Source organism: Schistocerca gregaria, chromosome 9, assembly GCF_023897955.1.
Source record: "Schistocerca gregaria isolate iqSchGreg1 chromosome 9, iqSchGreg1.2, whole genome shotgun sequence".
NCBI lineage: Eukaryota > Metazoa > Arthropoda > Insecta > Orthoptera > Acrididae > Schistocerca > Schistocerca gregaria.
This window is the reverse complement of record NC_064928.1, coordinates 2,693,091-2,765,179: the sequence shown is the minus strand read 5'-3', so window position 1 is coordinate 2,765,179 and position 72,089 is coordinate 2,693,091.

The window sequence follows — 72,089 nt, the reverse complement described above, 5'->3', positions numbered from 1 at the left end:
CTCAGATGCGCACGGACACGATGGTTGGTTGGTTTGTAGCGGTGAAGGGAGCAGAGTACAAAGGCGCGGACCCGTTCATATACACAAAAGTTCCAAGTAGTTTCGATGCTCTGGTATTACAAATGCAAATTCCGTCGGTTTTTAACGTCTTAAATTGAAAGAGCCGTCACAAATTGCTCCGTTTTCACTCATTGTAGACAATTATACAGCACCTGAGGTAACAAACACATCTCGAGAACCATTGTGCACTACATTATTTATGCCAACTCAGTGCCCCGCTCTTTACTACTGTGTACCAATCTTGTCGTCCAACTGCAAAACACTGGGCCACAACAAGTTTCCGCGTCTCCATTGCACTGCGCATACTACGAAACGCTCCCCAAACTTGGCACTCACCCTCGCAGCCGACTTTTCCGACTTTCCACGACGCTCACGCAACGCTCACGCTAGTGACAGCATTATTTATAGTTCGACGTCGCGCCAAAGCGAATGAGCACAATTCGCCTACGGCTTAGGCCGCCCTCCTAGTGTGGCTGCTCGGTGTCTGCAGGCAACGAGGGTCTGCAAGCTTCCTGTGTTCGCACCTATGTCACCTGTGCTTGCTTGTCAGAGACAGACTATCGCAAAACATACAACTCACTCCATGAATTGATTGCTACGGCATCTGTTATCAGCAGTCACAACTAGCAACACCAGTAGCAGCTGACTGCACGCAAAGAATAGGAATGTGCAGTGGGATTTATGTGAACACGGCGCAAGGCAGATCTTTCCGACATAGGCTTGAGAATCTTACGGGAACACTTGTACTGTTTCTAAATTAAGTGTAGGCGTGGGAGGAGGGTGCTTCCTGCGCACAAATAACAGCACGCTTGTCAATTGTGGATGCTAGTCATTCGCTTGTATCTTCCTAGACACATCTGCTGGTCGTGAATTATTCCACTTGCATATCAAGGTGCGCATGTAGGTGTGTTAAAAATTCTGGAGGCACTGGGTATTGTTCCCAGTACCTCTCGCATACTAAGCGAGCGCTCTACCATCTGAGCTACGCCCGCCCCCCCGAAGACTAATGGTGCTACATACAGCCATATAGACGACACAGACCCTTGCACTCCCATTATTCAGCAGACAAACACTACTCTCTATGTATCCGTTAGGGTGTCTTTCAGGTTTCGTGCATTCTGTTTCGAATCGTAGTTGCCAAAATGAAAGTGGCACGTATAACGTCGAAAATAGAATTCGGACACCGCTCTGAGTAAGACCAACGTGTTGTCCACCCTCTAGACTTCAATGAGGTTAAGCCGCGATACCTAAGACAGATCTGCACTCGATGACACCTCGATAACAGCCGGTCCCCACACTTACATCTTGCTCTCCTTACGTCAGTATACATCATATCAGTCTGTGACGCTGGCTTTGCAACATCTTGAATGCCTTTAGGTTCGCCGCGACCAACACTTACCATGCACTGACCACAAAAAATGGAGGCGCCGCGGCTTGAACCCTGGACCTTTCACATGCCAAGCGAACGCTCTACCATCTGAGCTACGCCCCATGCACGAGCAAACTGCGCTATTCCCCATTGTTTGCGACTCAGATGCGCACGGACACGATGGTTGGTTGGTTTGTAGCGGTGAAGGGAGCAGAGTACAAAGGCGCGGACCCGTTCATATACACAAAAGTTCCAAGTAGTTTCGATGCTCTGGTATTACAAATGCAAATTCCGTCTGTTTTTAACGTCTTAAATTGAAAGAGCCGTCACAAATTGCTCCGTTTTCACTCATTGTAGACAATTATACAGCACCTGAGGTAACAAACACATCTCGAGGACCATTGTGCACTACATTATTTATGCCAACTCAGTGCCTCGCTCTTTACTACTGTGTACCAATCTTGTCGTCCAACTGCAAAACACTGGGCCACAACAAGTTTCCGCGTCTCCATTGCACTGCGCATACTACGAAACGCTCCCCAAACTTGGCACTCACCCTCGCAGCCGACTTTTCCGACTTTCCACGACGCTCACGCAACGCTCACGCTAGTGACAGCATTATTTATAGTTCGACGTCGCGCCAAAGCGAATGAGCACAATTCGCCTACGGCTTAGGCCGCCCTCCTAGTGTGGCTGCTCGGTGTCTGCAGGCAACGAGGGTCTGCAAGCTTCCTGTGTTCGCACCTATGTCACCTGTGCTTGCTTGTCAGAGACAGACTATCGCAAAACATACAACTCACTCCATGAATTGATTGCTACGGCATCTGTTATCAGCAGTCACAACTAGCAACACCAGTAGCAGCTGACTGCACGCAAAGAATAGGAATGTGCAGTGGGATTTACGTGAACACGGCGCAAGGCAGATCTTTCCGACATAGGCTTGAGAATCTTACGGGAACACTTGTACTGTTTCTAAATTAAGTGTAGGCGTGGGAGGAGGGTGCTTCCTGCGCACAAATAACAGCACGCTTGTCAATTGTGGATGCTAGTCATTCGCTTGTATCTTCCTAGACACATCTGCTGGTCGTGAATTATTCCACTTGCATATCAAGGTGCGCATGTAGGTGTGTTAAAAATTCTGGAGGCACTGGGTATTGATCCCAGTACCTCTCGCATACTAAGCGAGCGCTCTACCATCTGAGCTACGCCCGCCCCCCCGAAGACTAATGGTGCTACATACAGCCATATAGACGACACAGACCCTTGCACTCCCATTATTCAGCAGACAAACACTACTCTCTATGTATCCGTTAGGGTGTCTTTCAGGTTTCGTGCATTCTGTATCGAATCGTAGTTGCCAAAATGAAAGTGGCACGTATAACGTCGAAAATAGAATTCGGACACCGCTCTGAGTAAGACCAACGTGTTGTCCACCCTCTAGACTTCAATGAGGTTAAGCCGCGATACCTAAGACAGATCTGCACTCGATGACACCTCGATAACAGCCGGTCCCCACACTTACATCTTGCTCTCCTTACGTCAGTATACATCATATCAGTCTGTGACGCTGGCTTTGCAACATCTTGCGTGCCTTTAGGTTCGCCGCGACCAACACTTACCATGCACTGACCACAAAAAATGGAGGCGCCGCGGCTTGAACCCTGGACCTTTCACATGCCAAGCGAACGCTCTACCAACTGAGCTACGCCCCATGCACGAGCAAACTGCGCTATTCCCCATTGTTTGCGACTCAGATGCGCACGGACACGATGGTTGGTTGGTTTGTAGCGGTGAAGGGAGCAGAGTACAAAGGCGCGGACCCGTTCATATACACAAAAGTTCCAAGTAGTTTCGATGCTCTGGTATTACAAATGCAAATTCCGTCTGTTTTTAACGTCTTAAATTGAAAGAGCCGTCACAAATTGCTCCGTTTTCACTCATTGTAGACAATTATACAGCACCTGAGGTAACAAACACATCTCGAGGACCATTGTGCACTACATTATTTATGCCAACTCAGTGCCTCGCTCTTTACTACTGTGTACCAATCTTGTCGTCCAACTGCAAAACACTGGGCCACAACAAGTTTCCGCGTCTCCATTGCACTGCGCATACTACGAAACGCTCCCCAAACTTGGCACTCACCCTCGCAGCCGACTTTTCCGACTTTCCACCACGCTCACGCAACGCTCACGCTAGTGACAGCATTATTTATAGTTCGACGTCGCGCCAAAGCGAATGAGCACAATTCGCCTACGGCTTAGGCCGCCCTCCTAGTGTGGCTGCTCGGTGTCTGCAGGCAACGAGGGTCTGCAAGCTTCCTGTGTTCGCACCTATGTCACCTGTGCTTGCTTGTCAGAGACAGACTATCGCAAAACATACAACTCACTCCATGAATTGATTGCTACGGCATCTGTTATCAGCAGTCACAACTAGCAACACCAGTAGCAGCTGACTGCACGCAAAGAATAGGAATGTGCAGTGGGATTTATGTGAACACGGCGCAAGGCAGATCTTTCCGACATAGGCTTGAGAATCTTACGGGAACACTTGTACTGTTTCTAAATTAAGTGTAGGCGTGGGAGGAGGGTGCTTCCTGCGCACAAATAACAGCACGCTTGTCAATTGTGGATGCTAGTCATTCGCTTGTATCTTCCTAGACACATCTGCTGGTCGTGAATTATTCCACTTGCATATCAAGGTGCGCATGTAGGTGTGTTAAAAATTCTGGAGGCACTGGGTATTGATCCCAGTACCTCTCGCATACTAATCGAGCGCTCTACCATCTGAGCTACGCCCGCCCCCCCGAAGACTAATGGTGCTACATACAGCCATATAGACGACACAGACCCTTGCACTCCCATTATTCAGCAGACAAACACTACTCTCTATGTATCCGTTAGGGTGTCTTTCAGGTTTCGTGCATTCTGTATCGAATCGTAGTTGCCAAAATGAAAGTGGCACGTATAACGTCGAAAATAGAATTCGGACACCGCTCTGAGTAAGACCAACGTGTTGTCCACCCTCTAGACTTCAATGAGGTTAAGCCGCGATACCTAAGACAGATCTGCACTCGATGACACCTCGATAACAGCCGGTCCCCACACTTACATCTTGCTCTCCTTACGTCAGTATACATCATATCAGTCTGTGACGCTGGCTTTGCAACATCTTGCGTGCCTTTAGGTTCGCCGCGACCAACACTTACCATGCACTGACCACAAAAAATGGAGGCGCCGCGGCTTGAACCCTGGACCTTTCACATGCCAAGCGAACGCTCTACCAACTGAGCTACGCCCCATGCACGAGCAAACTGCGCTATTCCCCATTGTTTGCGACTCAGATGCGCACGGACACGATGGTTGGTTGGTTTGTAGCGGTGAAGGGAGCAGAGTACAAAGGCGCGGACCCGTTCATATACACAAAAGTTCCAAGTAGTTTCGATGCTCTGGTATTACAAATGCAAATTCCGTCTGTTTTTAACGTCTTAAATTGAAAGAGCCGTCACAAATTGCTCCGTTTTCACTCATTGTAGACAATTATACAGCACCTGAGGTAACAAACACATCTCGAGGACCATTGTGCACTACATTATTTATGCCAACTCAGTGCCTCGCTCTTTACTACTGTGTACCAATCTTGTCGTCCAACTGCAAAACACTGGGCCACAACAAGTTTCCGCGTCTCCATTGCACTGCGCATACTACGAAACGCTCCCCAAACTTGGCACTCACCCTCGCAGCCGACTTTTCCGACTTTCCACGACGCTCACGCAACGCTCACGCTAGTGACAGCATTATTTATAGTTCGACGTCGCGCCAAAGCGAATGAGCACAATTCGCCTACGGCTTAGGCCGCCCTCCTAGTGTGGCTGCTCGGTGTCTGCAGGCAACGAGGGTCTGCAAGCTTCCTGTGTTCGCACCTATGTCACCTGTGCTTGCTTGTCAGAGACAGACTATCGCAAAACATACAACTCACTCCATGAATTGATTGCTACGGCATCTGTTATCAGCAGTCACAACTAGCAACACCAGTAGCAGCTGACTGCACGCAAAGAATAGGAATGTGCAGTGGGATTTACGTGAACACGGCGCAAGGCAGATCTTTCCGAGATAGGCTTGAGAATCTTACGGGAACACTTGTACTGTTTCTAAATTAAGTGTAGGCGTGGGAGGAGGGTGCTTCCTGCGCACAAATAACAGCACGCTTGTCAATTGTGGATGCTAGTCATTCGCTTGTATCTTCCTAGACACATCTGCTGGTCGTGAATTATTCCACTTGCATATCAAGGTGCGCATGTAGGTGTGTTAAAAATTCTGGAGGCACTGGGTATTGATCCCAGTACCTCTCGCATACTAAGCGAGCGCTCTACCATCTGAGCTACGCCCGCCCCCCCGAAGACTAATGGTGCTACATACAGCCATATAGACGACACAGACCCTTGCACTCCCATTATTCAGCAGACAAACACTACTCTCTATGTATCCGTTAGGGTGTCTTTCAGGTTTCGTGCATTCTGTATCGAATCGTAGTTGCCAAAGTGAAAGTGGCACGTATAACGTCGAAAATAGAATTCGGACACCGCTCTGAGTAAGACCAACGTGTTGTCCACCCTCTAGACTTCAATGAGGTTAAGCCGCGATACCTAAGACAGATCTGCACTCGATGACACCTCGATAACAGCCGGTCCCCACACTTACATCTTGCTCTCCTTACGTCAGTATACATCATATCAGTCTGTGACGCTGGCTTTGCAACATCTTGCGTGCCTTTAGGTTCGCCGCGACCAACACTTACCATGCACTGACCACAAAAAATGGAGGCGCCGCGGCTTGAACCCTGGACCTTTCACATGCCAAGCGAACGCTCTACCAACTGAGCTACGCCCCATGCACGAGCAAACTGCGCTATTCCCCATTGTTTGCGACTCAGATGCGCACGGACACGATGGTTGGTTTGTTTGTAGCGGTGAAGGGAGCAGAGTACAAAGGCGCGGACCCGTTCATATACACAAAAGTTCCAAGTAGTTTCGATGCTCTGGTATTACAAATGCAAATTCCGTCTGTTTTTAACGTCTTAAATTGAAAGAGCCGTCACAAATTGCTCCGTTTTCACTCATTGTAGACAATTATACAGCACCTGAGGTAACAAACACATCTCGAGGACCATTGTGCACTACATTATTTATGCCAACTCAGTGCCTCGCTCTTTACTACTGTGTACCAATCTTGTCGTCCAACTGCAAAACACTGGGCCACAACAAGTTTCCGCGTCTCCATTGCACTGCGCATACTACGAAACGCTCCCCAAACTTGGCACTCACCCTCGCAGCCGACTTTTCCGACTTTCCACCACGCTCACGCAACGCTCACGCTAGTGACAGCATTATTTATAGTTCGACGTCGCGCCAAAGCGAATGAGCACAATTCGCCTACGGCTTAGGCCGCCCTCCTAGTGTGGCTGCTCGGTGTCTGCAGGCAACGAGGGTCTGCAAGCTTCCTGTGTTCGCACCTATGTCACCTGTGCTTGCTTGTCAGAGACAGACTATCGCAAAACATACAACTCACTCCATGAATTGATTGCTACGGCATCTGTTATCAGCAGTCACAACTAGCAACACCAGTAGCAGCTGACTGCACGCAAAGAATAGGAATGTGCAGTGGGATTTATGTGAACACGGCGCAAGGCAGATCTTTCCGACATAGGCTTGAGAATCTTACGGGAACACTTGTACTGTTTCTAAATTAAGTGTAGGCGTGGGAGGAGGGTGCTTCCTGCGCACAAATAACAGCACGCTTGTCAATTGTGGATGCTAGTCATTCGCTTGTATCTTCCTAGACACATCTGCTGGTCGTGAATTATTCCACTTGCATATCAAGGTGCGCATGTAGGTGTGTTAAAAATTCTGGAGGCACTGGGTATTGATCCCAGTACCTCTCGCATACTAATCGAGCGCTCTACCATCTGAGCTACGCCCGCCCCCCCGAAGACTAATGGTGCTACATACAGCCATATAGACGACACAGACCCTTGCACTCCCATTATTCAGCAGACAAACACTACTCTCTATGTATCCGTTAGGGTGTCTTTCAGGTTTCGTGCATTCTGTATCGAATCGTAGTTGCCAAAATGAAAGTGGCACGTATAACGTCGAAAATAGAATTCGGACACCGCTCTGAGTAAGACCAACGTGTTGTCCACCCTCTAGACTTCAATGAGGTTAAGCCGCGATACCTAAGACAGATCTGCACTCGATGACACCTCGATAACAGCCGGTCCCCACACTTACATCTTGCTCTCCTTACGTCAGTATACATCATATCAGTCTGTGACGCTGGCTTTGCAACATCTTGCGTGCCTTTAGGTTCGCCGCGACCAACACTTACCATGCACTGACCACAAAAAATGGAGGCGCCGCGGCTTGAACCCTGGACCTTTCACATGCCAAGCGAACGCTCTACCAACTGAGCTACGCCCCATGCACGAGCAAACTGCGCTATTCCCCATTGTTTGCGACTCAGATGCGCACGGACACGATGGTTGGTTGGTTTGTAGCGGTGAAGGGAGCAGAGTACAAAGGCGCGGACCCGTTCATATACACAAAAGTTCCAAGTAGTTTCGATGCTCTGGTATTACAAATGCAAATTCCGTCTGTTTTTAACGTCTTAAATTGAAAGAGCCGTCACAAATTGCTCCGTTTTCACTCATTGTAGACAATTATACAGCACCTGAGGTAACAAACACATCTCGAGGACCATTGTGCACTACATTATTTATGCCAACTCAGTGCCTCGCTCTTTACTACTGTGTACCAATCTTGTCGTCCAACTGCAAAACACTGGGCCACAACAAGTTTCCGCGTCTCCATTGCACTGCGCATACTACGAAACGCTCCCCAAACTTGGCACTCACCCTCGCAGCCGACTTTTCCGACTTTCCACGACGCTCACACAACGCTCACGCTAGTGACAGCATTATTTATAGTTCGACGTCGCGCCAAAGCGAATGAGCACAATTCGCCTACGGCTTAGGCCGCCCTCCTAGTGTGGCTGCTCGGTGTCTGCAGGCAACGAGGGTCTGCAAGCTTCCTGTGTTCGCACCTATGTCACCTGTGCTTGCTTGTCAGAGACAGACTATCGCAAAACATACAACTCACTCCATGAATTGATTGCTACGGCATCTGTTATCAGCAGTCACAACTAGCAACACCAGTAGCAGCTGACTGCACGCAAAGAATAGGAATGTGCAGTGGGATTTACGTGAACACGGCGCAAGGCAGATCTTTCCGAGATAGGCTTGAGAATCTTACGGGAACACTTGTACTGTTTCTAAATTAAGTGTAGGCGTGGGAGGAGGGTGCTTCCTGCGCACAAATAACAGCACGCTTGTCAATTGTGGATGCTAGTCATTCGCTTGTATCTTCCTAGACACATCTGCTGGTCGTGAATTATTCCACATGCATTTCAAGGTGCGCATGTAGGTGTGTTAAAAATTCAGGAGGCACTGGGTATTGATCCCAGTACCTCTCGCATACTATGCGAGCGCTCTACCATCTGAGCTACGCCCGCCCCCCCGAAGACTAATGGTGCTACATACAGCCATATAGACGACACAGACCCTTGCACTCCCATTATTCAGCAGACAAACACTACTCTCTATGTATCCGTTAGGGTGTCTTTCAGGTTTCGTGCATTCTGTATCGAATCGTAGTTGCCAAAATGAAAGTGGCACGTATAACGTCGAAAATAGAATTCGGACACCGCTCTGAGTAAGACCAACGTGTTGTCCACCCTCTAGACTTCAATGAGGTTAAGCCGCGATACCTAAGACAGATCTGCACTCGATGACACCTCGATAACAGCCGGTCCCCACACTTACATCTTGCTCTCCTTACGTCAGTATACATCATATCAGTCTGTGACGCTGGCTTTGCAACATCTTGCGTGCCTTTAGGTTCGCCGCGACCAACACTTACCATGCACTGACCACAAAAAATGGAGGCGCCGCGGCTTGAACCCTGGACCTTTCACATGCCAAGCGAACGCTCTACCAACTGAGCTACGCCCCATGCACGAGCAAACTGCGCTATTCCCCATTGTTTGCGACTCAGATGCGCACGGACACGATGGTTGGTTGGTTTGTAGCGGTGAAGGGAGCAGAGTACAAAGGCGCGGACCCGTTCATATACACAAAAGTTCCAAGTAGTTTCGATGCTCTGGTATTACAAATGCAAATTCCGTCTGTTTTTAACGTCTTAAATTGAAAGAGCCGTCACAAATTGCTCCGTTTTCACTCATTGTAGACAATTATACAGCACCTGAGGTAACAAACACATCTCGAGGACCATTGTGCACTACATTATTTATGCCAACTCAGTGCCTCGCTCTTTACTACTGTGTACCAATCTTGTCGTCCAACTGCAAAACACTGGGCCACAACAAGTTTCCGCGTCTCCATTGCACTGCGCATACTACGAAACGCTCCCCAAACTTGGCACTCACCCTCGCAGCCGACTTTTCCGACTTTCCACCACGCTCACGCAACGCTCACGCTAGTGACAGCATTATTTATAGTTCGACGTCGCGCCAAAGCGAATGAGCACAATTCGCCTACGGCTTAGGCCGCCCTCCTAGTGTGGCTGCTCGGTGTCTGCAGGCAACGAGGGTCTGCAAGCTTCCTGTGTTCGCACCTATGTCACCTGTGCTTGCTTGTCAGAGACAGACTATCGCAAAACATACAACTCACTCCATGAATTGATTGCTACGGCATCTGTTATCAGCAGTCACAACTAGCAACACCAGTAGCAGCTGACTGCACGCAAAGAATAGGAATGTGCAGTGGGATTTATGTGAACACGGCGCAAGGCAGATCTTTCCGACATAGGCTTGAGAATCTTACGGGAACACTTGTACTGTTTCTAAATTAAGTGTAGGCGTGGGAGGAGGGTGCTTCCTGCGCACAAATAACAGCACGCTTGTCAATTGTGGATGCTAGTCATTCGCTTGTATCTTCCTAGACACATCTGCTGGTCGTGAATTATTCCACTTGCATATCAAGGTGCGCATGTAGGTGTGTTAAAAAGTCTGGAGGCACTGGGTATTGATCCCAGTACCTCTCGCATACTAAGCGAGCGCTCTACCATCTGAGCTACGCCCGCCCCCCCGAAGACTAATGGTGCTACATACAGCCATATAGACGACACAGACCCTTGCACTCCCATTATTCAGCAGACAAACACTACTCTCTATGTATCCGTTAGGGTGTCTTTCAGGTTTCGTGCATTCTGTATCGAATCGTAGTTGCCAAAATGAAAGTGGCACGTATAACGTCGAAAATAGAATTCGGACACCGCTCTGAGTAAGACCAACGTGTTGTCCACCCTCTAGACTTCAATGAGGTTAAGCCGCGATACCTAAGACAGATCTGCACTCGATGACACCTCGATAACAGCCGGTCCCCACACTTACATCTTGCTCTCCTTACGTCAGTATACATCATATCAGTCTGTGACGCTGGCTTTGCAACATCTTGCGTGCCTTTAGGTTCGCCGCGACCAACACTTACCATGCACTGACCACAAAAAATGGAGGCGCCGCGGCTTGAACCCTGGACCTTTCACATGCCAAGCGAACGCTCTACCAACTGAGCTACGCCCCATGCACGAGCAAACTGCGCTATTCCCCATTGTTTGCGACTCAGATGCGCACGGACACGATGGTTGGTTGGTTTGTAGCGGTGAAGGGAGCAGAGTACAAAGGCGCGGACCCGTTCATATACACAAAAGTTCCAAGTAGTTTCGATGCTCTGGTATTACAAATGCAAATTCCGTCTGTTTTTAACGTCTTAAATTGAAAGAGCCGTCACAAATTGCTCCGTTTTCACTCATTGTAGACAATTATACAGCACCTGAGGTAACAAACACATCTCGAGGACCATTGTGCACTACATTATTTATGCCAACTCAGTGCCTCGCTCTTTACTACTGTGTACCAATCTTGTCGTCCAACTGCAAAACACTGGGCCACAACAAGTTTCCGCGTCTCCATTGCACTGCGCATACTACGAAACGCTCCCCAAACTTGGCACTCACCCTCGCAGCCGACTTTTCCGACTTTCCACGACGCTCACGCAACGCTCACGCTAGTGACAGCATTATTTATAGTTCGACGTCGCGCCAAAGCGAATGAGCACAATTCGCCTACGGCTTAGGCCGCCCTCCTAGTGTGGCTGCTCGGTGTCTGCAGGCAACGAGGGTCTGCAAGCTTCCTGTGTTCGCACCTATGTCACCTGTGCTTGCTTGTCAGAGACAGACTATCGCAAAACATACAACTCACTCCATGAATTGATTGCTACGGCATCTGTTATCAGCAGTCACAACTAGCAACACCAGTAGCAGCTGACTGCACGCAAAGAATAGGAATGTGCAGTGGGATTTACGTGAACACGGCGCAAGGCAGATCTTTCCGAGATAGGCTTGAGAATCTTACGGGAACACTTGTACTGTTTCTAAATTAAGTGTAGGCGTGGGAGGAGGGTGCTTCCTGCGCACAAATAACAGCACGCTTGTCAATTGTGGATGCTAGTCATTCGCTTGTATCTTCCTAGACACATCTGCTGGTCGTGAATTATTCCACTTGCATATCAAGGTGCGCATGTAGGTGTGTTAAAAATTCTGGAGGCACTGGGTATTGATCCCAGTACCTCTCGCATACTATGCGAGCGCTCTACCATCTGAGCTACGCCCGCCCCCCCGAAGACTAATGGTGCTACATACAGCCATATAGACGACACAGACCCTTGCACTCCCATTATTCAGCAGACAAACACTACTCTCTATGTATCCGTTAGGGTGTCTTTCAGGTTTCGTGCATTCTGTATCGAATCGTAGTTGCCAAAATGAAAGTGGCACGTATAACGTCGAAAATAGAATTCGGACACCGCTCTGAGTAAGACCAACGTGTTGTCCACCCTCTAGACTTCAATGAGGTTAAGCCGCGATACCTAAGACAGATCTGCACTCGATGACACCTCGATAACAGCCGGTCCCCACACTTACATCTTGCTCTCCTTACGTCAGTATACATCATATCAGTCTGTGACGCTGGCTTTGCAACATCTTGCGTGCCTTTAGGTTCGCCGCGACCAACACTTACCATGCACTGACCACAAAAAATGGAGACGCCGCGGCTTGAACCCTGGACCTTTCACATGCCAAGCGAACGCTCTACCAACTGAGCTACGCCCCATGCACGAGCAAACTGCGCTATTCCCCATTGTTTGCGACTCAGATGCGCACGGACACGATGGTTGGTTGGTTTGTAGCGGTGAAGGGAGCAGAGTACAAAGGCGCGGACCCGTTCATATACACAAAAGTTCCAAGTAGTTTCGATGCTCTGGTATTACAAATGCAAATTCCGTCTGTTTTTAACGTCTTAAATTGAAAGAGCCGTCACAAATTGCTCCGTTTTCACTCATTGTAGACAATTATACAGCACCTGAGGTAACAAACACATCTCGAGGACCATTGTGCACTACATTATTTATGCCAACTCAGTGCCTCGCTCTTTACTACTGTGTACCAATCTTGTCGTCCAACTGCAAAACACTGGGCCACAACAAGTTTCCGCGTCTCCATTGCACTGCGCATACTACGAAACGCTCCCCAAACTTGGCACTCACCCTCGCAGCCGACTTTTCCGACTTTCCACCACGCTCACGCAACGCTCACGCTAGTGACAGCATTATTTATAGTTCGACGTCGCGCCAAAGCGAATGAGCACAATTCGCCTACGGCTTAGGCCGCCCTCCTAGTGTGGCTGCTCGGTGTCTGCAGGCAACGAGGGTCTGCAAGCTTCCTGTGTTCGCACCTATGTCACCTGTGCTTGCTTGTCAGAGACAGACTATCGCAAAACATACAACTCACTCCATGAATTGATTGCTACGGCATCTGTTATCAGCAGTCACAACTAGCAACACCAGTAGCAGCTGACTGCACGCAAAGAATAGGAATGTGCAGTGGGATTTATGTGAACACGGCGCAAGGCAGATCTTTCCGACATAGGCTTGAGAATCTTACGGGAACACTTGTACTGTTTCTAAATTAAGTGTAGGCGTGGGAGGAGGGTGCTTCCTGCGCACAAATAACAGCACGCTTGTCAATTGTGGATGCTAGTCATTCGCTTGTATCTTCCTAGACACATCTGCTGGTCGTGAATTATTCCACTTGCATATCAAGGTGCGCATGTAGGTGTGTTAAAAAGTCTGGAGGCACTGGGTATTGATCCCAGTACCTCTCGCATACTAAGCGAGCGCTCTACCATCTGAGCTACGCCCGCCCCCCCGAAGACTAATGGTGCTACATACAGCCATATAGACGACACAGACCCTTGCACTCCCATTATTCAGCAGACAAACACTACTCTCTATGTATCCGTTAGGGTGTCTTTCAGGTTTCGTGCATTCTGTATCGAATCGTAGTTGCCAAAATGAAAGTGGCACGTATAACGTCGAAAATAGAATTCGGACACCGCTCTGAGTAAGACCAACGTGTTGTCCACCCTCTAGACTTCAATGAGGTTAAGCCGCGATACCTAAGACAGATCTGCACTCGATGACACCTCGATAACAGCCGGTCCCCACACTTACATCTTGCTCTCCTTACGTCAGTATACATCATATCAGTCTGTGACGCTGGCTTTGCAACATCTTGCGTGCCTTTAGGTTCGCCGCGACCAACACTTACCATGCACTGACCACAAAAAATGGAGGCGCCGCGGCTTGAACCCTGGACCTTTCACATGCCAAGCGAACGCTCTACCAACTGAGCTACGCCCCATGCACGAGCAAACTGCGCTATTCCCCATTGTTTGCGACTCAGATGCGCACGGACACGATGGTTGGTTGGTTTGTAGCGGTGAAGGGAGCAGAGTACAAAGGCGCGGACCCGTTCATATACACAAAAGTTCCAAGTAGTTTCGATGCTCTGGTATTACAAATGCAAATTCCGTCTGTTTTTAACGTCTTAAATTGAAAGAGCCGTCACAAATTGCTCCGTTTTCACTCATTGTAGACAATTATACAGCACCTGAGGTAACAAACACATCTCGAGGACCATTGTGCACTACATTATTTATGCCAACTCAGTGCCTCGCTCTTTACTACTGTGTACCAATCTTGTCGTCCAACTGCAAAACACTGGGCCACAACAAGTTTCCGCGTCTCCATTGCACTGCGCATACTACGAAACGCTCCCCAAACTTGGCACTCACCCTCGCAGCCGACTTTTCCGACTTTCCACGACGCTCACGCAACGCTCACGCTAGTGACAGCATTATTTATAGTTCGACGTCGCGCCAAAGCGAATGAGCACAATTCGCCTACGGCTTAGGCCGCCCTCCTAGTGTGGCTGCTCGGTGTCTGCAGGCAACGAGGGTCTGCAAGCTTCCTGTGTTCGCACCTATGTCACCTGTGCTTGCTTGTCAGAGACAGACTATCGCAAAACATACAACTCACTCCATGAATTGATTGCTACGGCATCTGTTATCAGCAGTCACAACTAGCAACACCAGTAGCAGCTGACAGGACGCAAAGAATAGGAATGTGCAGTGGGATTTACGTGAACACGGCGCAAGGCAGATCTTTTCGAGATAGGCTTGAGAATCTTACGGGAACACTTGTACTGTTTCTAAATTAAGTGTAGGCGTGGGAGGAGGGTGCTTCCTGCGCACAAATAACAGCACGCTTGTCAATTGTGGATGCTAGTCATTCGCTTGTATCTTCCTAGACACATCTGCTGGTCGTGAATTATTCCACTTGCATATCAAGGTGCGCATGTAGGTGTGTTAAAAATTCTGGAGGCACTGGGTATTGATCCCAGTACCTCTCGCATACTAAGCGAGCGCTCTACCATCTGAGCTACGCCCGCCCCCCCGAAGACTAATGGTGCTACATACAGCCATATAGACGACACAGACCCTTGCACTCCCATTATTCAGCAGACAAACACTACTCTCTATGTATCCGTTAGGGTGTCTTTCAGGTTTCGTGCATTCTGTATCGAATCGTAGTTGCCAAAATGAAAGTGGCACGTATAACGTCGAAAATAGAATTCGGACACCGCTCTGAGTAAGACCAACGTGTTGTCCACCCTCTAGACTTCAATGAGGTTAAGCCGCGATACCTAAGACAGATCTGCACTCGATGACACCTCGATAACAGCCGGTCCCCACACTTACATCTTGCTCTCCTTACGTCAGTATACATCATATCAGTCTGTGACGCTGGCTTTGCAACATCTTGCGTGCCTTTAGGTTCGCCGCGACCAACACTTACCATGCACTGACCACAAAAAATGGAGGCGCCGCGGCTTGAACCCTGGACCTTTCACATGCCAAGCGAACGCTCTACCAACTGAGCTACGCCCCATGCACGAGCAAACTGCGCTATTCCCCATTCTTTGCGACTCAGATGCGCACGGACACGATGGTTGGTTGGTTTGTAGCGGTGAAGGGAGCAGAGTACAAAGGCGCGGACCCGTTCATATACACAAAAGTTCCAAGTAGTTTCGATGCTCTGGTATTACAAATGCAAATTCCGTCTGTTTTTAACGTCTTAAATTGAAAGAGCCGTCACAAATTGCTCCGTTTTCACTCATTGTAGACAATTATACAGCACCTGAGGTAACAAACACATCTCGAGGACCATTGTGCACTACATTATTTATGCCAACTCAGTGCCTCGCTCTTTACTACTGTGTACCAATCTTGTCGTCCAACTGCAAAACACTGGGCCACAACAAGTTTCCGCGTCTCCATTGCACTGCGCATACTACGAAACGCTCCCCAAACTTGGCACTCACCCTCGCAGCCGACTTTTCCGACTTTCCACCACGCTCACGCAACGCTCACGCTAGTGACAGCATTATTTATAGTTCGACGTCGCGCCAAAGCGAATGAGCACAATTCGCCTACGGCTTAGGCCGCCCTCCTAGTGTGGCTGCTCGGTGTCTGCAGGCAACGAGGGTCTGCAAGCTTCCTGTGTTCGCACCTATGTCACCTGTGCTTGCTTGTCAGAGACAGACTATCGCAAAACATACAACTCACTCCATGAATTGATTGCTACGGCATCTGTTATCAGCAGTCACAACTAGCAACACCAGTAGCAGCTGACAGGACGCAAAGAATAGGAATGTGCAGTGGGATTTACGTGAACACAGCGCAAGGCAGATCTTTCCGAGATAGGCTTGAGAATCTTACGGGAACACTTGTACTGTTTCTAAATTAAGTGTAGGCGTGGGAGGAGGGTGCTTCCTGCGCACAAATAACAGCACGCTTGTCAATTGTGGATGCTAGTCATTCGCTTGTATCTTCCTAGACACATCTGCTGGTCGTGAATTATTCCACTTGCATATCAAGGTGCGCATGTAGGTGTGTTAAAAATTCTGGAGGCACTGGGTATTGATCCCAGTACCTCTCGCATACTAAGCGAGCGCTCTACCATCTGAGCTACGCCCGCCCCCCCGAAGACTAATGGTGCTACATACAGCCATATAGACGACACAGACCCTTGCACTCCCATTATTCAGCAGACAAACACTACTCTCTATGTATCCGTTAGGGTGTCTTTCAGGTTTCGTGCATTCTGTATCGAATCGTAGTTGCCAAAATGAAAGTGGCACGTATAACGTCGAAAATAGAATTCGGACACCGCTCTGAGTAAGACCAACGTGTTGTCCACCCTCTAGACTTCAATGAGGTTAAGCCGCGATACCTAAGACAGATCTGCACTCGATGACACCTCGATAACAGCCGGTCCCCACACTTACATCTTGCTCTCCTTACGTCAGTATACATCATATCAGTCTGTGACGCTGGCTTTGCAACATCTTGCGTGCCTTTAGGTTCGCCGCGACCAACACTTACCATGCACTGACCACAAAAAATGGAGGCGCCGCGGCTTGAACCCTGGACCTTTCACATGCCAAGCGAACGCTCTACCAACTGAGCTACGCCCCATGCACGAGCAAACTGCGCTATTCCCCATTCTTTGCGACTCAGATGCGCACGGACACGATGGTTGGTTGGTTTGTAGCGGTGAAGGGAGCAGAGTACAAAGGCGCGGACCCGTTCATATACACAAAAGTTCCAAGTAGTTTCGATGCTCTGGTATTACAAATGCAAATTCCGTCTGTTTTTAACGTCTTAAATTGAAAGAGCCGTCACAAATTGCTCCGTTTTCACTCATTGTAGACAATTATACAGCACCTGAGGTAACAAACACATCTCGAGGACCATTGTGCACTACATTATTTATGCCAACTCAGTGCCTCGCTCTTTACTACTGTGTACCAATCTTGTCGTCCAACTGCAAAACACTGGGCCACAACAAGTTTCCGCGTCTCCATTGCACTGCGCATACTACGAAACGCTCCCCAAACTTGGCACTCACCCTCGCAGCCGACTTTTCCGACTTTCCACCACGCTCACGCAACGCTCACGCTAGTGACAGCATTATTTATAGTTCGACGTCGCGCCAAAGCGAATGAGCACAATTCGCCTACGGCTTAGGCCGCCCTCCTAGTGTGGCTGCTCGGTGTCTGCAGGCAACGAGGGTCTGCAAGCTTCCTGTGTTCGCACCTATGTCACCTGTGCTTGCTTGTCAGAGACAGACTATCGCAAAACATACAACTCACTCCATGAATTGATTGCTACGGCATCTGTTATCAGCAGTCACAACTAGCAACACCAGTAGCAGCTGACTGCACGCAAAGAATAGGAATGTGCAGTGGGATTTATGTGAACACGGCGCAAGGCAGATCTTTCCGACATAGGCTTGAGAATCTTACGGGAACACTTGTACTGTTTCTAAATTAAGTGTAGGCGTGGGAGGAGGGTGCTTCCTGCGCACAAATAACAGCACGCTTGTCAATTGTGGATGCTAGTCATTCGCTTGTATCTTCCTAGACACATCTGCTGGTCGTGAATTATTCCACTTGCATATCAAGGTGCGCATGTAGGTGTGTTAAAAAGTCTGGAGGCACTGGGTATTGATCCCAGTACCTCTCGCATACTAAGCGAGCGCTCTACCATCTGAGCTACGCCCGCCCCCCCGAAGACTAATGGTGCTACATACAGCCATATAGACGACACAGACCCTTGCACTCCCATTATTCAGCAGACAAACACTACTCTCTATGTATCCGTTAGGGTGTCTTTCAGGTTTCGTGCATTCTGTATCGAATCGTAGTTGCCAAAATGAAAGTGGCACGTATAACGTCGAAAATAGAATTCGGACACCGCTCTGAGTAAGACCAACGTGTTGTCCACCCTCTAGACTTCAATGAGGTTAAGCCGCGATACCTAAGACAGATCTGCACTCGATGACACCTCGATAACAGCCGGTCCCCACACTTACATCTTGCTCTCCTTACGTCAGTATACATCATATCAGTCTGTGACGCTGGCTTTGCAACATCTTGCGTGCCTTTAGGTTCGCCGCGACCAACACTTACCATGCACTGACCACAAAAAATGGAGGCGCCGCGGCTTGAACCCTGGACCTTTCACATGCCAAGCGAACGCTCTACCAACTGAGCTACGCCCCATGCACGAGCAAACTGCGCTATTCCCCATTGTTTGCGACTCAGATGCGCACGGACACGATGGTTGGTTGGTTTGTAGCGGTGAAGGGAGCAGAGTACAAAGGCGCGGACCCGTTCATATACACAAAAGTTCCAAGTAGTTTCGATGCTCTGGTATTACAAATGCAAATTCCGTCTGTTTTTAACGTCTTAAATTGAAAGAGCCGTCACAAATTGCTCCGTTTTCACTCATTGTAGACAATTATACAGCACCTGAGGTAACAAACACATCTCGAGGACCATTGTGCACTACATTATTTATGCCAACTCAGTGCCTCGCTCTTTACTACTGTGTACCAATCTTGTCGTCCAACTGCAAAACACTGGGCCACAACAAGTTTCCGCGTCTCCATTGCACTGCGCATACTACGAAACGCTCCCCAAACTTGGCACTCACCCTCGCAGCCGACTTTTCCGACTTTCCACCACGCTCACGCAACGCTCACGCTAGTGACAGCATTATTTATAGTTCGACGTCGCGCCAAAGCGAATGAGCACAATTCGCCTACGGCTTAGGCCGCCCTCCTAGTGTGGCTGCTCGGTGTCTGCAGGCAACGAGGGTCTGCAAGCTTCCTGTGTTCGCACCTATGTCACCTGTGCTTGCTTGTCAGAGACAGACTATCGCAAAACATACAACTCACTCCATGAATTGATTGCTACGGCATCTGTTATCAGCAGTCACAACTAGCAACACCAGTAGCAGCTGACAGGACGCAAAGAATAGGAATGTGCAGTGGGATTTACGTGAACACGGCGCAAGGCAGATCTTTCCGAGATAGGCTTGAGAATCTTACGGGAACACTTGTACTGTTTCTAAATTAAGTGTAGGCGTGGGAGGAGGGTGCTTCCTGCGCACAAATAACAGCACGCTTGTCAATTGTGGATGCTAGTCATTCGCTTGTATCTTCCTAGACACATCTGCTGGTCGTGAATTATTCCACTTGCATATCAAGGTGCGCATGTAGGTGTGTTAAAAATTCTGGAGGCACTGGGTATTGATCCCAGTACCTCTCGCATACTAAGCGAGCGCTCTACCATCTGAGCTACGCCCGCCCCCCCGAAGACTAATGGTGCTACATACAGCCATATAGACGACATAGACCCTTGCACTCCCATTATTCAGCAGACAAACACTACTCTCTATGTATCCGTTAGGGTGTCTTTCAGGTTTCGTGCATTCTGTATCGAATCGTAGTTGCCAAAATGAAAGTGGCACGTATAACGTCGAAAATAGAATTCGGACACCGCTCTGAGTAAGACCAACGTGTTGTCCACCCTCTAGACTTCAATGAGGTTAAGCCGCGATACCTAAGACAGATCTGCACTCGATGACACCTCGATAACAGCCGGTCCCCACACTTACATCTTGCTCTCCTTACGTCAGTATACATCATATCAGTCTGTGACGCTGGCTTTGCAACATCTTGCGTGCCTTTAGGTTCGCCGCGACCAACACTTACCATACACTGACCACAAAAAATGGAGGCGCCGCGGCTTGAACCCTGGACCTTTCACATGCCAAGCGAACGCTCTACCAACTGAGCTACGCCCCATGCACGAGCAAACTGCGCTATTCCCCATTCTTTGCGACTCAGATGCGCACGGACACGATGGTTGGTTGGTTTGTAGCGGTGAAGGGAGCAGAGTACAAAGGCGCGGACCCGTTCATATACACAAAAGTTCCAAGTAGTTTCGATGCTCTGGTATTACAAATGCAAATTCCGTCTGTTTTTAACGTCTTAAATTGAAAGAGCCGTCACAAATTGCTCCGTTTTCACTCATTGTAGACAATTATACAGCACCTGAGGTAACAAACACATCTCGAGGACCATTGTGCACTACATTATTTATGCCAACTCAGTGCCTCGCTCTTTACTACTGTGTACCAATCTTGTCGTCCAACTGCAAAACACTGGGCCACAACAAGTTTCCGCGTCTCCATTGCACTGCGCATACTACGAAACGCTCCCCAAACTTGGCACTCACCCTCGCAGCCGACTTTTCCGACTTTCCACGACGCTCACGCAACGCTCACGCTAGTGACAGCATTATTTATAGTTCGACGTCGCGCCAAAGCGAATGAGCACAATTCGCCTACGGCTTAGGCCGCCCTCCTAGTGTGGCTGCTCGGTGTCTGCAGGCAACGAGGGTCTGCAAGCTTCCTGTGTTCGCACCTATGTCACCTGTGCTTGCTTGTCAGAGACAGACTATCGCAAAACATACAACTCACTCCATGAATTGATTGCTACGGCATCTGTTATCAGCAGTCACAACTAGCAACACCAGTAGCAGCTGACAGGACGCAAAGAATAGGAATGTGCAGTGGGATTTACGTGAACACGGCGCAAGGCAGATCTTTCCGAGATAGGCTTGAGAATCTTACGGGAACACTTGTACTGTTTCTAAATTAAGTGTAGGCGTGGGAGGAGGGTGCTTCCTGCGCACAAATAACAGCACGCTTGTCAATTGTGGATGCTAGTCATTCGCTTGTATCTTCCTAGACACATCTGCTGGTCGTGAATTATTCCACTTGCATATCAAGGTGCGCATGTAGGTGTGTTAAAAATTCTGGAGGCACTGGGTATTGATCCCAGTACCTCTCGCATACTAAGCGAGCGCTCTACCATCTGAGCTACGCCCGCCCCCCCGAAGACTAATGGTGCTACATACAGCCATATAGACGACACAGACCCTTGCACTCCCATTATTCAGCAGACAAACACTACTCTCTATGTATCCGTTAGGGTGTCTTTCAGGTTTCGTGCATTCTGTATCGAATCGTAGTTGCCAAAATGAAAGTGGCACGTATAACGTCGAAAATAGAATTCGGACACCGCTCTGAGTAAGACCAACGTGTTGTCCACCCTCTAGACTTCAATGAGGTTAAGCCGCGATACCTAAGACAGATCTGCACTCGATGACACCTCGATAACAGCCGGTCCCCACACTTACATCTTGCTCTCCTTACGTCAGTATACATCATATCAGTCTGTGACGCTGGCTTTGCAACATCTTGCGTGCCTTTAGGTTCGCCGCGACCAACACTTACCATGCACTGACCACAAAAAATGGAGGCGCCGCGGCTTGAACCCTGGACCTTTCACATGCCAAGCGAACGCTCTACCAACTGAGCTACGCCCCATGCACGAGCAAACTGCGCTATTCCCCATTCTTTGCGACTCAGATGCGCACGGACACGATGGTTGGTTGGTTTGTAGCGGTGAAGGGAGCAGAGTACAAAGGCGCGGACCCGTTCATATACACAAAAGTTCCAAGTAGTTTCGATGCTCTGGTATTACAAATGCAAATTCCGTCTGTTTTTAACGTCTTAAATTGAAAGAGCCGTCACAAATTGCTCCGTTTTCACTCATTGTAGACAATTATACAGCACCTGAGGTAACAAACACATCTCGAGGACCATTGTGCACTACATTATTTATGCCAACTCAGTGCCTCGCTCTTTACTACTGTGTACCAATCTTGTCGTCCAACTGCAAAACACTGGGCCACAACAAGTTTCCGCGTCTCCATTGCACTGCGCATACTACGAAACGCTCCCCAAACTTGGCACTCACCCTCGCAGCCGACTTTTCCGACTTTCCACCACGCTCACGCAACGCTCACGCTAGTGACAGCATTATTTATAGTTCGACGTCGCGCCAAAGCGAATGAGCACAATTCGCCTACGGCTTAGGCCGCCCTCCTAGTGTGGCTGCTCGGTGTCTGCAGGCAACGAGGGTCTGCAAGCTTCCTGTGTTCGCACCTATGTCACCTGTGCTTGCTTGTCAGAGACAGACTATCGCAAAACATACAACTCACTCCATGAATTGATTGCTACGGCATCTGTTATCAGCAGTCACAACTAGCAACACCAGTAGCAGCTGACAGGACGCAAAGAATAGGAATGTGCAGTGGGATTTACGTGAACACAGCGCAAGGCAGATCTTTCCGAGATAGGCTTGAGAATCTTACGGGAACACTTGTACTGTTTCTAAATTAAGTGTAGGCGTGGGAGGAGGGTGCTTCCTGCGCACAAATAACAGCACGCTTGTCAATTGTGGATGCTAGTCATTCGCTTGTATCTTCCTAGACACATCTGCTGGTCGTGAATTATTCCACTTGCATATCAAGGTGCGCATGTAGGTGTGTTAAAAATTCTGGAGGCACTGGGTATTGATCCCAGTACCTCTCGCATACTAAGCGAGCGCTCTACCATCTGAGCTACGCCCGCCCCCCCGAAGACTAATGGTGCTACATACAGCCATATAGACGACACAGACCCTTGCACTCCCATTATTCAGCAGACAAACACTACTCTCTATGTATCCGTTAGGGTGTCTTTCAGGTTTCGTGCATTCTGTATCGAATCGTAGTTGCCAAAATGAAAGTGGCACGTATAACGTCGAAAATAGAATTCGGACACCGCTCTGAGTAAGACCAACGTGTTGTCCACCCTCTAGACTTCAATGAGGTTAAGCCGCGATACCTAAGACAGATCTGCACTCGATGACACCTCGATAACAGCCGGTCCCCACACTTACATCTTGCTCTCCTTACGTCAGTATACATCATATCAGTCTGTGACGCTGGCTTTGCAACATCTTGCGTGCCTTTAGGTTCGCCGCGACCAACACTTACCATGCACTGACCACAAAAAATGGAGGCGCCGCGGCTTGAACCCTGGACCTTTCACATGCCAAGCGAACGCTCTACCAACTGAGCTACGCCCCATGCACGAGCAAACTGCGCTATTCCCCATTCTTTGCGACTCAGATGCGCACGGACACGATGGTTGGTTGGTTTGTAGCGGTGAAGGGAGCAGAGTACAAAGGCGCGGACCCGTTCATATACACAAAAGTTCCAAGTAGTTTCGATGCTCTGGTATTACAAATGCAAATTCCGTCTGTTTTTAACGTCTTAAATTGAAAGAGCCGTCACAAATTGCTCCGTTTTCACTCATTGTAGACAATTATACAGCACCTGAGGTAACAAACACATCTCGAGGACCATTGTGCACTACATTATTTATGCCAACTCAGTGCCTCGCTCTTTACTACTGTGTACCAATCTTGTCGTCCAACTGCAAAACACTGGGCCACAACAAGTTTCCGCGTCTCCATTGCACTGCGCATACTACGAAACGCTCCCCAAACTTGGCACTCACCCTCGCAGCCGACTTTTCCGACTTTCCACCACGCTCACGCAACGCTCACGCTAGTGACAGCATTATTTATAGTTCGACGTCGCGCCAAAGCGAATGAGCACAATTCGCCTACGGCTTAGGCCGCCCTCCTAGTGTGGCTGCTCGGTGTCTGCAGGCAACGAGGGTCTGCAAGCTTCCTGTGTTCGCACCTATGTCACCTGTGCTTGCTTGTCAGAGACAGACTATCGCAAAACATACAACTCACTCCATGAATTGATTGCTACGGCATCTGTTATCAGCAGTCACAACTAGCAACACCAGTAGCAGCTGACTGCACGCAAAGAATAGGAATGTGCAGTGGGATTTATGTGAACACGGCGCAAGGCAGATCTTTCCGACATAGGCTTGAGAATCTTACGGGAACACTTGTACTGTTTCTAAATTAAGTGTAGGCGTGGGAGGAGGGTGCTTCCTGCGCACAAATAACAGCACGCTTGTCAATTGTGGATGCTAGTCATTCGCTTGTATCTTCCTAGACACATCTGCTGGTCGTGAATTATTCCACTTGCATATCAAGGTGCGCATGTAGGTGTGTTAAAAAGTCTGGAGGCACTGGGTATTGATCCCAGTACCTCTCGCATACTAAGCGAGCGCTCTACCATCTGAGCTACGCCCGCCCCCCCGAAGACTAATGGTGCTACATACAGCCATATAGACGACACAGACCCTTGCACTCCCATTATTCAGCAGACAAACACTACTCTCTATGTATCCGTTAGGGTGTCTTTCAGGTTTCGTGCATTCTGTATCGAATCGTAGTTGCCAAAATGAAAGTGGCACGTATAACGTCGAAAATAGAATTCGGACACCGCTCTGAGTAAGACCAACGTGTTGTCCACCCTCTAGACTTCAATGAGGTTAAGCCGCGATACCTAAGACAGATCTGCACTCGATGACACCTCGATAACAGCCGGTCCCCACACTTACATCTTGCTCTCCTTACGTCAGTATACATCATATCAGTCTGTGACGCTGGCTTTGCAACATCTTGCGTGCCTTTAGGTTCGCCGCGACCAACACTTACCATGCACTGACCACAAAAAATGGAGGCGCCGCGGCTTGAACCCTGGACCTTTCACATGCCAAGCGAACGCTCTACCAACTGAGCTACGCCCCATGCACGAGCAAACTGCGCTATTCCCCATTGTTTGCGACTCAGATGCGCACGGACACGATGGTTGGTTGGTTTGTAGCGGTGAAGGGAGCAGAGTACAAAGGCGCGGACCCGTTCATATACACAAAAGTTCCAAGTAGTTTCGATGCTCTGGTATTACAAATGCAAATTCCGTCTGTTTTTAACGTCTTAAATTGAAAGAGCCGTCACAAATTGCTCCGTTTTCACTCATTGTAGACAATTATACAGCACCTGAGGTAACAAACACATCTCGAGGACCATTGTGCACTACATTATTTATGCCAACTCAGTGCCTCGCTCTTTACTACTGTGTACCAATCTTGTCGTCCAACTGCAAAACACTGGGCCACAACAAGTTTCCGCGTCTCCATTGCACTGCGCATACTACGAAACGCTCCCCAAACTTGGCACTCACCCTCGCAGCCGACTTTTCCGACTTTCCACGACGCTCACGCAACGCTCACGCTAGTGACAGCATTATTTATAGTTCGACGTCGCGCCAAAGCGAATGAGCACAATTCGCCTACGGCTTAGGCCGCCCTCCTAGTGTGGCTGCTCGGTGTCTGCAGGCAACGAGGGTCTGCAAGCTTCCTGTGTTCGCACCTATGTCACCTGTGCTTGCTTGTCAGAGACAGACTATCGCAAAACATACAACTCACTCCATGAATTGATTGCTACGGCATCTGTTATCAGCAGTCACAACTAGCAACACCAGTAGCAGCTGACAGGACGCAAAGAATAGGAATGTGCAGTGGGATTTACGTGAACACGGCGCAAGGCAGATCTTTCCGAGATAGGCTTGAGAATCTTACGGGAACACTTGTACTGTTTCTAAATTAAGTGTAGGCGTGGGAGGAGGGTGCTTCCTGCGCACAAATAACAGCACGCTTGTCAATTGTGGATGCTAGTCATTCGCTTGTATCTTCCTAGACACATCTGCTGGTCGTGAATTATTCCACTTGCATATCAAGGTGCGCATGTAGGTGTGTTAAAAATTCTGGAGGCACTGGGTATTGATCCCAGTACCTCTCGCATACTAAGCGAGCGCTCTACCATCTGAGCTACGCCCGCCCCCCCGAAGACTAATGGTGCTACATACAGCCATATAGACGACACAGACCCTTGCACTCCCATTATTCAGCAGACAAACACTACTCTCTATGTATCCGTTAGGGTGTCTTTCAGGTTTCGTGCATTCTGTATCGAATCGTAGTTGCCAAAATGAAAGTGGCACGTATAACGTCGAAAATAGAATTCGGACACCGCTCTGAGTAAGACCAACGTGTTGTCCACCCTCTAGACTTCAATGAGGTTAAGCCGCGATACCTAAGACAGATCTGCACTCGATGACACCTCGATAACAGCCGGTCCCCACACTTACATCTTGCTCTCCTTACGTCAGTATACATCATATCAGTCTGTGACGCTGGCTTTGCAACATCTTGCGTGCCTTTAGGTTCGCCGCGACCAACACTTACCATGCACTGACCACAAAAAATGGAGGCGCCGCGGCTTGAACCCTGGACCTTTCACATGCCAAGCGAACGCTCTACCAACTGAGCTACGCCCCATGCACGAGCAAACTGCGCTATTCCCCATTCTTTGCGACTCAGATGCGCACGGACACGATGGTTGGTTGGTTTGTAGCGGTGAAGGGAGCAGAGTACAAAGGCGCGGACCCGTTCATATACACAAAAGTTCCAAGTAGTTTCGATGCTCTGGTATTACAAATGCAAATTCCGTCTGTTTTTAACGTCTTAAATTGAAAGAGCCGTCACAAATTGCTCCGTTTTCACTCATTGTAGACAATTATACAGCACCTGAGGTAACAAACACATCTCGAGGACCATTGTGCACTACATTATTTATGCCAACTCAGTGCCTCGCTCTTTACTACTGTGTACCAATCTTGTCGTCCAACTGCAAAACACTGGGCCACAACAAGTTTCCGCGTCTCCATTGCACTGCGCATACTACGAAACGCTCCCCAAACTTGGCACTCACCCTCGCAGCCGACTTTTCCGACTTTCCACGACGCTCACGCAACGCTCACGCTAGTGACAGCATTATTTATAGTTCGACGTCGCGCCAAAGCGAATGAGCACAATTCGCCTACGGCTTAGGCCGCCCTCCTAGTGTGGCTGCTCGGTGTCTGCAGGCAACGAGGGTCTGCAAGCTTCCTGTGTTCGCACCTATGTCACCTGTGCTTGCTTGTCAGAGACAGACTATCGCAAAACATACAACTCACTCCATGAATTGATTGCTACGGCATCTGTTATCAGCAGTCACAACTAGCAACACCAGTAGCAGCTGACTGCACGCAAAGAATAGGAATGTGCAGTGGGATTTACGTGAACACGGCGCAAGGCAGATCTTTCCGAGATAGGCTTGAGAATCTTACGGGAACACTTGTACTGTTTCTAAATTAAGTGTAGGCGTGGGAGGAGGGTGCTTCCTGCGCACAAATAACAGCACGCTTGTCAATTGTGGATGCTAGTCATTCGCTTGTATCTTCCTAGACACATCTGCTGGTCGTGAATTATTCCACTTGCATATCAAGGTGCGCATGTAGGTGTGTTAAAAATTCTGGAGGCACTGGGTATTGATCCGAGTACCTCTCGCATACTAAGCGAGCGCTCTACCATCTGAGCTACGCCCGCCCCCCCGAAGACGAATGGTGCTACATACAGCCATATAGACGACACAGACCCTTGCACTCCCATTATTCAGCAGACAAACACTACTCTCTATGTATCCGTTAGGGTGTCTTTCAGGTTTCGTGCATTCTGTATCGAATCGTAGTTGCCAAAATGAAAGTGGCACGTATAACGTCGAAAATAGAATTCGGACACCGCTCTGAGTAAGACCAACGTGTTGTCCACCCTCTAGACTTCAATGAGGTTAAGCCGCGATACCTAAGACAGATCTGCACTCGATGACACCTCGATAACAGCCGGTCCCCACACTTACATCTTGCTCTCCTTACGTCAGTATACATCATATCAGTCTGTGACGCTGGCTTTGCAACATCTTGCGTGCCTTTAGGTTCGCCGCGACCAACACTTACCATGCACTGACCACAAAAAATGGAGGCGCCGCGGCTTGAACCCTGGACCTTTCACATGCCAAGCGAACGCTCTACCAACTGAGCTACGCCCCATGCACGAGCAAACTGCGCTATTCCCCATTGTTTGCGACTCAGATGCGCACGGACACGATGGTTGGTTGGTTTGTAGCGGTGAAGGGAGCAGAGTACAAAGGCGCGGACCCGTTCATATACACAAAAGTTCCAAGTAGTTTCGATGCTCTGGTATTACAAATGCAAATTCCGTCTGTTTTTAACGTCTTAAATTGAAAGAGCCGTCACAAATTGCTCCGTTTTCACTCATTGTAGACAATTATACAGCACCTGAGGTAACAAACACATCTCGAGGACCATTGTGCACTACATTATTTATGCCAACTCAGTGCCTCGCTCTTTACTACTGTGTACCAATCTTGTCGTCCAACTGCAAAACACTGGGCCACAACAAGTTTCCGCGTCTCCATTGCACTGCGCATACTACGAAACGCTCCCCAAACTTGGCACTCACCCTCGCAGCCGACTTTTCCGACTTTCCACGACGCTCACGCTAGTGACAGCATTATTTATAGTTCGACGTCGCGCCAAAGCGAATGAGCACAATTCGCCTACGGCTTAGGCCGCCCTCCTAGTGTGGCTGCTCGGTGTCTGCAGGCAACGAGGGTCTGCAAGCTTCCTGTGTTCGCACCTATGTCACCTGTGCTTGCTTGTCAGAGACAGACTATCGCAAAACATACAACTCACTCCATGAATTGATTGCTACGGCATCTGTTATCAGCAGTCACAACTAGCAACACCAGTAGCAGCTGACTGCACGCAAAGAATAGGAATGTGCAGTGGGATTTATGTGAACACGGCGCAAGGCAGATCTTTCCGACATAGGCTTGAGAATCTTACGGGAACACTTGTACTGTTTCTAAATTAAGTGTAGGCGTGGGAGGAGGGTGCTTCCTGCGCACAAATAACAGCACGCTTGTCAATTGTGGATGCTAGTCATTCGCTTGTATCTTCCTAGACACATCTGCTGGTCGTGAATTATTCCACTTGCATATCAAGGTGCGCATGTAGGTGTGTTAAAAATTCTGGAGGCACTGGGTATTGATCCCAGTACCTCTCGCATACTAAGCGAGCGCTCTACCATCTGAGCTACGCCCGCCCCCCCGAAGACTAATGGTGCTACATACAGCCATATAGACGACACAGACCCTTGCACTCCCATTATTCAGCAGACAAACACTACTCTCTATGTATCCGTTAGGGTGTCTTTCAGGTTTCGTGCATTCTGTATCGAATCGTAGTTGCCAAAATGAAAGTGGCACGTATAACGTCGAAAATAGAATTCGGACACCGCTCTGAGTAAGACCAACGTGTTGTCCACCCTCTAGACTTCAATGAGGTTAAGCCGCGATACCTAAGACAGATCTGCACTCGATGACACCTCGATAACAGCCGGTCCCCACACTTACATCTTGCTCTCCTTACGTCAGTATACATCATATCAGTCTGTGACGCTGGCTTTGCAACATCTTGCGTGCCTTTAGGTTCGCCGCGACCAACACTTACCATGCACTGACCACAAAAAATGGAGGCGCCGCGGCTTGAACCCTGGACCTTTCACATGCCAAGCGAACGCTCTACCAACTGAGCTACGCCCCATGCACGAGCAAACTGCGCTATTCCCCATTGTTTGCGACTCAGATGCGCACGGACACGATGGTTGGTTGGTTTGTAGCGGTGAAGGGAGCAGAGTACAAAGGCGCGGACCCGTTCATATACACAAAAGTTCCAAGTAGTTTCGATGCTCTGGTATTACAAATGCAAATTCCGTCTGTTTTTAACGTCTTAAATTGAAAGAGCCGTCACAAATTGCTCCGTTTTCACTCATTGTAGACAATTATACAGCACCTGAGGTAACAAACACATCTCGAGGACCATTGTGCACTACATTATTTATGCCAACTCAGTGCCTCGCTCTTTACTACTGTGTACCAATCTTGTCGTCCAACTGCAAAACACTGGGCCACAACAAGTTTCCGCGTCTCCATTGCACTGCGCATACTACGAAACGCTCCCCAAACTTGGCACTCACCCTCGCAGCCGACTTTTCCGACTTTCCACGACGCTCACGCAACGCTCACGCTAGTGACAGCATTATTTATAGTTCGACGTCGCGCCAAAGCGAATGAGCACAATTCGCCTACGGCTTAGGCCGCCCTCCTAGTGTGGCTGCTCGGTGTCTGCAGGCAACGAGGGTCTGCAAGCTTCCTGTGTTCGCACCTATGTCACCTGTGCTTGCTTGTCAGAGACAGACTATCGCAAAACATACAACTCACTCCATGAATTGATTGCTACGGCATCTGTTATCAGCAGTCACAACTAGCAACACCAGTAGCAGCTGACTGCACGCAAAGAATAGGAATGTGCAGTGGGATTTATGTGAACACGGCGCAAGGCAGATCTTTCCGACATAGGCTTGAGAATCTTACGGGAACACTTGTACTGTTTCTAAATTAAGTGTAGGCGTGGGAGGAGGGTGCTTCCTGCGCACAAATAACAGCACGCTTGTCAATTGTGGATGCTAGTCATTCGCTTGTATCTTCCTAGACACATCTGCTGGTCGTGAATTATTCCACTTGCATATCAAGGTGCGCATGTAGGTGTGTTAAAAATTCTGGAGGCACTGGGTATTGATCCCAGTACCTCTCGCATACTAAGCGAGCACTCTACCACCTGAGCTACGCCCGCCCCCCCGAAGACTAATGGTGCTACATACAGCCATATAGACGACACAGACCCTTGCACTCCCATTATTCAGCAGACAAACACTACTCTCTATGTATCCGTTAGGGTGTCTTTCAGGTTTCGTGCATTCTGTATCGAATCGTAGTTGCCAAAATGAAAGTGGCACGTATAACGTCGAAAATAGAATTCGGACACCGCTCTGAGTAAGACCAACGTGTTGTCCACCCTCTAGACTTCAATGAGGTTAAGCCGCGATACCTAAGACAGATCTGCACTCGATGACACCTCGATAACAGCCGGTCCCCACACTTACATCTTGCTCTCCTTACGTCAGTATACATCATATCAGTCTGTGACGCTGGCTTTGCAACATCTTGCGTGCCTTTAGGTTCGCCGCGACCAACACTTACCATGCACTGACCACAAAAAATGGAGGCGCCGCGGCTTGAACCCTGGACCTTTCACATGCCAAGCGAACGCTCTACCAACTGAGCTACGCCCCATGCACGAGCAAACTGCGCTATTCCCCATTGTTTGCGACTCAGATGCGCACGGACACGATGGTTGGTTGGTTTGTAGCGGTGAAGGGAGCAGAGTACAAAGGCGCGGACCCGTTCATATACACAAAAGTTCCAAGTAGTTTCGATGCTCTGGTATTACAAATGCAAATTCCGTCTGTTTTTAACGTCTTAAATTGAAAGAGCCGTCACAAATTGCTCCGTTTTCACTCATTGTAGACAATTATACAGCACCTGAGGTAACAAACACATCTCGAGGACCATTGTGCACTACATTATTTATGCCAACTCAGTGCCTCGCTCTTTACTACTGTGTACCAATCTTGTCGTCCAACTGCAAAACACTGGGCCACAACAAGTTTCCGCGTCTCCATTGCACTGCGCATACTACGAAACGCTCCCCAAACTTGGCACTCACCCTCGCAGCCGACTTTTCCGACTTTCCACGACGCTCACGCAACGCTCACGCTAGTGACAGCATTATTTATAGTTCGACGTCGCGCCAAAGCGAATGAGCACAATTCGCCTACGGCTTAGGCCGCCCTCCTAGTGTGGCTGCTCGGTGTCTGCAGGCAACGAGGGTCTGCAAGCTTCCTGTGTTCGCACCTATGTCACCTGTGCTTGCTTGTCAGAGACAGACTATCGCAAAACATACAACTCACTCCATGAATTGATTGCTACGGCATCTGTTATCAGCAGTCACAACTAGCAACACCAGTAGCAGCTGACTGCACGCAAAGAATAGGAATGTGCAGTGGGATTTACGTGAACACGGCGCAAGGCAGATCTTTCCGAGATAGGCTTGAGAATCTTACGGGAACACTTGTACTGTTTCTAAATTAAGTGTAGGCGTGGGAGGAGGGTGCTTCCTGCGCACAAATAACAGCACGCTTGTCAATTGTGGATGCTAGTCATTCGCTTGTATCTTCCTAGACACATCTGCTGGTCGTGAATTATTCCACTTGCATATCAAGGTGCGCATGTAGGTGTGTTAAAAATTCTGGAGGCACTGGGTATTGATCCCAGTACCTCTCGCAAATACTAAGCGAGCGCTCTACCATCTGAGCTACGCCCGCCCCCCCGAAGACTAATGGTGCTACATACAGCCATATAGACGACACAGACCCTTGCACTCCCATTATTCAGCAGACAAACACTACTCTCTATGTATCCGTTAGGGTGTCTTTCAGGTTTCGTGCATTCTGTATCGAATCGTAGTTGCCAAAATGAAAGTGGCACGTATAACGTCGAAAATAGAATTCGGACACCGCTCTGAGTAAGACCAACGTGTTGTCCACCCTCTAGACTTCAATGAGGTTAAGCCGCGATACCTAAGACAGATCTGCACTCGATGACACCTCGATAACAGCCGGTCCCCACACTTACATCTTGCTCTCCTTACGTCAGTATACATCATATCAGTCTGTGACGCTGGCTTTGCAACATCTTGCGTGCCTTTAGGTTCGCCGCGACCAACACTTACCATGCACTGACCACAAAAAATGGAGGCGCCGCGGCTTGAACCCTGGACCTTTTACATGCCAAGCGAACGCTCTACCAACTGAGCTACGCCCCATGCACGAGCAAACTGCGCTATTCCCCATTGTTTGCGACTCAGATGCGCACGGACACGATGGTTGGTTGGTTTGTAGCGGTGAAGGGAGCAGAGTACAAAGGCGCGGACCCGTTCATATACACAAAAGTTCCAAGTAGTTTCGATGCTCTGGTATTACAAATGCAAATTCCGTCTGTTTTTAACGTCTTAAATTGAAAGAGCCGTCACAAATTGCTCCGTTTTCACTCATTGTAGACAATTATACAGCACCTGAGGTAACAAACACATCTCGAGAACCATTGTGCACTACATTATTTATGCCAACTCAGTGCCTCGCTCTTTACTACTGTGTACCAATCTTGTCGTCCAACTGCAAAACACTGGGCCACAACAAGTTTCCGCGTCTCCATTGCACTGCGCATACTACGAAACGCTCCCCAAACTTGGCACTCACCCTCGCAGCCGACTTTTCCGACTTTCCACGACGCTCACGCAACGCTCACGCTAGTGACAGCATTATTTATAGTTCGACGTCGCGCCAAAGCGAATGAGCACAATTCGCCTACGGCTTAGGCCGCCCTCCTAGTGTGGCTGCTCGGTGTCTGCAGGCAACGAGGGTCTGCAAGCTTCCTGTGTTCGCACCTATGTCACCTGTGCTTGCTTGTCAGAGACAGACTATCGCAAAACATACAACTCACTCCATGAATTGATTGCTACGGCATCTGTTATCAGCAGTCACAACTAGCAACACCAGTAGCAGCTGACTGCACGCAAAGAATAGGAATGTGCAGTGGGATTTACGTGAACACGGCGCAAGGCAGATCTTTCCGAGATAGGCTTGAGAATCTTACGGGAACACTTGTACTGTTTCTAAATTAAGTGTAGGCGTGGGAGGAGGGTGCTTCCTGCGCACAAATAACAGCACGCTTGTCAATTGTGGATGCTAGTCATTCGCTTGTATCTTCCTAGACACATCTGCTGGTCGTGAATTATTCCACTTGCATATCAAGGTGCGCATGTAGGTGTGTTAAAAATTCTGGAGGCACTGGGTATTGATCCCAGTACCTCTCGCAAATACTAAGCGAGCGCTCTACCATCTGAGCTACGCCAGCCCCCCCGAAGACTAATGGTGCTACATACAGCCATATAGACGACACAGACCCTTGCACTCCCATTATTCAGCAGACAAACACTACTCTCTATGTATCCGTTAGGGTGTCTTTCAGGTTTCGTGCATTCTGTATCGAATCGTAGTTGCCAAAATGAAAGTGGCACGTATAACGTCGAAAATAGAATTCGGACACCGCTCTGAGTAAGACCAACGTGTTGTCCACCCTCTAGACTTCAATGAGGTTAAGCCGCGATACCTAAGACAGATCTGCACTCGATGACACCTCGATAACAGCCGGTCCCCACACTTACATCTTGCTCTCCTTACGTCAGTATACATCATATCAGTCTGTGACGCTGGCTTTGCAACATCTTGCGTGCCTTTAGGTTCGCCGCGACCAACACTTACCATGCACTGACCACAAAAAATGGAGGCGCCGCGGCTTGAACCCTGGACCTTTTACATGCCAAGCGAACGCTCTACCAACTGAGCTACGCCCCATGCACGAGCAAACTGCGCTATTCCCCATTGTTTGCGACTCAGATGCGCACGGACACGATGGTTGGTTGGTTTGTAGCGGTGAAGGGAGCAGAGTACAAAGGCGCGGACCCGTTCATATACACAAAAGTTCCAAGTAGTTTCGATGCTCTGGTATTACAAATGCAAATTCCGTCGGTTTTTAACGTCTTAAATTGAAAGAGCCGTCACAAATTGCTCCGTTTTCACTCATTGTAGACAATTATACAGCACCTGAGGTAACAAACACATCTCGAGAACCATTGTGCACCACATTATTTATGCCAACTCAGTGCCCCGCTCTTTACTGCTGTGTACCAATCTTGTCGTCCAACTGCAAAACACTGGGCCACAACAAGTTTCCGCGTCTCCATTGCACTGCGCATACTACGAAACGCTCCCCAAACTTGGCACTCACCCTCGCAGCCGACTTTTCCGACTTTCCACGACGCTCACGCTAGTGACAGCATTATTTATAGTTCGACGTCGCGCCAAAGCGAATGAGCACAATTCGCCTACGGCTTAGGCCGCCCTCCTAGTGTGGCTGCTCGGTGTCTGCAGGCAACGAGGGTCTGCAAGCTTCCTGTGTTCGCACCTATGTCACCTGTGCTTGCTTGTCAGAGACAGACTATCGCAAAACATACAACTCACTCCATGAATTGATTGCTACGGCATCTGTTATCAGCAGTCACAACTAGCAACACCAGTAGCAGCTGACTGCACGCAAAGAATAGGAATGTGCAGTGGGATTTATGTGAACACGGCGCAAGGCAGATCTTTCCGACATAGGCTTGAGAATCTTACGGGAACACTTGTACTGTTTCTAAATTAAGTGTAGGCGTGGGAGGAGGGTGCTTCCTGCGCACAAATAACAGCACGCTTGTCAATTGTGGATGCTAGTCATTCGCTTGTATCTTCCTAGACACATCTGCTGGTCGTGAATTATTCCACTTGCATATCAAGGTGCGCATGTAGGTGTGTTAAAAATTCTGGAGGCACTGGGTATTGATCCCAGTACCTCTCGCATACTAAGCGAGCGCTCTACCATCTGAGCTACGCCGGCCCCCCCGAAGACTAATGGTGCTACATACAGCCATATAGACGACACAGACCCTTGCACTCCCATTATTCAGCAGACAAACACTACTCTCTATGTATCCGTTAGGGTGTCTTTCAGGTTTCGTGCATTCTGTATCGAATCGTAGTTGCCAAAATGAAAGTGGCACGTATAACGTCGAAAATAGAATTCGGACACCGCTCTGAGTAAGACCAACGTGTTGTCCATCCTCTAGACCTCAATGAGGTTAAGCCGCGATACCTAAGACAGATCTGCACTCGATGACACCTCGATAACAGCCGGTCCCCACACTTACATCTTGCTCTCCTTACGTCAGTATACATCATATCAGTCTGTGACGCTGGCTTTGCAACATCTTGCGTGCCTTTAGGTTCGCCGCGACCAACACTTACCATGCACTGACCACAAAAAATGGAGGCGCCGCGGCTTGAACCCTGGACCTTTTACATGCCAAGCGAACGCTCTACCAACTGAGCAACGCCCCATGCACGAGCAAACTGCGCTATTCCCCATTGTTTGCGACTCAGATGCGCACGGACACGATGGTTGGTTGGTTTGTAGCGGTGAAGGGAGCAGAGTACAAAGGCGCGGACCCGTTCATATACACAAAAGTTCCAAGTAGTTTCGATGCTCTGGTATTACAAATGCAAATTCCGTCTGTTTTTAACGTCTTAAATTGAAAGAACCGTCACAAATTGCTCCGTTTTCACTCATTGTAGACAATTATACAGCACCTGAGGTAACAAACACATCTCGAGAACCATTGTGCACTACATTATTTATGCCAACTCAGTGCCTCGCTCTTTACTACTGTGTACCAATCTTGTCGTCCAACTGCAAAACACTGGGCCACAACAAGTTTCCGCGTCTCCATTGCACTGCGCATACTACGAAACGCTCCCCAAACTTGGCACTCACCCTCGCAGCCGACTTTTCCGACTTTCCACGACGCTCACGCAACGCTCACGCTAGTGACAGCATTATTTATAGTTCGACGTCGCGCCAAAGCGAATGAGCACAATTCGCCTACGGCTTAGGCCGCCCTCCTAGTGTGGCTGCTCGGTGTCTGCAGGCAACGAGGGTCTGCAAGCTTCCTGTGTTCGCACCTATGTCACCTGTGCTTGCTTGTCAGAGACAGACTATCGCAAAACATACAACTCACTCCATGAATTGATTGCTACGGCATCTGTTATCAGCAGTCACAACTAGCAACACCAGTAGCAGCTGACTGCACGCAAAGAATAGGAATGTGTAGTGGGATTTACGTGAACACGGCGCAAGGCAGATCTTTCCGACATAGGCTTGAGAATCTTACGGGAACACTTGTACTGTTTCTAAATTAAGTGTAGGCGTGGGAGGAGGGTGCTTCCTGCGCACAAATAACAGCACGCTTGTCAATTGTGGATGCTAGTCATTCGCTTGTATCTTCCTAGACACATCTGCTGGTCGTGAATTATTCCACTTGCATATCAAGGTGCGCATGTAGGTGTGTTAAAAATTCTGGAGGCACTGGGTATTGATCCCAGTACCTCTCGCAAATACTAAGCGAGCGCTCTACCATCTGAGCTACGCCCGCCCCCCCGAAGACTAATGGTGCTACATACAGCCATATAGACGACACAGACCCTTGCACTCCCGTTATTCAGCAGACAAACACTACTCTCTATGTATCCGTTAGGGTGTCTTTCAGGTTTCGTGCATTCTGTATCGAATCGTAGTTGCCAAAATGAAAGTGGCACGTATAACGTCAAAAATAGAATTCGGACACCGCTCTGAGTAAGACCAACGTGTTGTCCACCCTCTAGACTTCAATGAGGTTAAGCCGCGATACCTAAGACAGATCTGCACTCGATGACACCTCGATAACAGCCGGTCCCCACACTTACATCTTGCTCTCCTTACGTCAGTATACATCATATCAGTCTGTGACGCTGGCTTTGCAACATCTTGCGTGCCTTTAGGTTCGCCGCGACCAACACTTACCATGCACTGACCACAAAAAACGGAGGCGCCGCGTCTTGAACCCTGGACCTTTTACATGCCAAGCGAACGCTCTACCAACTGAGCTACGCCCCATGCACGAGCAAACTGCGCTATTCCCCATTCTTTGCGACTCAGATGCGCACGGACACGATGGTTGGTTGGTTTGTAGCGGTGAAGGGAGCAGAGTACAAAGGCGCGGACCCGTTCATATACACAAAAGTTCCAAGTAGTTTCGATGCTCTGGTATTACAAATGCAAATTCCGTCTGTTTTTAACGTCTTAAATTGAAAGAGCCGTCACAAATTGCTCCGTTTTCACTCATTGTAGACAATTATACAGCACCTGAGGTAACAAACACATCTCGAGAACCATTGTGCACTACATTATTTATGCCAACTCAGTGCCTCGCTCTTTACTACTGTGTACCAATCTTGTCGTCCAACTGCAAAACACTGGGCCACAACAAGTTTCCGCGTCTCCATTGCACTGCGCATACTACGAAACGCTCCCCAAACTTGGCACTCACCCTCGCAGCCGACTTTTCCGACTTTCCACGACGCTCACGCTAGTGACAGCATTATTTATAGTTCGACGTCGCGCCAAAGCGAATGAGCACAATTCGCCTACGGCTTAGGCCGCCCTCCTAGTGTGGCTGCTCGGTCTGCAGGCAACGAGGGTCTGCAAGCTTCCTGTGTTCGCACCTATGTCACCTGTGCTTGCTTGTCAGAGACAGACTATCGCAAAACATACAACTCACTCCATGAATTGATTGCTACGGCATCTGTTATCAGCAGTCACAACTAGCAACACCAGTAGCAGCTGACTGCACGCAAAGAATAGGAATGTGCAGTGGGATTTACGTGAACTCGGCGCAAGGCAGATCTTTCCGACATAGGCTTGAAAATCTTACGGGAACACTTGTACTGTTTCTAAATTAAGTGTAGGCGTGGGAGGAGGGTGCTTCCTGCGCACAAATAACAGCACGCTTGTCAATTGTGGATGCTAATCATTCGCTTGTATCTTCCTAGACACATCTGCTGGTCGTGAATTATTCCACTTGCATATCAAGGTGCGCATGTAGGTGTGTTAAAAATTCTGGAGGCACTGGGTATTGATCCCAGTACCTCTCGCATACTAAGCGAGCGCTCTACCATCTGAGCTACGCCCGCCCCCCCGAAGACTAATGGTGCTACATACAGCCATATAGACGACACAGACCCTTGCACTCCCATTATTCAGCAGACAAACACTACTCTCTATGTATCCGTTAGGGTGTCTTTCAGGTTTCGTGCATTCTGTATCGAATCGTAGTTGCCAAAATGAAAGTGGCACGTATAACGTCGAAAATAGAATTCGGACACCGCTCTGAGTAAGACCAACGTGTTGTCCACCCTCTAGACTTCAATGAGGTTAAGCCGCGATACCTAAGACAGATCTGCACTCGATGACACCTCGATAACAGCCGGTCCCCACACTTACATCTTGCTCTCCTTACGTCAGTATACATCATATCAGTCTGTGACGCTGGCTTTGCAACATCTTGCGTGCCTTTAGGTTCGCCGCGACCAACACTTACCATGCACTGACCACAAAAAATGGAGGCGCCGCGGCTTGAACCCTGGACCTTTCACATGCCAAGCGAACGCTCTACCAACTGAGCTACGCCCCATGCACGAGCAAACTGCGCTATTCCCCATTGTTTGCGACTCAGATGCGCACGGACACGATGGTTGGTTGGTTTGTAGCGGTGAAGGGAGCAGAGTACAAAGGCGCGGACCCGTTCATATACACAAAAGTTCCAAGTAGTTTCGATGCTCTGGTATTACAAATGCAAATTCCGTCTGTTTTTTAACGTCTTAAATTGAAAGAGCCGTCACAAATTGCTCCGTTTTCACTCATTGTAGACAATTATACAGCACCTGAGGTAACAAACACATCTCGAGAACCATTGTGCACTACATTATTTATGGCAACTCAGTGCCTCGCTCTTTACTACTGTGTACCAATCTTGTCGTCCAACTGCAAAACACTGGGCCACAACAAGTTTCCGCGTCTCCATTGCACTGCGCATACTACGAAACGCTCCCCAAACTTGGCACTCACCCTCGCAGCCGAATTTTCCGACTTTCCACGACGCTCACGCAACGCTCACGCTAGTGACAGCATTATTTATAGTTCGACGTCGCGCCAAAGCGAATGAGCACAATTCGCCTACGGCTTAGGCCGCCCGCCTAGTGTGGCTGCTCGGTCTGCAGGCAACGAGGGTCTGCAAGCTTCCTGTGTTCGCACCTATGTCACCTGTGCTTGCTTGTCAGAGACAGACTATCGCAAAACATACAACTCACTCCATGAATTGATTGCTACGGCATCTGTTATCAGCAGTCACAACTAGCAACACCAGTAGCAGCTGACTGCACGCAAAGAATAGGAATGTGCAGTGCGATTTACGTGAACTCGTCGCAAGGCAGATCTTTCCGACATAGGCTTGAGAATCTTACGGGAACACTTGTACTGTTTCTAAATTAAGTGTAGGCGTGGGAGGAGGGTGCTTCCTGCGCACAAATAACAGCACGCTTGTCAATTGTGGATGCTAATCATTCGCTTGTATCTTCCTAGACACATCTGCTGGTCGTGAATTATTCCACTTGCATATCAAGGTGCGCATGTAGGTGTGTTAAAAATTCTGGAGGCACTGGGTATTGATCCCAGTACCTCTCGCATACTAAGCGAGCGCTCTACCATCTGAGCTACGCCCGCCCCCCCGAAGACTAATGGTGCTACATACAGCCATATAGACGACACAGACCCTTGCACTCCCATTATTCAGCAGACAAACACTACTCTCTATGTATCCGTTAGGGTGTCTTTCAGGTTTCGTGCATTCTGTATCGAATCGTAGTTGCCAAAATGAAAGTGGCACGTATAACGTCGAAAATAGAATTCGGACACCGCTCTGAGTAAGACCAACGTGTTGTCCACCCTCTAGACTTCAATGAGGTTAAGCCGCGATACCTAAGACAGATCTGCACTCGATGACACCTCGATAACAGCCGGTCCCCACACTTACATCTTGCTCTCCTTACGTCAGTATACATCATATCAGTCTGTGACGCTGGCTTTGCAACATCTTGCGTGCCTTTAGGTTCGCCGCGACCAACACTTACCATGCACTGACCACAAAAAATGGAGGCGCCGCGGCTTGAACCCTGGACTTTTTACATGCCAAGCGAACGCTCTACCAACTGAGCTACGCCCCATGCACGAGCAAACTGCGCTATTCCCCATTGTTTGCGACTCAGATGCGCACGGACACGATGGTTGGTTGTTTTGTAGCGGTGAAGGGAGCAGAGTACAAAGGCGCGGACCCGTTCATATACACAAAAGTTCCAAGTAGTTTCGATGCTCTGGTATTACAAATGCAAATTCCGTCTGTTTTTTAACGTCTTAAATTGAAAGAGCCGTCACAAATTGCTCCGTTTTCACTCATTGTAGACAATTATACAGCACCTGAGGTAACAAACACATCTCGAGAACCATTGTGCACTACATTATTTATGGCAACTCGGTGCCTCGCTCTTTACTACTGTGTACCAATCTTGTCGTCCAACTGCAAAACACTGGGCCACAACAAGTTTCCGCGTCTCCATTGCACTGCGCATACTACGAAACGCTCCCCAAACTTGGCACTCACCCTCGCAGCCGAATTTTCCGACTTTCCACGACGCTCACGCAACGCTCACGCTAGTGACAGCATTATTTATAGTTCGACGTCGCGCCAAAGCGAATGAGCACAATTCGCCTACGGCTTAGGCCGCCCTCCTAGTGTGGCTGCTCGGTCTGCAGGCAACGAGGGTCTGCAAGCTTCCTGTGTTCGCACCTATGTCACCTGTGCTTGCTTGTCAGAGACAGACTATCGCAAAACATACAACTCACTCCATGAATTGATTGCTACGGCATCTGTTATCAGCAGTCACAACTAGCAACACCAGTAGCAGCTGACTGCACGCAAAGAATAGGAATGTGCAGTGGGATTTACGTGAACTCGGCGCAAGGCAGATCTTTCCGACATAGGCTTGAGAATCTTACGGGAACACTTGTACTGTTTCTAAATTAAGTGTAGGCGTGGGAGGAGGGTGCTTCCTGCGCACAAATAACAGCACGCTTGTCAATTGTGGATGCTAATCATTCGCTTGTATCTTCCTAGACACATCTGCTGGTCGTGAATTATTCCACTTGCATATCAAGGTGCGCATGTAGGTGTGTTAAAAATTCTGGAGGCACTGGGTATTGATCCCAGTACCTCTCGCATACTAAGCGAGCGCTCTACCATCTGAGCTACGCCCGCCCCCCCGAAGACTAATGGTGCTACATACAGCCATATAGACGACACAGACCCTTGCACTCCCATTATTCAGCAGACAAACACTACTCTCTATGTATCCGTTAGGGTGTCTTTCAGGTTTCGTGCATTCTGTATCGAATCGTAGTTGCCAAAATGAAAGTGGCACGTATAACGTCGAAAATAGAATTCGGACACCGCTCTGAGTAAGACCAACGTGTTGTCCACCCTCTAGACTTCAATGAGGTTAAGCCGCGATACCTAAGACAGATCTGCACTCGATGACACCTCGATAACAGCCGGTCCCCACACTTACATCTTGCTCTCCTTACGTCAGTATACATCATATCAGTCTGTGACGCTGGCTTTGCAACATCTTGCGTGCCTTTAGGTTCGCCGCGACCAACACTTACCATGCACTGACCATAAAAAAAGGAGGCGCCGCGGCTTGAACCCTGGACCTTTCACATGCCAAGCGATCGCTCTACCAACTGAGCTACGCCCCATGCACGAGCAAACTGCGCTATTCCCCATTGTTTGCGACTCAGATGCGCACGGACACGATGGTTGGTTGGTTTGTAGCGGTGAAGGGAGCAGAGTACAAAGGCGCGGACCCGTTCATATACACAAAAGTTCCAAGAAGTTTCGATGCTCTGGTATTACAAATGCAAATTCCGTCTGTTTTTAACGTCTTAAATTGAAAGAGCCGTCACAAATTGCTCCGTTTTCACTCATTGTAGACAATTATACAGCACCTGAGGTAACAAACACATCTCGAGAACCATTGTGCACTACATTATTTATGCCAACTCAGTGCCTCGCTCTTTACTACTGTGTACCAATCTTGTCGTCCAACTGCAAAACACTGGGCCACAACAAGTTTCCGCGTCTCCATTGCACTGCGCATACTACGAAACGCTCCCCGAACTTGGCACTCACCCTCGCAGCCGACTTTTCCGACTTTCCACGACGCTCACGCTAGTGACAGCATTGTTTATAGTTCGACGTCGCGCCAAAGCGAATGAGTACATTTCGCCTACGGCTTAGGCCGCCCTCCTAGTGTGGCTGCTCGGTGTCTGCAGGCAGCGAGGGTCTGCAAGCTTCCTGTGTTCGCACCTATGTCACCTGTGCTTGCTTGTCAGAGACAGACTATCGCAAAACATACAACTCACTCCATGAATTGATTGCTACGGCATCTGTTATCAGCAGTCACAACTAGCAACACCAGTAGCAGCTGACTGCACGCAAAGAATAGGAATGTGCAGTGGGATTTACGTGAACTCGGCGCAAGGCAGATCTTTCCGACATAGGCTTGAGAATCTTACGGGAACACTTGTACTGTTTCCAAATTAAGTGTAGGCGTGGGAGGAGGGTGCTTCCTGTGCACAAATAACAGCACGCTTGTCAATTGTGGATGCTAATCATTCGCTTGTATCTTCCTAGACACATCTGCTGGTCGTGAATTATTCCACTTGCATATCAAGGTGCGCATGTAGGTGTGTTAAAAATTCTGGAGGCACTGGGTATTGATCCCAGTACCTCTCGCATACTAAGCGAGCGCTCTACCATCTGAGCTACGCCCGCCCCCCCGAAGACTAATGGTGCTACATACAGCCATATAGACGACACAGACCCTTGCACTCCCATTATTCAGCAGACAAACACTACTCTCTATGTATCCGTTAGGGTGTCTTTCAGGTTTCGTGCATTCTGTATCGAATCGTAGTTGGCCACAATGAAAGTGGCACGTATAACGTAGAAAATAGAATTCGGACACCGCTCTGAGTAAGACCAACGTGTTGTCCACCCTCTAGACTTCAATGAGGTTAAGCCGCGATACCTAAGACAGATCTGCACTCGATGACACCTCGATAACAGCCGGTCCCCACACTTACATCTTGCTCTCCTTACGTCAGTATACATCATATCAGTCTGTGACGCTGGCTTTGCAACATCTTGCGTGCCTTTAGGTTCGCCGCGACCAACACTTACCATGCACTGACCACAAAAAATGGAGGCGCCGCAGCTTGAACCCTGGACCTTTCACATGCCAAGCGAACGCTCTACCAACTGAGCTACGCCCCATGCACGAGCAAACTGCGCTATTCCCCATTGTTTGCGACTCAGATGCGCACGGACACGATGGTTGGTTGGTTTGTAGCGGTGAAGGGAGCAGAGTACAAAGGCGCGGACCCGTTCATATACACAAAAGTTCCAAGTAGTTTCGATGCTCTGGTATTACAAATACAAATTCCGTCTGTTTTTAACGTCTTAAATTGAAAGAGCCGTCACAAATTGCTCCGTTTTCACTCATTGTAGACAATTATACAGCACCTGAGGTAACAAACACATCTCGAGAACCATTGTGCACTACATTATTTATGCCAACTCAGTGCCTCGCTCTTTACTACTGTGTACCAATCTTGTCGTCCAACTGCAAAACACTGGGCCACAACAAGTTTCCGCGTCTCCATTGCACTGCGCATACTACGAAACGCTCCCCAAACTTGGCACTCACCCTCGCAGCCGACTTTTCCGACTTTCCACGACGCTCACGCTAGTGACAGCATTATTTATAGTTCGACGTCGCGCCAAAGCGAATGAGTACATTTCGCCTACGGCTTAGGCCGCCCTCCTAGTGCGGCTGCTCGGTGTCTGCAGGCGGCGAGGGTCTGCAAGCTTCCTGTGTTCGCACCTATGTCACCTGTGCTTGCTTGTCAGAGACAGACTATCGCAAAACATACAACTCACTCCATGAATTGATTGCTACGGCATCTGTTATCAGCAGTCACAACTAGCAACACCAGTAGCAGCTGACTGCACGCAAAGAATAGGAATGTGCAGTGGGATTTACGTGAACTCGGCGCAAGGCAGATCTTTCCGACATAGGCTTGAGAATCTTACGGGAACACTTGTACTGTTTCTAAATTAAGTGTAGGCGTGGGAGGAGGGTGCTTCCTGCGCACAAATAACAGCACGCTTGTCAATTGTGGATGCTAATCATTCGCTTGTATCTTCCTAGACACATCTGCTGGTCGTGAATTATTCCACTTGCATATCAAGGTGCGCATGTAGGTGTGTTAAAAATTCTGGAGGCACTGGGTATTGATGCCAGTACCTCTCGCATACTAAGCGAGCGCTCTACCATCTGAGCTACGCCCGCCACCCCGAAGACTAATGGTGCTACATACAGCCATATAGACGACACAGACCCTTGCACTCCCATTATTCAGCAGACAAACACTACTCTCTATGTATCCGTTAGGGTGTCTTTCAGGTTTCGTGCATTCTGTATCGAATCGTAGTTGGCCACAATGAAAGTGGCACGTATAACGTCGAAAATAGAATTCGGACACCGCTCTGAGTAAGACCAACGTGTTGTCCACCCTCTAGACTTCAATGAGGTTAAGCCGCGATACCTAAGACAGATCTGCACTCGATGACACCTCGATAACAGCCGGTCCCCACACTTACATCTTGCTCTCCTTACGTCAGTATACATCATATCAGTCTGTGACGCTGGCTTTGCAACATCTTGCGTGCCTTTAGGTTCGCCGCGACCAACACTTACCATGCACTGACCACAAAAAATGGAGGCGCCGCGGCTTGAACCCTGGACCTTTCACATGCCAAGCGAACGCTCTACCAACTGAGATACGCCCCATGCACGAGCAAACTGCGCTATTCCCCATTCTTTGCGACTCAGATGCGCACGGACACGATGGTTGGTTGGTTTGTAGCGGTGAAGGGAGCAGAGTACAAAGGCGCGGACCCGTTCATATACACAAAAGTTCCAAGTAGTTTCGATGCTCTGGTATTACAAATGCAAATTCCGTCTGTTTTTAACGTCTTAAATTGAAAGAGCCGTCACAAATTGCTCCGTTTTCACTCATTGTAGACAATTATACAGCACCTGAGGTAACAAACACATCTCGAGAACCATTGTGCACTACATTATTTATGCCAACTCAGTGCCTCGCTCTTTACTACTGTGTACCAATCTTGTCGTCCAACTGCAAAACACTGGGCCACAACAAGTTTCCGCGTCTCCATTGCACTGCGCATACTACGAAACGCTCCCCGAACTTGGCACTCACCCTCGCAGCCGACTTTTCCGACTTTCCACGACGCTCACGCAACGCTCACGCTAGTGACAGCATTATTTATAGTTCGACGTCGCGCCAAAGCGAATGAGTACATTTCGCCTACGGCTTAGGCCGCCCTCCTAGTGTGGCTGCTCGGTGTCTGCAGGCAGCGAGGGTCTGCAAGCTTCCTGTGTTCGCACCTATGTCACCTGTGCTTGCTTGTCAGAGACAGACTATCGCAAAACATACAACTCACTCCATGAATTGATTGCTACGGCATCTGTTATCAGCAGTCACAACTAGCAACACCAGTAGCAGCTGACTGCACGCAAAGAATAGGAATGTGCAGTGGGATTTACGTGAACTCGGCGCAAGGCAGATCTTTCCGACATAGGCTTGAGAATCTTACGGGAACACTTGTACTGTTTCTAAATTAAGTGTAGGCGTGGGAGGAGGGTGCTTCCTGCGCACAAATAACAGCACGCTTGTCAATTGTGGATGCTAATCATTCGCTTGTATCTTCCTAGACACATCTGCTGGTCGTGAATTATTCCACTTGCATATCAAGGTGCGCATGTAGGTGTGTTAAAAATTCTGGAGGCACTGGGTATTGATCCCAGTACCTCTCGCATACTAAGCGAGCTCTCTACCATCTGAGCTACGCCCGACCCCCCCCCCCCCCCGTAGACTAATGGTGCTACATACAGCCATATAGACGACACAGACCCTTGCACTCCCATTATTTAGCAGACAAACACTACTCTCTATGTATCCGTTAGGGTGTCTTTCAGGTTTCGTGCATTCTGTATCGAATCGTAGTTGCCAAAATGAAAGTGGCACGTATAACGTCGAAAATAGAATTCGGACACCGCTCTGAGTAAGACCAACGTGTTGTCCACCCTCTAGACTTCAATGAGGTTAAGCCGCGATACCTAAGACAGATCTGCACTCGATGACACCTCGATAACAGCCGGTCCCCACACTTACATCTTGCTCTCCTTACGTCAGAATACATCATATCAGTCTGTGACGCTGGCTTTGCAACATCTTGCGTGCCTTTAGATTCGCCGCGACCAACACTTACCATGCACTGACCACAAAAAATGGAGGCGCCGCGGCTTGAACCCTGGACCTTTCACATGCCAAGCGAACGCTCTACCAACTGAGCTACGCCCCATGCACGAGCAAACTGCGCTATTCCCCATTGTTTGCGACTCAGATGCGCACGGACACGATGGTTGGTTGGTTTGTAGCGGTGAAGGGAGCAGAGTACAAAGGCGCGGACCCGTTCATATACACAAAAGTTCCAAGTAGTTTCGATGCTCTGGTATTACAAATGCAAATTCCGTCTGTTTTTAACGTCTTAAATTGAAAGAGCCGTCACAAATTGCTCCGTTTTCACTCATTGTAGACAATTATACAGCACCAGAGGTAACAAACACATCTCGAGAACCATTGTGCACTACATTATTTATGCCAACTCAGTGCCTCGCTCTTTACTACTGTGTACCAATCTTGTCGTCCAACTGCAAAACACTGGGCCACAACAAGTTTCCGCGTCTCCATTGCACTGCGCATACTACGAAACGCTCCCCAAACTTGGCACTCACCCTCGCAGCCGACTTTTCCGACTTTCCACGACGATCACGCAACGCTCACGCTAGTGACAGCATTATTTATAGTTCGACGTCGCGCCAAAGCGAATGAGTACATTTCGCCTACGGCTTAGGCCGCCCTCCTAGTGTGGCTGCTCGGTGTCTGCAGGCAGCGAGGGTCTGCAAGCTTCCTGTGTTCGCACCTATGTCACCTGTGCTTGCTTGTCAGAGACAGACTATCGCAAAACATACAACTCACTCCATGAATTGATTGCTACGGCATCTGTTATCAGCAGTCACAACTAGCAACACCAGTAGCAGCTGACTGCATGCAAAGAATAGGAATGTGCAGTGGGATTTACGTGAACTCGGCGCAAGGCAGATCTTTCCGACATAGGCTTGAGAATCTTACGGGAACACTTGTACTGTTTCTAAATTAAGTGTAGGCGTGGGAGGAGGGTGCTTTCTGCGCACAAATAACAGCACGCTTGTCAATTGTGGATGCTAATCATTCGCTTGTATCTTCCTAGACACATCTGCTGGTCGTGAATTATTCCACTTGCATATCAAGGTGCGCATGTAGGTGTGTTAAAAATTCTGGAGGCACTGGGTATTGATCCCAGTACCTCTCGCATACTAAGCGAGCGCTCTACCATCTGAGCTACGACCGCCCACCCACCCCGAAGACTAATGGTGCTACATACAGCCATATAGACGACACAGACCCTTGCACTCCCATTATTCAGCAGACAAACACTACTCTCTATGTATCCGTTAGGGTGTCTTTCAGGTTTCGTGCATTCTGTATCGAATCGTAGTTGGCCACAATGAAAGTGGCACGTATAACGTCGAAAATAGAATTCGGACACCGCTCTGAGTAAGACCAACGTGTTGTCCACCCTCTAGACTTCAATGAGGTTAAGCCGCGATACCTAAGACAGATCTGCACTCGATGACACCTCGATAACAGCCGGTCCCCACACTTACATCTTGCTCTCCTTACGTCAGTATACATCATATCAGTCTGTGACGCTGGCTTTGCAACATCTTGCGTGCCTTTGGGTTCGCCGCGACCAACACTTACCATGCACTGACCACAAAAAATGGAGGCGCCGCGGCTTGAACCCTGGACCTTTCACATGCCAAGCGAACGCTCTACCAACTGAGCTACGCCCCATGCACGAGCAAACTGCGCTATTCCCCATTGTTTGCGACTCAGATGCGCACGGACACGATGGTTGGTTGGTTTGTAGCGGTGAAGGGAGCAGAGTACAAAGGCGCGGACCCGTTCATATACACAAAAGTTCCAAGTAGTTTCGATGCTCTGGTATTACAAATGCAAATTCCGTCTGTTTTTAACGTCTTAAATTGAAAGAGCCGTCACAAATTGCTCCGTTTTCACTCATTGTAGACAATTATACAGCACCTGAGGTAACAAACACATCTCGAGAACCATTGTGCACTACATTATTTATGCCAACTCAGTGCCTCGCTCTTTACTACTGTGTACCAATCTTGTCGTCCAACTGCAAAACACTGGGCCACAACAAGTTTCCGCGTCTCCATTGCACTGCGCATACTACGAAACGCTCCCCAAACTTGGCACTCACCCTCGCAGCCGACTTTTCCGACTTTCCACGACGCTCACGCTAGTGACAGCGTTATTTATAGTTCGACGTCGCGCCAAAGCGAATGAGTACATTTCGCCTACGGCTTAGGCCGCCCTCCTAGTGTGGCTGCTCGGTGTCTGCAGGCAGCGAGGGTCTGCAAGCTTCCTGTGTTCGCACCTATGTCACCTGTGCTTGCTTGTCAGAGACAGACTATCGCAAAACATACAACTCACTCCATGAATTGATTGCTACGGCATCTGTTATCAGCAATCACAACTAGCAACACCAGTAACAGCTGACTGCACGCAAAGAATAGGAATGTGCAGTGGGATTTACGTGAACTCGGCGCAAGGCAGATCTTTCCGACATAGGCTTGAGAATCTTACGGGACCACTTGTACTGTTTCTAAATTGAGTGTAGGCGTGGGAGGAGGGTGCTTCCTGCGCACAAATAACAGCACGCTTGTCAATTGTGGATGCTAATCATTCGCTTGTATCTTCCTAGACACATCTGCTGGTCGTGAATTATTCCACTTGCATATCAAGGTGCGCATGTAGGTGAGTTAAAAATTCTGGAGGCACTGGGTATTGATCCCAGTACCTCTCGCATACTAAGCGAGCGCTCTACCATCTGAGCTACGCCCGCCCCCCCCATAGACTAATGGTGCTACATACAGCCATATAGACGACACAGACCCTTGCACTCCCATTATTCAGCAGACAAACACTACTCTCTATGTATCCGTTAGGGTGTCTTTCAGGTTTCGTGCATTCTGTATCGAATCGTAGTTGCCAAAATGAAAGTGGCACGTATAACGTCGAAAATAGAATTCGGACACCGCTCTGAGTAAGACCAACGTGTTGTCCACCCTCTAGACTTCAATGAGGTTAAGCCGCGATACCTAAGACAGATCTGCACTCGATGACACCTCGATAACAGCCGGTCCCCACACTTACATCTTGCTCTCCTTACGTCAGTATACATCATATCAGTCTGTGACGCTGGCTTTGCAACATCTTGCGTGCCTTTAGGTTCGCCGCGACCAACACTTACCATGCACTGACCACAAAAAATGGAGGCGCCGCGGCTTGAACCCTGGACCTTTCACATGCCAAGCGAACGCTCTACCAACTGAGCTACGCCCCATGCACGAGCAAACTGCGCTATTCCCCATTGTTTGCGACTCAGATGCGCACGGACACGATGGTTGGTTGGTATGTAGCGGTGAAGGGAGCAGAGTACAAAGGCGCGGACCCGTTCATATACACAAAAGTTCCAAGTAGTTTCGATGCTCTGGTATTACAAATGCAAATTCCGTCTGTTTTTAACGTCTTAAATTGAAAGAGCCGTCACAAATTGCTCCGTTTTCACTCATTGTAGACAATTATACAGCACCTGAGGTAACAAACACATCTCGAGAACCATTGTGCACTACATTATTTATGCCAACTCAGTGCCTCGCTCTTTAATACTGTGTACCAATCTTGTCGTCCAACTGCAAAACACTGGGCCACAACAAGTTTCCGCGTCTCCATTGCACTGCGCATACTACGAAACGCTCCCCAAACTTGGCACTCACCCTCGCAGCCGACTTTTCCGACTTTCCACGACGCTCACGCAACGCTCACGCTAGTGACAGCATTATTTATAGTTCGACGTCGCGCCAAAGCGAATGAGTACATTTCGCCTACGGCTTAGGCCGCCCTCCTAGTGTGGCTGCTCGGTGTCTGCAGGCAGCGAGGATCTGCAAGCTTCCTGTGTTCGCACCTATGTCACCTGTGCTTGCTTGTCAGAGACAGACTATCGCAAAACATACAACTCACTCCATGAATTGATTGCTACGGCATCTGTTATCAGCAGTCACAACTAGCAACACCAGTAACAGCTGACTGCACGCAAAGAATAGGAATGTGCAGTGGGATTTACGTGAACTCGGCGCAAGGCAGATCTTTCCGACATAGGCTTGAGAATCTTACGGGACCACTTGTACTGTTTCTAAATTGAGTGTATGCGTGGGAGGAGGGTGCTTCCTGCGCACAAATAACAGCACGCTTGTCAATTGTGGATGCTAATCATTCGCTTGTATCTTCCTAGACACATCTGCTGGTCGTGAATTATTCCACTTGCATATCAAGGTGCGCATGTAGGTGTGTTAAAAATTCTGGAGGCACTGGGTATTGATCCCAGTACCTCTCACATACTAAGCGAGCGCTCTACCATGTGAGCTACGACCGCCCACCCACCCCGAAGACTAATGGTGCTACATACAGCCATATAGACGACACAGACCCTTGCACTCCCATTATTCAGCAGACAAACACTACTCTCTATGTATCCGTTAGGGTGTCTTTCAGGTTTCGTGCATTCTGTATCGAATCGTAGTTGCCAAAATGAAAGTGGCACGTATAACGTCGAAAATAGAATTCGGACACCGCTCTGAGTAAGACCAACGTGTTGTCCACCCTCTAGACTTCAATGAGGTTAAGCCGCGATACCTAAGACAGATCTGCACTCGATGACACCTCGATAACAGCCGGTCCCCACACTTACATCTTGCTCTCCTTACGTCAGTATACATCATATCAGTCTGTGACGCTGGCTTTGCAACATCTTGCGTGCCTTTAGGTTCGCCGCGACCAACACTTACCATGCACTGACCACAAAAAATGGAGGCGCCGCGGCTTGAACCCTGGACCTTTCACATGCCAAGCGAACGCTCTACCAACTGAGCTACGCCCCATGCACGAGCAAACTGCGCTATACCCCATTGTTTGCGACTCAGATGCGCACGGACACGATGGTTGGTTGGTTTGTAGCGGTGAAGGGAGCAGAGTACAAAGGTGCGGACCCGTTCATATACACAAAAGTTCCAAGTAGTTTCGATGCTCTGGTATTACAAATGCAAATTCCGTCTGTTTTTAACGTCTTAAATTGAAAGAGCCGTCACAAATTGCTCCGTTTTCACTCATTGTAGACAATTATACAGCACCTGAGGTAACAAACACATCTCGAGAACCATTGTGCACTACATTATTTATGCCAACTCAATGCCTCGCTCTTTAATACTGTGTACCAATCTTGTCGTCCAACTGCAAAACACTGGGCCACAACAAGTTTCCGCATCTCCATTGCACTGCGCATACTACGAAACGCTCCCCAAACTTGGCACTCACCCTCGCAGCCAACTTTTCCGACTTTCCACGACGCTCACGCAACGCTCACGCTAGTGACAGCATTATTTATAGTTCGACGTCGCGCCAAAGCGAATGAGTACATTTCGCCTACGGCTTAGGCCGCCCTCCTAGTGTGGCTGCTCGGTGTCTGCAGGCAGCGAGGGTCTGCAAGCTTCCTGTGTTCGCACCTATGTCACCTGTGCTTGCTTGTCAGAGACAGACTATCGCAAAACATACAACTCACTCCATGAATTGATTGCTACGGCATCTGTTATCAGCAGTCACAACTAGCAACACCAGTAGCAGCTGACTGCATGCAAAGAATAGGAATGTGCAGTGGGATTTACGTGAACTCGGCGCAAGGCAGATCTTTCCGACATAGGCTTGAGAATCTTACGGGAACACTTGTACTGTTTCTAAATTAAGTGTAGGCGTGGGAGGAGGGTGCTTTCTGCGCACAAATAACAGCACGCTTGTCAATTGTGGATGCTAATCATTCGCTTGTATCTTCCTAGACACATCTGCTGGTCGTGAATTATTCCACTTGCATATCAAGGTGCGCATGTAGGTGTGTTAAAAATTCTGGAGGCACTGGGTATTGATCCCAGTACCTCTCGCATACTAAGCGAGCGCTCTACCATCTGAGCTACGACCGCCCACCCACCCTGAAGACTAATGGTGCTACATACAGCCATATAGACGACACAGACCCTTGCACTCCCATTATTCAGCAGACAAACACTACTCTCTATGTATCCGTTAGGGTGTCTTTCAGGTTTCGTGCATTCTGTATCGAATCGTAGTTGGCCACAATGAAAGTGGCACGTATAACGTCGAAAATAGAATTCGGACACCGCTCTGAGTAAGACCAACGTGTTGTCCACCCTCTAGACTTCAATGAGGTTAAGCCGCGATACCTAAGACAGATCTGCACTCGATGACACCTCGATAACAGCCGGTCCCCACACTTACATCTTGCTCTCCTTACGTCAGTATACATCATATCAGTCTGTGACGCTGGCTTTGCAACATCTTGCGTGCCTTTAGGTTCGCCGCGACCAACACTTACCATGCACTGACCACAAAAAATGGAGGCGCCGCGGCTTGAATCCTGGACCTTTCACATGCCAAGCGAACGCTCTACCAACTGAGCTACGCCCCATGCACGAGCAAACTGAGCTATTCCCCATTGTTTGCGACTCAGATGCGCACGGACACGATGGTTGGTTGGTTTGTAGCGGTGAAGGGAGCAGAGTACAAAGGCGCGGACCCGTTCATATACACAAAAGTTCCAAGTAGTTTCGATGCTCTGGTATTACAAATGCAAATTCCGTCTGTTTTTAACGTCTTAAATTGAAAGAGCCGTCACAAATTGCTCCGTTTTCACTCATTGTAGACAATTATACAGCACCTGAGGTAACAAACACATCTCGAGAACCATTGTGCACTACATTATTTATGCCAACTCAGTGCCTCGCTCTTTACTACTGTGTACCAATCTTGTCGTCCAACTGCAAAACACTGGGCCACAACAAGTTTCCGCGTCTCCATTGCACTGCGCATACTACGAAACGCTCCCCAAACTTGGCACTCAACCTCGCAGCCGACTTTTCCGACTTTCCACGACGCTCACGCTTTTTTTTTTTTTTTTTTCCTTTATTGTGATTGTAATACCTGTGACAAACAGGTAGGCCGGCAGCGGACCAAGTATGCCGCTCTTCGGCCTCAGAGTATACACAGAACAGAGATGAGTGAGATATAAAAACAATCAAGACGGCGGGGTACAAACAGTAGACAAAACAGAGTTAAAACGGAGTCGGTCACGTGCGTAGCACAATGGATAAAAGCGGAGAAACACGGTGCACAAACGCAGATGGCAGATGGCCACACGTGAACCAGCGGAGCACAAACGACGAAACACAAACACACTGCAGGAGAGTCGAGGCACAAACACATGCGATGGTCTTCGGCGTAGGACGATGAAAGTAACTGAGGGAAGACAGCAGAGTCGTGGCCTGCCAAGGGGAAAAGGTGTGGGGAAGAGGAGAGAGAGGGGGAGGGGAAGATGCCAGTGGAGGAGAGGGATGGAGGAGAAGGGGGAGGGTAGGGGGAGTGGAAGCCCAAGGAGAAAGGGGAGGGGAGGGAGGGAGAGAAGGGAGAGAGGGTGCCCACAGGAAAAGGAGAGGAGAGGGAAGGTAAGGCTCAAAGTTGGTAGGAGGGGTAGATGGAGGGGAGGAGGGCATCATCAGGGAGGGGGAGTTGACGGAAGCCACCGAGGGAGAGGGTGTGGAGGGTGTAAAGATGGAGAGCAGGTGGGATATAGGAATGCAGGCGCGGCAGCGGGTTGGGGTGGGAGAGGATGGGAGAGACAAGAGGGTGTGGAGGATCAAGCTTGCGGGAGGTGTAGAGGATCCGTAACCGTTCGAGGAAAAGGAGGAGGTGCGGGAAGGGAATCAGGTCATAGAGGATCCGCGTGGGGGAAGGGAGACGGATGCGATAGGCGAGGCGGAGCGCATGGCGTTCTAGGATCTGAATGGACTTGTAGAAGGTAGGAGGGGCAGAGATCCAGGCGGGATGAGCATAGCAAAGGATAGGACGGATGAGGGACTTGTAGGTGTAGAGGATGGTGGAAGGGTCCAGACCCCATGTACGGCCAGAAAGGAGCTTAAGGAGGCGGAGGCGGGAGCGTGCCTTGGCTTGGATCGTCCGGAGATGTGGGTTCCAGGAGAGGCGACGGTCGAGGGTGACACCAAGGTACTTGAGAGTAGGTGTGAGGGTGATGGGACGGCCATAAATAGTAAGATAGAAATCAAGGAGACGGAAGGAACGAGTGGTTTTGCCTACAATGATCGCCTGGGTCTTGGAAGGATTGACCTTGAGCAACCACTGGTTACACCAAGTGGTGAACCGGTCAAGATAGGATTGGAGAAGGTGCTGGGAGCGTTGCAGGGTGGGAGCGAGGGCAAGGAAGGCAGTGTCATCGGCGTACTGGAGAAGGTGTAGGGGAGGTGCAGGTGGAGGCATGTCTGCCGTGTAAAGGAGGTAGAGAAGAGGGGAAAGGACGGAACCTTGGGGCACACCGGCGGAGGGGTAGAAGGTGTAGGAATCAGTGTTGTGGATGGTGACATAGGAAGGACGGTGGGAAAGGAAGGAAGCGACCAGACGGACATAGTTGAGAGGAAGAGCAAAGGTTTGGAGCTTGAAAAGGAGACCGGAATGCCACACACGGTCATATGCGCGTTCGAGGTCGAGGGAAAGGAAGATGGCGGAACGACGGGAATTGAGTTGTTCGGAGAGGAGGTGAGTGAGGTGAAGGAGGAGGTCATCGGCTGAGAAGGACGGCCGAAAGCCACATTGGGTAGGGGGGAGGAGGCGGTGTTGGTGAAGGTGCTTGTGTAGGCGGCGGGTAAGAATGGATTCCAGGACCTTGCTGAAGACCGAGGTAAGGCTGATGGGACGGTAGGAGGAGACAGCGGAAGGCGGTTTGTCGGGCTTGAGGAACATCAGGATCCGGGAGGTTTTCCACAGGTCGGGGTAGTAGCCGGTGGACAGGACCACATTGTAGAGCCTGGCCAATGTGGAGAGGAAGGAGGCAGGAGCTTCACGGAGGTGACGGTAAGTAACACGATCGTGACCGGGAGCAGTGTTGCGTTTAGGGCGAAGTGTAGCAATGATATCTTGAGTGGTGATTGGGGTATTTAGTTCTGTGTGTGTGATGTTGTCCAAGTACTGGAAGCCAGGAGCAAGCGGGGGGACAGAGGTATCAGTTCGATCACGGACATCAGGAAAGAGGGAATAATCGAACTGGGGATCGTCAGGGATGGTAAGGATATCGGAGAGGTAGGAGGCGAAATGGTTGGCCTTACTAAGGGCATCAGGGAAGGGGTGGCAATCATGAAGGAGAGGGTAGTAGGGAGAGGGTTTAGATCCGGTAAGGCGGCGGAAGGCTGACCAGTACTTGGACGAGTTGATAGGTAAGGTGGCATTAAGACGGGTGCATGTCTGTCGCCAGTCCCGGCGTTTCTTTGCCGTGAGTAAGTTCCTGATGTGTCGCTGTAGTTGCCGGTGGCGTCGTAGTGTGTCCTGGTCACGTGTGTGAAGGAAGGCACGGTAGAGCCGGCGGGATTCACGCAGGAGAAGGACGGCCTGTGGGGGTAAGGTGGGGCGGTGCGGATGGATGGCAATGGTAGGGACGTGGGCCTCCACGGCCTCAGACAAGGTCTGCTGGAGAAAGGAGGCAGCACGGGTAACGTCATCAGGTTGGTGGTAGGTGAGGGGGTGGCTATCGACCTGGAGAGCAAGGGAGTCCCGGTAGGCATTCCAGTTGGCACGGGAGTAGTCATGGACATATTTCGGGGGAGGGTCATGGCGCGGGTCGGGACGGGGGCGACGACCGTCTGATACAGTGAGGAGGACAGGGAGATGGTCACTGCCAATGGGATCAAGGACGTCCACCGCTATGCGGCCAAGCAGGGTGGGGGAGGCTAGGACGACATCGGGAGTGGTATTGGATTCAGGGCGGGTGTGTTGGGGAATTGGAAGGACGTCGCCTTGGAGGGTGGCAAGGAACCGATGCCACCGCCGTAACTGGGCGGCAGAACGACTATGGATGTTAAGGTCGGCGGCGATCACGTAGGAGGAGAAGGTACGGTCGATGTGGGAAAGGAAGTCGAAAGGAATAGGTGCAGCGGGGCGGACATAGATGGTGGCACAGGTAAGGGTAAGGCCGGGGAAGAAGAGACTAAGGATCAAGTGTTCTGTGGGGTCAGGAAGGAGGGGTTGGAGCCGGACAGGGATCTGGCGGTGGTGGCCAATGGCAACTCCGCCACGCGCTATCTGGAGTGGATTGTCAGACCGGTGAAGGAGGTAGGGCGAGGTGTGGACGGTGTGGTGGGGCTGAAGAAAGGTTTCGTTCAGAAGGAAGGCATCCACACGGTGGGTCGTAAGGGTATGCATAAGGAGGTGCTTGTTGGTGGGAAGGGAGCGGATGTTATTGAACAGGATACGGTGCTGTCGTGCCATAATGGGAATTTAAACGAGGGTGTCGAGACGGGAGAAGGTGAAATGGGCCTGGTTGTGGGAATAGGTGGCGTAGGTGTTGAGGTGGAACACGGAACGGGCAGCGAGGGAAATCTGGTGGAGGGTGTGGGGACGCTGAAAGGGATGGACGTTCTGGAGCACTATTGTGACGAACCTGATGATGTCCTCTGCGGTGGGGGGAGGACGGAGGGAATTGCCAGGAGGGGTGGGGTCATCCAAAGGGCGGAGAGGAACAGTGAGTTCAGGAGCGGATGGAGGAGGTCGAGCCTTGCATTTCTGGGAGTAGGTAGGGTGTTGGAGGTTGCAGGTATTGCAGGAGGGAGGAGACTGAAGGTTGGGGCACTGCCGGAGGAAGTGCGCTTGCTTACAATGCGGGCAGACTGGGGCCTCGCGGCACTCTGATGTTGGGTGTGCGTTATAACGCAGACACCTCTGGCAGCGAATGGATTGTGGTGGGGAGCGGGAGGGGTCAACCTTATACCGGCGGTGGAAGAGGAGGGCACCCTCCTTAAGGAGATGGTCGATGGAGGGAGCGTGTTCGGAGAAAACTCGCATAAGGCGAGTGGGGCCCGCAGAGTTGAAAATGCGGCGAACAGCTCGCACCTCCAGGTACGGGTGGGCCTTCAACTCCGCCAGCACCTCTTCCTCCGTGATCGTCGGGCTAAGCCGAGTGATCACGGCGGTGAGGGTCGGCGGGCGACGTGGGGGTTGGGGTTGACGGGGGGAGGAAGGGGAAGGAGCAGGGGCAAGGGAGGCATTAGGTCCAAATCGGGTGAGAGGAATTCGGGAGAGGATGTCGGAGTGTAGGGTAGGGCTTGGGGAGGTGATCAAGACAGAGTCCCTACGGGGGGTAAGAAGGGAGATGGGGGCTGCAGGGAAGTATTGGCGGAGGAGCAAGGTCAGGTTGCGGGCCTCCAGGAGAGAGGGATCAGGACGGGAGAGGAGATACTTGTAGGAGGGGGAGTTAGAAGAGGAAGTAGAGGGGGCTGGAGGGGAGACATCCATGGCATCTAGGGGTGGGGGAGGGGGAAGATGCTGGGACTTCTTGGGTGCAGAGGAGGCGGGGGTGCCACTGGGACGCTTAACAGCGGGGACAGGATGGGAGGAGGTGTGGGGCACAGGAGTGACGGGGAGATGACGGGAAGCGGCAGGTCCCGGTGTCGGTGCTGGTGCTGGTGCTGCTGTTGGTGCTGCTGTTGGTGCTGCTGCTGGTTGTGGCGCTGCTGCAGGTGGTGGTGCTGGCGCCGGCGATGGTGCGGCATGGGTCGTAGCCCGACGAGACACAACCCTGGCAGGGGCCGCATGAGTGGTGTGGGGGAGTGGGGGAAAGGGGTCGTGTGTGGAGGCTTGGGGAGAAGGAGCAGGGGATGGGGCGACAAAGGGAGCTGGGGTGGGAAGGGTGAGGAGGGGCGGGATATAGTAGGACGGGGGCGACTGAGCACACCAAGTAAGAGTAGTGGCAGCGAGGGAGGGCGTCGTATAGACGATGGCGGTGGTAGTGGCGGTGGTGGTGGGGGTGGTCATGATGGCAGTAAGGAAAACTGGAAACACAGAAAAGAAGAATGGGGACAGACAAGGGACAAAGTCAGGAACAGATTACAGATGACAGATGAGAGACGTCGAGGAGCGAAAGGATGAAGGCAAAGACGAAGACGAGAATAGCGACGACAACGAAAGCAGGAGAGGAAGACGAAGCACTGGGTCCTGGCGGCGGCGGCGGCGGCGGCGGCGGCGGGGGCCGGAAGCTGCGGCGGCGGCGGCGGCGGCGGCGGGGGCCGGAAGCTGCGGCGGCGGCGGCGGCGGCGGCGGCTGGGTCCGGAAGCTGCGGCTGGGTCCGGCGACGACTGCTACTGCAAAACTGGCGGCACTGGAAACTGCTGCTGCTGCTGCTGCTGCTGCTGGCGGTTCCGGAACTGCGACTGCGACTGCGACTGCGACTTCTGCGAAGCCCTAACACTTCGATACGTAGCAGTACTCTGCAAGGTATCGAAGGGCGGAACTCTTCCGAGGTCCGCCGAAGAATGTGGACGCTCACGCTAGTGACAGCATTATTTATAGTTCGACGTCGCGCCAAAGCGAATGAGTACATTTCGCCTACGGCTTAGGCCGCCCTCCTAGTGTGGCTGCTCGGTGTCTGCAGGCAGCGAGGGTCTGCAAGCATCCTGTGTTCGCACCTATGTCACCTGTGCTTGCTTGTCAGAGACAGAATATCGCAAAACATACAACTCACTCCATGAATTGATTGCTACGGCATCTGTTATCAGCAGTCACAACTAGCAACACCAGTAGCAGCTGACTGCATGCAAAGAATAGGAATGTGCAGTGGCGCAAGGCAGATCTTTCCGACATAGGCTTGAGAATCTTACGGGAACACTTGTACTGTTTCTAAATTAAGTGTAGGCGTGGGAGGAGGGTGCTTTCTGCGCACAAATAACAGCACGTTTGTCAATTGTGGATGCTAATCATTCGCTTGTATCTTCCTAGACACATCTGCTGGTCGTGAATCTTCCACTTGCATATCAAGGTGCGCATGTAGGTGTGTTAAAAATTCTGGAGGCACTGGGTATTGATCCCAGTACCTCTCGCATACTAAGCGAGCGCTCTACCATCTGAGCTACGCCCGCCCCCCCGAAGACTAATGGTGCTACATACAGCCATATAGACGACACAGACCCTTGCACTCCCATTATTCAGCAGACAAACACTACTCTCTATGTATCCGTTAGGGTGTCTTTCAGGTTTCGTGCATTCTGTATCGAATCGTAGTTGCCAAAATGAAAGTGGCACGTATAACGTCGAAAATAGAATTCGGACACCGCTCTGAGTAAGACCAACGTGTTGTCCACCCTCTAGACTTCAATGAGGTTAAGCCGCGATACCTAAGACAGATCTGCACTCGATGACACCTCGATAACAGCCGGTCCCCACACTTACATCTTGCTCTCCTTACGTCAGTATACATCATATCAGTCTGTGACGCTGGCTTTGCAACATCTTGCGTGCCTTTAGGTTCGCCGCGACCAACACTTACCATGCACTGACCACAAAAAATGGAGGCGCCGCGGCTTGAACCCTGGACCTTTCACATGCCAAGCGAACGCTCTACCAACTGAGCTACGCCCCATGCAAGAGCAAACTGCACTATACCCCATTGTTTGCGACTCAGATGCGCACGGACACGATGGTTGGTTGGTTTGTAGCGGTGAAGGGAGCAGAGTACAAAGGCGCGGACCCGTTCATATACACAAAAGTTCCAACTAGTTTCGATGCTCTGGTATTACAAATGCAAATTCCGTCTGTTTTTAACGTCTTAAATTGAAAGAGCCGTCACAAATTGCTCCGTTTTCACTCATTGTAGACAATTATACAGCACCTGAGGTAACAAACACATCTCGAGAACCATTGTGCACTACATTATTTATGCCAACTCAGTGCCTCGCTCTTTAATACTGTGTACCAATCTTGTCGTCCAACTGCAAAACACTGGGCCACAACAAGTTTCCGCGTCTCCATTGCACTGCGCATACTACGAAACGCTCCCCAAACTTGGCACTCACCCTCGCAGCCAACTTTTCCGACTTTCCACGACGCTCACGCAACGCTCACGCTAGTGACAACATTATTTATAGTTCGACGTCGCGCCAAAGCGAATGAGTACATTTCGCCTACGGCTTAGGCCGCCCTCCTAGTGTGGCTGCTCGGTGTCTGCAGGCAGCGAGGGTCTGCAAGCTTCCTGTGTTCGCACCTATGTCACCTGTGCTTGCTTGTCAGAGACAGACTATCGCAAAACATACAACTCACTCCATGAATTGATTGCTACGGCATCTGTTATCAGCAGTCACAACTAGCAACACCAGTAGCAGCTGACTGCATGCAAAGAATAGGAATGTGCAGTGGGATTTACGTGAACTCGGCGCAAGGCAGATCTTTCCGACATAGGCTTGAGAATCTTACGGGAACACTTGTACTGTTTCTAAATTAAGTGTAGGCGTGGGAGGAGGGTGCTTTCTGCGCACAAATAACAGCACGCTTGTCAATTGTGGATGCTAATCATTCGCTTGTATCTTCCTAGACACATCTGCTGGTCGTGAATTATTCCACTTGCATATCAAGGTGCGCATGTAGGTGTGTTAAAAATTCTGGAGGCACTGGGTATTGATCCCAGTACCTCTCGCATACTAAGCGAGCGCTCTACCATCTGAGCTACGACCGCCCACCCACCCCGAAGACTAATGGTGCTACATACAGCCATATAGACGACACAGACCCTTGCACTCCCATTATTCAGCAGACAAACACTACTCTCTATGTATCCGTTAGGGTGTCTTTCAGGTTTCGTGCATTCTGTATCGAATCGTAGTTGGCCACAATGAAAGTGGCACGTATAACGTCGAAAATAGAATTCGGACACCGCTCTGAGTAAGACCAACGTGTTGTCCACCCTCTAGACTTCAATGAGGTTAAGCCGCGATACCTAAGACAGATCTGCACTCGATGACACCTCGATAACAGCCGGTCCCCACACTTACATCTTGCTCTCCTTACGTCAGTATACATCATATCAGTCTGTGACGCTGGCTTTGCAACATCTTGCGTGCCTTTAGGTTCGCCGCGACCAACACTTACCATGCACTGACCACAAAAAATGGAGGCGCCGCGGCTTGAACCCTGGACCTTTCACATGCCAAGCGAACGCTCTACCAACTGAGCTACGCCCCATGCACGAGCAAACTGCGCTATTCCCCATTCTTTGCGACTCAGATGCGCACGGACACGATGGTTGGTTGGTTTGTAGCGGTGAAGGGAGCAGAGTACAAAGGCGCGGACCCGTTCATATACACAAAAGTTCCAAGTAGTTTCGATGCTCTGGTATTACAAATGCAAATTCCGTCTGTTTTTAACGTCTTAAATTGAAAGAGCCGTCACAAATTGCTCCGTTTTCACTCATTGTAGACAATTATACAGCACCTGAGGTAACAAACACATCTCGAGAACCATTGTGCACTACATTATTTATGCCAACTCAGTGCCTCGCTCTTTACTACTGTGTACCAATCTTGTCGTCCAACTGCAAAACACTGGGCCACAACAAGTTTCCGCGTTTCCATTGCACTGCGCATACTACGAAACGCTCCCCAAACTTGGCACTCACCCTCGCAGCCAACTTTTCCGACTTTCCACGACGCTCACGCAACGCTCACGCTAGTGACAGCATTATTTATAGTTCGACGTCGCGCCAAAGCGAATGAGTACATTTCGCCTACGGCTTAGGCCGCCCTCCTAGTGTGGCTGCTCGGTGTCTGCAGGCAGCGAGGGTCTGCAAGCTTCCTGTGTTCGCACCTATGTCACCTGTGCTTGCTTGTCAGAGACAGACTATCGCAAAACATACAACTCACTCCATGAATTGATTGCTACGGCATCTGTTATCAGCAGTCACAACTAGCAACACCAGTAGCAGCTGACTGCACGCAAAGAATAGGAATGTGCAGTGGGATTTACGTGAACTCGGCGCAAGGCAGATCTTTCCGACATAGGCTTGAGAATCTTACAGGAACACTTGTACTGTTTCTAAATTAAGTGTAGGCGTGGGAGGAGGGTGCTTCCTGCGCACAAATAACAGCACGCTTGTCAATTGTGGATGCTAATCATTCGCTTGTATCTTCCTAGACACATCTGCTGGTCGTGAATTATTCCACTTGCATATCAAGGTGCGCATGTAGGTGTGTTAAAAATTCTGGAGGCACTGGGTATTGATCCCAGTACCTCTCGCATACTAAACGAGCGCTCTACCATCTGAGCTACGCACGCCCCCCTGAAGACTAATGGTGCTACATACAGCCATATAGACGACACAGACCCTTGCACTCCCATTATTCAGCAGACAAACACTACTCTCTATGTATCCGTTAGGGTGTCTTTCAGGTTTCGTGCATTCTGTATCGAATCGTAGTTGGCCACAATGAAAGTGGCACGTATAACGTCGAAAATAGAATTCGGACACCGCTCTGAGTAAGACCAACGTGTTGTCCACCCTCTAGACTTCAATGAGGTTAAGCCGCGATACCTAAGACAGATCTGCACTCGATGACACCTCGATAACAGCCGGTCCCCACACTTACATCTTGCTCTCCTTACGTCAGTATACATCATATCAGACTGTGACGCTGGCTTTGCAACATCTTGCGTGCCTTTAGGTTCGCCGCGACCAACACTTACCATGCACTGACCACAAAAAATGGAGGCGCCGCGGCTTGAACCCTGGACCTTTCACATGCCAAGCGAACGCTCTACCAACTGAGCTACGCCCCATGCACGAGCAAACTGCGCTATTCCCCATTGTTTGCGACTCAGATGCGCACGGACACGATGGTTGGTTGGTTTGTAGCGGTGAAGGGAGCAGAGTACAAAGGCGCGGACCCGTTCATATACACAAAAGTTCCAAGTAGTTTCGATGCTCTGGTATTACAAATGCAAATTCCGTCTGTTTTTAACGTCTTAAATTGAAAGAGCCGTCACAAATTGCTCCGTTTTCACTCATTGTAGACAATTATACAGCACCTGAGGTAACAAACACATCTCGAGAACCATTGTGCACTACATTATTTATGCCAACTCAGTGCCTCGCTCTTTACTACTGTGTACCAATCTTGTCGTCCAACTGCAAAACACTGGGCCACAACAAGTTTCCGCGTCTCCATTGCACTGCGCATACTACGAAACGCTCCCCAAACTTGGCACTCACCCTCGCAGCCGACTTTTCCGACTTTCCACGACGCTCACGCAACGCTCACGCTAGTGACAGCATTATTTATAGTTCGACGTCGCGCCAAAGCAAATGAGTACATTTCGCCTACGGCTTAGGCCGCCCTCCTAGTGTGGCTGCTCGGTGTCTGCAGGCAGCGAGGGTCTGCAAGCTTCCTGTGTTCGCACCTATGTCACCTGTGCTTGCTTGTCAGAGACAGACTATCGCAAAACATACAACTCACTCCATGAATTGATTGCTACGGCATCTGTTATCAGCAGTCACAACTAGCAACACCAGTAGCAGCTGACTGCACGCAAAGAATAGGAATGTGCAGTGGGATTTACGTGAACTCGGCGCAAGGCAGATCTTTCCGACATAGGCTTGAGAATCTTACGGGAACACTTGTACTGTTTCTAAATTAAGTGTAGGCGTGGGAGGAGGGTGCATTCTGCGCACAAATAACAGCACGCTTGTCAATTGTGGATGCTAATCATTCGCTTGTATCTTCCTAGACACATCTGCTGGTCGTGAATTATTCCACTTGCATATCAAGGTGCGCATGTAGGTGTGTTAAAAATTCTGGAGACACTGGGTATTGATCCCAGTACCTCTCGCATACTAAGCGAGCGCTCTACCATCTGAGCTACGACCGCCCACCCACCCCGAAGACTAATGGTGCTACATACAGCCATATAGACGACACAGACCCTTGCACTCCCATTATTCAGCAGACAAACACTACTCTCTATGTATCCGTTAGGGTGTCTTTCAGGTTTCGTGCATTCTGTATCGAATCGTAGTTGGCCACAATGAAAGTGGCACGTATAACTTCGAAAATAGAATTCGGACACCGCTCTGAGTAAGACCAACGTGTTGTCCACCCTCTAGACTTCAATGAGGTTAAGCCGCGATACCTAAGACAGATCTGCACTCGATGACACCTCGATAACAGCCGGTCCCCACACTTACATCTTGCTCTCCTTACGTCAGTATACATCATATCAGTCTGTGACGCTGGCTTTGCAACATCTTGCGTGCCTTTAGGTTCGCCGCGACCAACACTTACCATGCACTGACCACAAAAAATGGAGGCGCCGCGGCTTGATCCCTGGACCTTTCACATGCCAAGCAAACGCTCTACCAACTGAGCTACGCCCCATGCACGAGCAAACTGCGCTATTCCCCATTGTTTGCGACTCAGATGCGCACGGACACGATGGTTGGTTGGTTTGTAGCGGTGAAGGGAGCAGAGTACAAAGGCGCGGACCCGTTCATATACACAAAAGTTCCAAGTAGTTTCGATGCTCTGGTATTACAAATGCAAATTCCGTCTGTTTTTAACGTCTTAAATTGAAAGAGCCGTCACAAATTGCTCCGTTTTCACTCATTGTAGACAATTATACAGCACCTGAGGTAACAAACACATCTCGAGAACCATTGTGCACTACATTATTTATGCCATCTCAGTGCCTCGCTCTTTACTACTGTGTACCAATCTTGTCGTCCAACTGCAAAACACTGGGCCACAACAAGTTTCCGCGTCTCCATTGCACTGCGCATACTACGAAACGCTCCCCAAACTTGGCACTCACCCTCGCAGCCGACTTTTCCGACTTTCCACGACGCTCACGCAACGCTCACGCTAGTGACAGCATTATTTATAGTTCGACGTCGCGCCAAAGCGAATGAGTACATTTCGCCTACGGCTTAGGCCGCCCTCCTAGTGTGGCTGCTCGGTGTCTGCAGGCAGCGAGGGTCTGCAAGCTTCCTGTGTTCGCACCTATGTCACCTGTGCTTGCTTGTCAGAGACAGACTATCGCAAAACATACAACTCACTCCATGAATTGATTGCTACGGCATCTGTTATCAGCAGTCACAACTAGCAACACCAGTAGCAGCTGACTGCACGCAAAGAATAGGAATGTGCAGTGGGATTTACGTGAACTCGGCGCAAGGCAGATCTTTCCGACATAGGCTTGAGAATCTTACGGGAACACTTGTACTGTTTCTAAATTAAGTGTAGGCGTGGGAGGAGTGTGCTTTCTGCGCACAAATAACAGCACGCTTGTCAATTGTGGATGCTAATCATTCGCTTGTATCTTCCTAGACACATCTGCTGGTCGTGAATTATTCCACTTGCATATCAAGGTGCGCATGTAGGTGTGTTAAAAATTCTGGAGGCACTGGGTATTGATCCCAGTACCTCTCGCATACTAAGCGAGCGCTCTACCATCTGAGCTACGACCGCCCACCCACCCTGAAGACTAATGGTGCTACATACAGCCATATAGACGACACAGACCCTTGCACTCCCATTATTCAGCAGACAAACACTACTCTCTATGTATCCGTTAGGGTGTCTTTCAGGTTTCGTGCATTCTGTATCGAATCGTAGTTGGCCACAATGAAAGTGGCACGTATAACGTCGAAAATAGAATTCGGACACCGCTCTGAGTAAGACCAACGTGTTGTCCACCCTCTAGACTTCAATGAGGTTAAGCCGCGATACCTAAGACAGATCTGCACTCGATGACACCTCGATAACAGCCGGTCCCCACACTTACATCTTGCTCTCCTTACGTCAGTATACATCATATCAGTCTGTGACGCTGGCTTTGCAACATCTTGCGTGCCTTTAGGTTCGCCGCGACCAACACTTACCATGCACTGACCACAAAAAATGGAGGCGCCGCGGCTTGAACCCTGGACCTTTCACATGCCAAGCGAACGCTCTACCAACTGAGCTACGCCCCATGCACGAGCAAACTGCGCTATTCCCCATTCTTTGCGACTCAGATGCGCACGGACACGATGGTTGGTTGGTTTGTAGCGGTGAAGGGAGCAGAGTACAAAGGCGCGGACCCGTTCATATACACAAAAGTTCCAAGTAGTTTCGATGCTCTGGTATTACAAATGCAAATTCCGTCTGTTTTTAACGTCTTAAATTGAAAGAGCCGTCACAAATTGCTCCGTTTTCACTCATTGTAGACAATTATACAGCACCTGAGGTAACAAACACATCTCGAGAACCATTGTGCACTACATTATTTATGCCAACTCAGTGCCTCGCTCTTTACTACTGTGTACCAATCTTGTCGTCCAACTGCAAAACACTGGGCCACAACAAGTTTCCGCGTCTCCATTGCACTGCGCATACTACGAAACGCTCCCCAAACTTGGCACTCACCCTCGCAGCCGACTTTTCCGACTTTCCACGACGCTCACGCAACGCTCACGCTAGTGACAGCATTATTTATAGTTCGACGTCGCGCCAAAGCAAATGAGTACATTTCGCCTACGGCTTAGGCCGCCCTCCTAGTGTGGCTGCTCGGTGTCTGCAGGCAGCGAGGGTCTGCAAGCTTCCTGTGTTCGCACCTATGTCACCTGTGCTTGCTTGTCAGAGACAGACTATCGCAAAACATACAACTCACTCCATGAATTGATTGCTACGGCATCTGTTATCAGCAGTCACAACTAGCAACACCAGTAGCAGCTGACTGCACGCAAAGAATAGGAATGTGCAGTGGGATTTACGTGAACTCGGCGCAAGGCAGATCTTTCCGACATAGGCTTGAGAATCTTACGGGAACACTTGTACTGTTTCTAAATTAAGTGTAGGCGTGGGAGGAGGGTGCATTCTGCGCACAAATAACAGCACGCTTGTCAATTGTGGATGCTAATCATTCGCTTGTATCTTCCTAGACACATCTGCTGGTCGTGAATTATTCCACTTGCATATCAAGGTGCGCATGTAGGTGTGTTAAAAATTCTGGAGACACTGGGTATTGATCCCAGTACCTCTCGCATACTAAGCGAGCGCTCTACCATCTGAGCTACGACCGCCCACCCACCCCGAAGACTAATGGTGCTACATACAGCCATATAGACGACACAGACCCTTGCACTCCCATTATTCAGCAGACAAACACTACTCTCTATGTATCCGTTAGGGTGTCTTTCAGGTTTCGTGCATTCTGTATCGAATCGTAGTTGGCCACAATGAAAGTGGCACGTATAACGTCGAAAATAGAATTCGGACACCGCTCTGAGTAAGACCAACGTGTTGTCCACCCTCTAGACTTCAATGAGGTTAAGCCGCGATACCTAAGACAGATCTGCACTCGATGACACCTCGATAACAGCCGGTCCCCACACTTACATCTTGCTCTCCTTACGTCAGTATACATCATATCAGTCTGTGACGCTGGCTTTGCAACATCTTGCGTGCCTTTAGGTTCGCCGCGACCAACACTTACCATGCACTGACCACAAAAAATGGAGGCGCCGCGGCTTGATCCCTGGACCTTTCACATGCCAAGCAAACGCTCTACCAACTGAGCTACGCCCCATGCACGAGCAAACTGCGCTATTCCCCATTGTTTGCGACTCAGATGCGCACGGACACGATGGTTGGTTGGTTTGTAGCGGTGAAGGGAGCAGAGTACAAAGGCGCGGACCCGTTCATATACACAAAAGTTCCAAGTAGTTTCGATGCTCTGGTATTACAAATGCAAATTCCGTCTGTTTTTAACGTCTTAAATTGAAAGAGCCGTCACAAATTGCTCCGTTTTCACTCATTGTAGACAATTATACAGCACCTGAGGTAACAAACACATCTCGAGAACCATTGTGCACTACATTATTTATGCCATCTCAGTGCCTCGCTCTTTACTACTGTGTACCAATCTTGTCGTCCAACTGCAAAACACTGGGCCACAACAAGTTTCCGCGTCTCCATTGCACTGCGCATACTACGAAACGCTCCCCAAACTTGGCACTCACCCTCGCAGCCGACTTTTCCGACTTTCCACGACGCTCACGCAACGCTCACGCTAGTGACAGCATTATTTATAGTTCGACGTCGCGCCAAAGCGAATGAGTACATTTCGCCTACGGCTTAGGCCGCCCTCCTAGTGTGGCTGCTCGGTGTCTGCAGGCAGCGAGGGTCTGCAAGCTTCCTGTGTTCGCACCTATGTCACCTGTGCTTGCTTGTCAGAGACAGACTATCGCAAAACATACAACTCACTCCATGAATTGATTGCTACGGCATCTGTTATCAGCAGTCACAACTAGCAACACCAGTAGCAGCTGACTGCACGCAAAGAATAGGAATGTGCAGTGGGATTTACGTGAACTCGGCGCAAGGCAGATCTTTCCGACATAGGCTTGAGAATCTTACGGGAACACTTGTACTGTTTCTAAATTAAGTGTAGGCGTGGCAGGAGTGTGCTTTCTGCGCACAAATAACAGCACGCTTGTCAATTGTGGATGCTAATCATTCGCTTGTATCTTCCTAGACACATCTGCTGGTCGTGAATTATTCCACTTGCATATCAAGGTGCGCATGTAGGTGTGTTAAAAATTCTGGAGGCACTGGGTATTGATCCCAGTACCTCTCGCATACTAAGCGAGCGCTCTACCATCTGAGCTACGACCGCCCACCCACCCCGAAGACTAATGGTGCTACATACAGCCATATAGACGACACAGACCCTTGCACTCCCATTATTCAGCAGACAAACACTACTCTCTATGTATCCGTTAGGGTGTCTTTCAGGTTTCGTGCATTCTGTATCGAATCGTAGTTGGCCACAATGAAAGTGGCACGTATAACGTCGAAAATAGAATTCGGACACCGCTCTGAGTAAGACCAACGTGTTGTCCACCCTCTAGACTTCAATGAGGTTAAGCCGCGATACCTAAGACAGATCTGCACTCGATGACACCTCGATAACAGCCGGTCCCCACACTTACATCTTGCTCTCCTTACGTCAGTATACATCATATCAGTCTGTGACGCTGGCTTTGCAACATCTTGCGTGCCTTTAGGTTCGCCGCGACCAACACTTACCATGCACTGACCACAAAAAATGGAGGCGCCGCGGCTTGATCCCTGGACCTTTCACATGCCAAGCAAACGCTCTACCAACTGAGCTACGCCCCATGCAGGAGCAAACTGCGCTATTCCCCATTGTTTGCGACTCAGATGCGCACGGACACGATGGTTGGTTGGTTTGTAGCGGTGAAGGGAGCAGAGTACAAAGGCGCGGACCCGTTCATATACACAAAAGTTCCAAGTAGTTTCGATGCTCTGGTATTACAAATGCAAATTCCGTCTGTTTTTAACGTCTTAAATTGAAAGAGCCGTCACAAATTGCTCCGTTTTCACTCATTGTAGACAATTATACAGCACCTGAGGTAACAAACACATCTCGAGAACCATTGTGCACTACATTATTTATGCCATCTCAGTGCCTCGCTCTTTACTACTGTGTACCAATCTTGTCGTCCAACTGCAAAACACTGGGCCACAACAAGTTTCCGCGTCTCCATTGCACTGCGCATACTACGAAACGCTCCCCAAACTTGGCACTCACCCTCGCAGCCGACTTTTCCGACTTTCCACGACGCTCACGCAACGCTCACGCTAGTGACAGCATTATTTATAGTTCGACGTCGCGCCAAAGCGAATGAGTACATTTCGCCTACGGCTTAGGCCGCCCTCCTAGTGTGGCTGCTCGGTGTCTGCAGGCAGCGAGGGTCTGCAAGCTTCCTGTGTTCGCACCTATGTCACCTGTGCTTGCTTGTCAGAGACAGACTATCGCAAAACATACAACTCACTCCATGAATTGATTGCTACGGCATCTGTTATCAGCAGTCACAACTAGCAACACCAGTAGCAGCTGACTGCACGCAAAGAATAGGAATGTGCAGTGGGATTTACGTGAACTCGGCGCAAGGCAGATCTTTCCGACATAGGCTTGAGAATCTTACAGGAACACTTGTACTGTTTCTAAATTAAGTGTAGGCGTGGGAGGAGGGTGCATTCTGCGCACAAATAACAGCACGCTTGTCAATTGTGGATGCTAATCATTCGCTTGTATCTTCCTAGACACATCTGCTGGTCGTGAATTATTCCACTTGCATATCAAGGTGCGCATGTAGGTGTGTTAAAAATTCTGGAGGCACTGGGTATTGATCCCAGTACCTCTCGCATACTAAGCGAGCGCTCTACCATCTGAGCTACGACCGCCCACCCACCCCGAAGACTAATGGTGCTACATACAGCCATATAGACGACACAGACCCTTGCACTCCCATTATTCAGCAGACAAACACTACTCTCTATGTATCCGTTAGGGTGTCTTTCAGGTTTCGTGCATTCTGTATCGAATCGTAGTTGGCCACAATGAAAGTGGCACGTATAACGTCGAAAATAGAATTCGGACACCGCTCTGAGTAAGACCAACGTGTTGTCCACCCTCTAGACTTCAATGAGGTTAAGCCGCGATACCTAAGACAGATCTGCACTCGATGACACCTCGATAACAGCCGGTCCCCACACTTACATCTTGCTCTCCTTACGTCAGTATACATCATATCAGTCTGTGACGCTGGCTTTGCAACATCTTGCGTGCCTTTAGGTTCGCCGCGACCAACACTTACCATGCACTGACCACAAAAAATGGAGGCGCCGCGGCTTGATCCCTGGACCTTTCACATGCCAAGCAA